Raw genomic sequence first — 72,089 nt, 5'->3', positions numbered from 1 at the left:
TCTGCCACACATTTGTAGAGAGGGATCTGGTTCAATTCATAGCCCATTGCAGAAAGCAGGGATACCTAGTCACTTTTCTTTGCCTGTTGTACATGACTATCATTTAGTAAATGTTTTACTTGAGGCAAAAACATGATCATACCTTACCCCCTTCTGATCATTTTGCATTTTCACACTGATGTTATTGCATATGCAGCATGCACACCAATGTATGATGAATGGTGAGATGTTTAGCTTCACTAATTTTGAATATTTTGACTTTGGAACTGATATTTGACCGAGTTCTTGCCTGTTGACTCAGGAGAAATCAGGAGTCAGTGAGTGAAGTGGTCCTGCTGTCTCAAATACACTGTAGATTCCCCAGGGATCATTACAGTTTCAAGCTTTTAGAGTATCTGTTCTACAATACAACAACATCCATCTGCAGGTGTTTGTGAATGACCATGTACAGGGAAGAACCACTCAATCTGAAATCCATTTTGTGATGTAATCACACAGAGCAGAAATAAAATAATTTTTGTTTTGTGATGCACAACTGTCACAGAACAATCAAATACATTTATTGTTATTTTCATGACAATTTGGTTTTAAGACCGTCTTGAAGAAATGCTACAGACATTAACTAATTTCCTTTTGACCCCTACCACCTCCACTCTCAAGCTACCTATAAAAATATGTCATGTTTAGTGAAATAATTTTGCTTTCCTCACGAATAACTATTCCCAACACAGTACCATAATTGGCGTGAATAATATGCTGTTCACTGTTACACTGCCATAAGGAAATTTATTAAGGTTCTGAAGGAAAAAAAAGGCCTCTACTTTTTGTTTACGAACAAGTATTTCCACAACAATCTGCTTCTTCATATCATCAACAACAGCAGCTTTAAAATGAACTTTGAATGCTAGGCAGTCATTGCAGGTGTCCTGTTTTATGTTGTTAAACCCCAGATTAAATTTGGTGACAAAAAACTGAAGAAAATAAAGAAAAGATAATTAGAAATCTCCTTTTACTGTGCAGTGACCTTAACAGAAATTTTAGACATAACATGAATGCGTCTTTTAACTGTCATCTCAGGATATCATATGTACTAGATAATTAATTTATTGCTCACCTGATAATATACTGTGTAAGTAAATTGTGTTGAAGTTGTGCTGCCAGCTTCTCTCTTCTTGCAAAATAAATTTCACATCTTATGTATGGTTAATTCTGGAGGCAAGTATTTTCTTAATGGTGTCTTCCTCCCTCCCCCCCCCCCCCCCTCCCATTTGCTGTTCGCTGCATTTAAACCTTGTTATGTGAGCTATAATTTTAGCTTGTAATTTCTTCATATCATCACCAAGCCTTGCACCACCTCTTTTTTCAGAAACTGCTACCACTCTATTCATTTTCTCATCAGCTGCAAGCTCAACCTTCCTTCTCCCTACATTAAAAATATTTAGGACTGCAGATCTACAAACAGGGACCTTCCCCTGAAGAGCAGTTTATATGCTATAGCTTATAGTTTTCTTTTAGCTGGAACATTCTGTCTTACCTTGATTACGGCTTCTTCTTTTAGGATAATGCACATAAGTGTACCCTATTAAAAAGTTTCTCTGGCTCACAGCATCTGTGTTCGATTCAATTCAATCTCTTTATTCATCTGTTAACAATATACATTGTATGAATGTAGTCAATTACAATATAATTTCTTATATTTAATTTGTTACAAAAACTTGGATAATACATATAAATATTTCATATCAGTATATATAAATAATATTACTTTTCCATATTCAGATTTTCTTCAATGCTATAAAAACTATGTGTTTTTCCAATATCTATTATCTTCAAGTATCATGTTATATTCTAATATGCATAATGCTTTGCAAAAATTATCATTATGTTTACACATGATTTGAGTCTTTGCACTTGTAGCAGCATAATGTTTTTCTGCTTCCACATATTTATAGATGTTTTACATTTATTTGTCTTTTTTGTAATTTTAGGCACATTGGAATATTCATTGGACATCAGGATTCATTTTAAGTATTCACCATAGACAAACACAACAGAAAACACAAGGATATTGCATGAGATAACACAACAGCAAACATGTAATGTGACAGGGTTTTGCAGTTATCCGCTTTCATTGCTAGCCACTACACAGAGTCCTCTATGTAATCTTGAATTGCATAGATTCTGTATTTATGTAGAATGTTGAAGCTGTCTTTTTAAACAGGTCTACTCTAGGAAAGCTTTTCATTTCCTTGTGCAGTTTGTTACAGAATTTTATTCTCTGATAGAAAATGATGTTTGGAAATTTATGTTTGTTTCTTCCTGGTAAATCTAAGTCTAAGTTGGCTCTTGTTCCACGATTATGTACAGAACTGTTCATGAAATACTTAGTAATGTTTGCATTGATATGCACAACAGATTCATAAATGTATTCATTCGCACTGTGTCACTTTCCTCCCCCTTCCCTTTTTTGTCCCCCAGCACAGTCTCCTGATGCTGCACCTATCAGCCCTATCCCGTTCTCAGCACACTCCTGCATGCTCTCACGGGAAGCACTGGCAGCTCCCACATCTCTTCACTGCTATCCAACCCCACCTGATACCTTACCCCTCCCCCTCCCCCCCCCCCCCCTGCTCCCCCACTACACACCTCAACTAGATCACTGCTCACATTAGATGCAGTCACAGTTGGGCATTAATGCCTGACGACAGTGATCTTGTGTGTGGGGTGTTGTTTGGATATGTGTGCGTTTTCTACCTTCTACCTCTGAAGTATGACTTTGTCAGAAATCTGAAATATTTAGTATTTTGTTTCACTTTGTTGCTGGTCTCAACACTTCCCCTAAGTGGTGAGTATGAATCTATACTTTCTGTACTGCAATTTTTTTAAACAGTTCTTACAGTGAGCCTGACTACCACTTTTGCTATTTAGCAAGAATATACTTGACTTTTTATTTATATTACTCAGGTGCAACTCCCATTCTGAGGTTTTCTTGAATATGTATACATTACCCAAAAAATTTTTCTCTCTTACTAGTGAGACTGTTTTCTGTCATAGAAAATTCATATTGCTGGGTGGCGATTCTGTTTGGTGTGGAAACTGATTGTCACTGTTTTGCAGAATTTATTATAAGCATCTCAGTTCTGAACCATGGTGTTAAATGGAGTATTATGACTTCAACAGTTTCTTGTCAGCTCTCTTCAATGTGTGCTAGGTTTTTTCCCTGATAGGTCATTAATGTAAAGAATGAAGAGGAGCAGAACAGATCCTTGAAGGACTCTGTATTTGATTCTTTGTACATTACTATAAAAATTATTACTTTTGTATGTTTTTGCATCTTTGTGTTTCATGTAATTGGTTTGTTGAACATCAATGAAGGGTAACAGGCAGATTCCATATTTGAGGATTTCTGGAAATTGTTTGACACAGTGCCCCAATGAAAACTGTTAACAAAGGTCTGAGCATATGGAATAGTTTCCCAGATATGGAAGTGGCTTGAAAACTTCTTAAGTAACTGAACCCAGTATGTTGCCCTGGGTGGCAATTGTTGATCAGATACAAGGGTATCATCAGAAGTGCCCCAGGGGAAGTGTGATAGATACTGTAGTGAACAGGAAAATGCTATTGTTGAGTGACTGTAGGAGGATACAAGATGACTTAGAGAGAATTTCTATTTGTTGTGATGAATGGCAGGTTGCTCTAAGTGTAGAAATGTGTGAATTAATGCAGGTGAGTTGGAAAAACAATCCTATAATGTTAGAACACAGTATTAGTGGTGTGCTGCTTGCCACAGTCAATTTGTTTAAATATCTAGATGTAATGGTGCAAAGCCTTATGCAATGGAACACATATGTAGGGATGGTAGTAGGGGAGGTGAATGGTCAGCTTCAGTTTATTGGCAGATTTCTGGGAGAGTGTAGTTCATCTACAGAGGAGACTGCATGTAGAACACTAGTGCAACCCTTTCTTCCATACCACTCATGTGTTTGGGCTCCTCACCATCTTGGATTAGAGGGAGACATAGAAGAAATTCAGAAGGATGCTGCTAGACTTTTTACCGGTAGGTTAGATCAACACAGAAATATTATGAAGATGTTTAATGAGCTCAAATGGAAATCTGAAGGGAATAAAACATTCTTTTTGTGAAACACTTGATAAAATATAGAGGAACTGCATTTGTGGCTGACTGCAGATCAGTTCTACTGTTGCCAATGTATATTTTTTGTAAGGGGCCACGATGAGAAGGTATGAGAAGTTACAGCTTGTACAAGGGCATTTTCCCTGATTCCATTTGTAATTGGAACAGAAAAGGGGATGACTAGTAGAGGTAGATAGCACCCTCTTCCGGGCACTGACTATTGGCTCATAGAGTACATCTGTAGATATAGATGTTGAAGAACAGATCCATCTCTTTGGTAGACCTCAAATTCCATAATTATTTAGTTTCTGCAACAGATTGTCATGATCAGTTGTATCAGAAGCTTTAATAAAGCCAAGGAATATGCCAAAATATGTTGTTTGTTATCTACTACAGTTATTATTTCATTTAGGAAGACAGAAATAGCTGAATAGGTTGACCTGCCAGCTCTAAATCCATATCATGAATCACTTCTCATCATTTCTTTATTTAGGAAGGTTGCTAGTCTCCTAACGAAAAGATTCTCAAGAATTTTACAAAAGTCTGACAAAACTGGTACAAGTTTATAGTTTGCAGCTTCGCATTTGTTTCCGTTCATGTGCAACAGTGTTCGGCGTATTTTTAGAATTTTCAGATTACATCAGATCTTGCTCACAAGGCAGAATGCTGATATTAACTGATTCCCTAAGTACGAGGGCTATCCACAAAGTACATTACGTTTTGGAATTAAAAATAAATAAAGTATTGGAATTTTTTGATTATATACAGATGAAAGCCACACTTAAATACTACTTTTCTACATAGTTGCCATTTAAATTAAGGCACTTATCGTAGCGATGGACGAGCTTGGAAATTCCTTCGTTGTAAAATTTGGCCACCTGCGCCTTCAACCACGTAGTTACCTCTTCTTGAAGCTGTGCGTCGTCATCAAAACGCTGCATAGCCAACCACTTCTTCATTGGTGGGAATAAGTGGAAGTCGCACGGTGCCAGGTCAGGACTGTACGGCGGATGAGGAAACAACACCCACTTAAAAGATTCGAGAACTTCACGAGTGGCATTTGCCGTGTGGGCCCGGGCGTTGTCGTGAATCAGCAAGATCTTTGAGCCCAACTTTCCCCTGCGCTTGTTTTGTATTGCTCTTCTGAGGTTGTGCAGAGTTTGGCAATACCTTTGAGAGTTTATTGTAGTGCCTCTTTCCAGGAAATCCACAAAAATCACACCTTTTCTGTCCCAAAAGACAGTCGCAATCACCTTCCTTGCCGACATTGTCTGCATGCATTTCTTGGGTTTTTGGGGGGAATTTGTGTGCCCCCACTGCATTGACTGCAATTTTGTCTCGAAGTTCACATGCTGAACCCATGTTTCGTCACCAGTAACGATGCGATCGAGTAATGAGTCACCATCTTTCTCGTAAGTGTCCAAAAACGTTAACGTTGCAGCCATTCGCTGATTTTTGTGAATCTCTGTCAAGATTATTGGTATCCATCTTGCACAAAACTTGTGGTAACCAAGCTTTTTGCTAATGATTTCGTGCAACAAACTTTGTGAAATCTGTGTAAAACTCATAGAGAGTTTCGGTATTGTGAAATTATGGTTTTCACGGACCGCGGCATCGACTTTTTCGACAAGTTCAGCAGTCACTATGCTGGGTCTTCCACTTTGCTCTTCATTGTGAACGTTAGTTCGGCCATTTTTAAATTTTATGACCCATTGACGCACTCCACCTTCAGTGGTTATGCTGTCCCCATACGCTTCACAAAGCTGCCGATAGATTTCTATCGGTGTAGAGTTTTTTGCAGTCAGAAACCTTATTACAGCATGCACTTTACACTTCACGGCATTTTCAATTAATGCTGACATTTCAGACTGTCACAGTAACTCAACGGAGTACAGCACGAACCTCTCACTAGCACGGCAAGATGCCGACTGAGTGGCGGAATGCCATGACACCAAGATGGCCGCGCTAGCCCCGCCCCTAACGGACACAAACGAAAACATAATGTACTTTGTGGATAGCCCTCATATATTAAAGATTCTTAAAAAACAAAAATGGAACAAACATGTGTCAGTTACAATTATAGACATTATTAAAAAAGTCACTACAAATACAAGAAACAACTGACAGATCCAATGGGATTCGACCAAGGTTCAAAAGGAGTGCATTATGGTCAAGCACTCTGTTTTCAGGCCACGAGTGGCCCACCGGGACCATCCGACCACTGTGTCATCCTCAGTAGAGGATGCGGATAGGAGGGGCATGGGGTCAGCACACTGTTCTCCCAGTCGTTATGATGGTTTTCTTGACCAAAGCCACTACTGTTCGCTCAAGTAGCTCCTCAGTTGGCATCACGAGGCTGAGTGCCCCACGAAAAATGGCAACAGCGCATGGTGGCCTCTATGGTCACCCATCCAAGTGCCAATCACACCTGACAGCGCTTGACTGTGGTGATCTCATGGGAACCGGTGTATCCACTGCGGCAAGGCCATTGCACATTATGGTCAGCTGATATATAAAGGTAACATTTTCTCCTTGGTTTAACTTTTGCAATAGAAGTAGATGATTCATAACAATGATTATGCACATGCGCTTAAATCATGGCAAGTTACCAGCTTTCCTGTCCCAAATAGTATTGAAGGAATCTCCATTATGTGATTTATGCAGTGAAGAAGGAGACATAAACCGTCTATTATTTTCACGTACGAGATGCAAGACATACCAATAGCATTGTCACAATGGTCACACTAGTTCCCCTCCGACCACCAAAGTTAAGTACTGTTGAGTATGGGTAGCACTTGGATGGGTGACTGTCCAGGTGAGCCATGCACTGTTTGCAAGAGGGGTGGGGTCAGCCATTGTGAGGCCAACTGAGGAGCTGCTTGACTGAGGAATAGTAGCTCCAGTCTCATAAATTGACAGTGACTGGGAGTGTAGTGGGCTGACCACATGCATCTCCATATCCACATCCAGTGATGCCTATGGGCTGAGGGTGACAGTGGTCTGTCAGTACTGTTGGGTCTTCCAAGGTTTGGTCAAAGTTTAGATACAAGACACAGCAAAAACCTTTTTAATGAGTATTGGTTAATGCAAAGGTTCCCATTCCAGCATTGGCTCCAGTGTTGCTGTCAAACCAGAAGAATGAGCTATTGTTAAATACAATATTGAAGCACTTGAATGTTTAGTATGAATTTCTTTTATTTCTGCCTAGTTTACATCGTATTTTAAATACGTACAATGGTGCTATGCGGATTTTCTGTATATTTTAGAATGATGCTACTATGGCTTTATTATATCACGACATCAACAAAGCGGGAAAAGGTAGATTGCTACTTACCATAAATATTACATGTTAAGTTGCAGACAGGTGTAATTAATGCACACTTACACAAAGTTTCCGGTCATAGCCTTCATCAGAAGAAGAGAAACAAACACCATTCATACGCACAAGCAAGCACACCTCATGCATAAGACCACATTCTAGCTGAGCTGCCGGGATTGGCAGTCATGTGTCTGTGACGTGTGCTTGCTTGTGTGTATGAATGGTGTGTGTTTCTCTTTTTCTGATGAAGGCTGTGGCTGTGGCTGGGGCCAAAAGCTGTTGATGACGTATTATGTCATCTTTATGATAAGTAGCAATCTACCTTCTCCTACACTGTTGATATTCCTATGCAGAGTTTCCATTGTTGTATTAGAACATGTTATACAACAGATCTGAAGAAGGTCATTGCTGACTGAAACCAGTAATCTAAGGACCAAAAGTTTTGTGATCATTGGTGGAAATAAAGGAAATTCTTTCTACATTTTCTGGATCACTGTTTTAATCAGTGACCATGTCGCAATTTGGTAAACTTAAATATGTGTGATCTAGCTATTCAGATCAAGGACAGCCAAGAATTCTGCATGCAAGCAATGCTCTTGCTTGCATGCCATAGTTTTCTCACCTGGATGCACACTTCCACCATTGCCACACCACACTGTCTGAGAGTGAGGAGTGGGAAACTGCAAAAGTGCTGCATTTAAAGGGCAATGTAGTCACACTGCTAACAACTTGATTTCATATTTCCCAACAACTTAGATCACAAATAAAACAAATTTTAAGTATTATTCAAGTACTCCTGGTGTGTTGAAGGCAGAATATAATTTTTATCAGGTACAAACTGTCAGCATATGGACACAAACAGACAATTTCATAGATTTCCACACTCGGGTTGCTGTGTAATTTTATAATCGGAAAAGTCCTTTCACACACAGGTTAATTAAAATATTTTATCACATTTGCAACCTGATTATGGGAGTGCAGAAAGTCTTCCGAATGAAAGCAATGTAGACCTCCTGGACAGTTTTAACATAAAAGAATTTGTCTTTTAAAGGGGAATTACACTGCAGGTGAATTAGTTCTGCACACCCACAAGGGAACTTTCAACTGAAATGGCAAATGGTCTCAAAAACCAGATGTATGATTGGCAATGTCCTCAAAACATTTAGAAATATTGTTGTAATTCTTTCAAGGCTACAATGAATTATTCAGACCTCGCATTTTCTTTAATGCCAGTGGGCTTAGGGAAGTGGTTGGTATTTTTTGTCAGAATTTGTCCCTTTCACAATGCGGTTTTCTTTTTAAAATAATCCCTACCAAATCATAAATAAGTTTTTTCTCACCTTGTAATGTCTTACTGAGAGAGTCGTGCTGTCAAGTCCACTTACAATATGAGGTCTGCATTCCATAGTGGATGTTCTAATTTTCATTCCTGCTCTCCTTTTTCTTTCATAAATAAACAGTAGTGAGTTTGAAATTGAAAAATCACTGCAAATTCACTTAAGCAATGTACTCTGCAGTAATATATAAAGTCCACATACTCTTTGTTCGATTCCATTGAAAACTGTTGCAACTTACAGTGGAATAACGCACACGACTTCGGAAAATTTACTATTTGTACCACCAATTTCATCAAGTGCTCTACACCTGCAAACAATGAATTTCATCTGTTGGTCATTGGAATTTTTTGCTCTTTCAGCATCAACTAAATCTTCAAATTTTTTCTGCATGGTGTTGTTATGTCATAACACAGCAAATTTGTGGTACATGTTGATAACACAATTGTATATTGCATGACTGATATTGAGAGTTCATATCCTTCTCTTCTGTCGTTCCCATTCACTTTTAAAGGCTTGTGATGATAGATCACTCGACTGCCTCTTTTTGTAAAATTAACCACTGGCCTTGTGAACTTTTTTTATACCACAAACAAATAACAAGAGATATAGAGTGCAGATACCCAAAGATGCCCATATGATTGTAGGAGGGGAAGGGGTGGGGGTAAACCAGGGAGGGATGGGGTATGAAGTATTTTTAATATTTCTTCAAGATAATTGGTGACTTATAAGTAGCCATAAAAAAAGTTCTAGCTCCGAACCTTTTAAAAATCTGCATAACAATGACTTTTAAATCATTATCTTGGAAGAAAAACATTTGACTACACTATTTTTTCATTTGCCTGAGAGCGAGGGGGCAACTGTGCCCCCCTTCAGCCCAGGTATGGGCGCCATTACTGATACCATGACCCTTCCAAACTGAAGAAAGTAAAGCCAACCAAAAAATGGAATGTCATGCTGCACCAAGTTCTTCTGACAAGAACCAAGCAAAGTCAAGACACATGCAGCCTGCTTATCATGCTCACATGCAATTTGGCACACTGTGGCTGACCCTGATTTGCTGATACAGAAACATTATGCACATGATGTGTGGCTATTTTATATGATTGTATCTAGGTTTTTTTTTATATTATTGTAGTTTGCAAGGCTCCTAGCCAGTTTGGGTTATTGAGAGAATTTAATTTTTTTTTCTTTTTTCTTCATGCGTGTAACTGCAACAAAGCTAGATGTTTTTCTAGTGCTTACATGACCAAACTACCTGTCCATTCAGGACAGAAGTAGCTCTTTTGAGTAAAAGCAACCAAGAGGGTACACTTTCAGCCCTCTGCTGAATGCACTTATGTACCCACTCCACCGACTAGCTGATAGGGAGGCATCAGAAAGGATTCACATGGTTGCTGCTGGTGGTTATATTTTGGGAAGCAGAGGACAGTGAAGTTGCTCTATGGTTTCTAGCTTTCAGGCAGCACCTGCCTCCATAACCACTCTGTCTAACCAGCCACTGGATGCTTTGAACATGAAACACCTTTCTCTTCCCTTTCTGTCCCCATATTTTGCTAATACTCATACTGGTGTATGCCCCCCAGTCCCATCTGGATAAACCCTCAGGCACACCACATGGTCGAAATATAACCAAAAGTTTATTTTACATATCTCCTTAGCTTCAAACCACCTCCTTTCTGGTGTCTCCCTTTTGACACAAGTTCTCTCTACACCTGGTGCACTCTCTACAGTAATATAATCGCTTTATGAATAGTTCCTAGTGGTGACATGTATCAGTCTTTTGTTCATACCCCAGTTTTTGTAAACAGCAATTAACAGCATGCATAATGGATTAAGCAATAAGAGTGGTAGTAGCTAAATGTGGTGCATAGCAGTATAGCAATGGCCAAATGCCAATAAAAAAATATAAAAAAATACATTAAAACTATTATACCTATCTAAAATATTAAGAACCAGTGATATAAATGTAAAAATCATAGTGCAGTCCTTTTTGTAAATTATCAAGTCTAAAATAATCCTGAGCCTCTGTAACAGCCAAGGTGGAGATCTACTCCAACCTTTGTTAAAACTTTAATATCAGCCACATCCACCTCTAAAAGGCAATCTTTCACACAAAACACATAGGTCCTTGTTGCTCATTGTCAATTATGAGAAAGTCTTTCCATTGGTGGTGAAACAGACTTATAGTGTTGTGATATCTTTGCAAGTGTAAATAATGGTACTGCCATGACTAATGAATATCACAATATGTTTCTTGTCCTGTTTATATTTCATTTGCTTTTCTCTGTGTAAAACGGTGGGTCTCTTTCAATGTTAGGGACTTCTATTCTATATTTCATGTTTTATTGTTTCTAAAACTAATTGATTACTGGCATTCAGAGCTATCAAAATGCTATTGTGATTCGGTACAAACTATTCTACTTATATTACATCTCTGTCAGCCAATATTGATGTGAATGTTTATCTGTGATCAGAAGAGTCTTAATATCTTTTTACCACATGCCTGTTACTTGATGTATTTGCTTATAAGAAAGTTTTCGTTCAGTTCTGTCTTGTATCTTAAGTGGACAGATATGAGGAGGTTTGATTCTACACACCTTCATTTCGCATATGTAAAAATACATACGTGAAACTGTATTACCAAAGAATGAGTATTGTCAGAAGAAATGTGTTTTGCCAAGTGTGAGAAATATGAGAAGTGTTTGATTAAAAAAAGTTATTGATTTAAAAACTCATTCAGTATCATTACTTTAAAAAAGGGGTCAAGTTAATGTTATCACATTGTTTGAAGAATGCACTACAGTGGATTACTGACCTGTGAGATTAAACAACTGTTCTAAAATACATAAAACCCACACCTTTATCAGTGACATCATACCCTTTTCATTTTAGGACAACAAGCAACAACAACAACAGTAATTAGAATGCTGAATACAAGAGACAAAAGATAAGTATAATATTTAACTACTGACTTTTACACTGTGCAGTGTTAATGCAACTGATGTACTACCTGTGTCCTGCAATTTACCCTATCCATTTCTGTGTCTTCTCTACATAGACAGAACTGTTAATGAACCTTCAGTTTTGACCATTATTCAACATTATTTTTAATTAGACCGTGAGACAGGATAATTCAGAGTTGACAAGAAACAGTATGGTATGCAGGTGTGTTAGGTGTGGACAACATTCTATAGGCATGCCGCACCCCAGTGCCAAGTATGGGGCTGGTTGTAAAGGCCTCAGCAGTATCCAGCCGAAATCCTTCACGGTGTACCACATCCTCAATTTCTCAATAAGAGATCTTATAGACCCATAAACTATGCACCCATAATCAGACCAAGAGTGCATGAAGGCCCAGTAAAACTGCAAAAGCAAGTTGAGTACTCTCCCCATGAATTATGACTAACACATTTTAAATACTGAGTACTTTGAGTGATCATCTTTTCAGGTTCCTAAGATGTGGCATAATGCAAGTTAAGAGTCAAAGGTGAGGCCCAGAAACCTCACCTCATATTTAAAATTAAGAACAGTGTCCCTCATCATCAACTCAGGAAAGTGGAAAACAGAATGTGAACTGTTAAAAAGAATGCATTCAGACTTCTTGGTTGAGAAATTAAAACTGTTTTTCTCTGCTGTTGCTGCAACCATCAAATAGTCAACTGAAACTGACAAGTTGTTGTTGAAAGGTTCAAAGGGACAAAACAAAGAGAAATCATCAATAAACAAAGAACTTTGGACAAGACATTTAACTGTCGATGTTATAATGTTAATAGTTATGGCAAGGACAGTCACACTTAAAACACTACCTTGAGGAACATTCTCTTGCTCAGTGCAGTCGTGGAGAACAGAACTGACTCAATATCTTAAATAGCGTGAAAGGAACAACTGCATAAGGATAGGAAGACATCCTCAAAACTTCCATTCATGGTGCTGCCCAAGGATATTGTGCTGCCAAGGAGTATTGTAAGCCTTTTTGATGTCAAAAAATATACCCATTAAGTGATTCCAGCATAGTAAAGCCTGTCGTATAGCTACTTCCAGGAGGGCTTTGTTACCAAAGGTGGAGTGGTATCTGATGAACGCACACAGAAAGCAACTAAGAAACTACCTGGGTTCTATGATTCAGAAAAGGCAGCACTTGAGCATCTGATACAAGGTATTTCCCATACAGCTAGTGAGGGCAACACTATGACAACTACTTTGGGTATGTGTGATCCTTCCCAGGTTTTAAAAGTGGAATTAAAGTTGCTTCATGCAACAAGTCAGGAAAGTATCCTTACTCCAAAAGGAGGTTAATATGGACAAGGAAATTTCTTTGTTTTGCCGTATGAGGATTTGTACCAGACCGGAAACACAACCATCATGGTGGGCGCACAATAGTGAAGACTGGATGTTCTGCAGACAACTTGCTGTGTTTGAACACCATAACAGCATCCAGGAGTGGGTGGATCATATTACCAAAGTGATCCACCATGCCATAGAAACATACATTCTGCAGTCTTCAGGCCAGCTGAAAAGGCATCTTGCCCCTGATAGAGTGATGAATGCCACTTTGCAGTAAGGACCAGGTGGGTGGCTCTGTGTAGATTCAAGTGTTAACCAACAGCAAAGATCTATGCAGCCCTTTGAGAAGCAGGTGAAAAATACTAACGAATTATTAGACACACCAAAAATAAATCATGACAACAGTTCCTGAGTACCATAAACCACTCCAGTAAAAGTATAGTCATTTGAGAGACCACCAGGAGGATTTCTAGGAGAAGTGGGAGGTACCCAGTGCCTGATGTAATGGTGAATGGAAATCTCCAGACCAACCCATGAGACATTGTCTGGGTTATGATGGCCTATATTACCAAAGTGATTGTCACTGCCAATCACGACTCAGCCTTCCGACAGAACAGAATGGCTTCTGGGAGGGGTAATTGGAACTTCAATTCCACCACTGATTAGGAATACAGCTGCCCATTTTCCATAAGGGGGCTGCATTCTGTGTTATCAGAAACTTCTGACAGATCAGATGGTCATGATGGGGTCCATTATATTTAAGGATCTATACCAGGACAATGAAAGACAGCATGCATGTACATGTTTTTGTTAGTTTTTAGATTTAAGGTAGGACACAAAAGACATAGGTACACTTTCAGTCTTGATTCTGTACTTATCAACAACTGCACAATACCTCAGCTGCATGGTAACCCTTCCATCATTTATAATAGAGCTCTAATGCTACTGTCAAATCCTTTGATAATTTTGAGTGTAACAACACAAACAAATAACATGAAAATTATGGATTGCATGTAATATTTATTTCACATTAATTACTTGTAACATGGATCCACAGTTTCTATAATTTTTAATGACATATATGTAATATACAACACACACAACATCAAATCAAATGGCAAAATTTCAAAACTGAAATAAAAAGGTAACAGCTAAAAGTGAGTATTACATCATTTAAGAAATTAATTTCACAGCCTCCTTAGGATGTATAGTAATATTTGTCCACAAGTATAAGTATTTAGTAGTTTTTACTCCATAAAGGAACAGAAGACAAATATATCCATAATAAAACACTGCTCCGCCCAAATTTGTGAGCACTTTCCTTAATTTGCATATTATTCATACTTTTGCATAAACTCTTCATGATAAGCCTTGAATTTCTTCATAATACTCTTCAGTTTATCTTGCTGAGGCAAAATAGTAGTTCTGGAAAAGAAAATATGTATGACTGTTAACCTTCCAAGAATCTATAATGCAACAGTAAACTAATGAAATACCTGTAGTTCAAATCTTAAACAATGGATACATGCTGAAAAATGCAAGGTAAATGAAAAACTACATTGCTTAGAAAAACAGAGTAGAATTTCATTCCTTTCACATTCTCTAAAAAATTCTGTCTGCTAATAAATTGAATGAACAAGGAAAAAGGGAAATATGAAGAGCTGCTAAAAAGAATAAAATTTCAGTCACTCCAAACCTCTGAAGGTGGTCATTGCTTATTAATCGTTTCTGTATCTCGTGTAGCAACTATACTGTAATTATTCTTATTCCAGTGACTGGCAGGTAAATACTTCTCTTTTTCACATACATAATTTACATTCAACATTTCATATCAGAACTGATAACTGATTTCATACCTGAAATGATAAGTTCCTGGTTTTTGCCCGAATCCTGATCCTGGTACAACAGAGATACCAGTTGCCTCCAGTAATCCCAATGTATAAAATGTATCTGGTGGTAAATTATTTTGTTTAGCTGTCTTTATAGCATTGGGTGGAAGATGTAACTGAAATGAAAGTTGATAGCAGGACATGAACAATAAATACAGAAGAATAAAAGTGTAAAAATTGGCTGTTTCACTACAGAATAAAGGAACAGCACTTGCTATCTGAATAGGGAGGAAAAGGATTGGAGAAAGCTGGCTCCATTCAGCAAACAGGTTGCAATAGGGAATGGAGCAGCATAAAGATAACATGTTCTGACTTCTTTACATCAGTGCTTAGTGATCTTCACCAAGCATTTATGATGGTAAACAAGAGATGTGCTTTATTATGTATTTCAACTGTTGTAGTCTGAGGAATTGCAACTAACCCTAACAATGGGCCTCCAATAACTTAATCACTCATTTTCAGCCCAATAATGCAACATGACATTCACTACATAATGGTTTCTATAATGCTAGACATAGTATTGTATCACTACTACAATAAGAAAAATTCCAGAAAGGGAACCATGACCAAAAATGAGGAAAGGCTACTCCACTCACATGTAGCTGATTGATGCAGTGCACAGAGACATTTGATAGTAGAAATATTTTACTACATTTCCAAGCTCATGTATGTGCTTATGCTAGAAAAAGAGCAAGTGGCTGTTTACAAACTGATAGGTTGCCTTGCCTTATATTTTGATTAAACACTGTAGAACATGTTTTCCAGTTGCCACATATTTTAAGAGTGTTGGAGTTTTACCTGTGGGAATGCGTACATGGCACCTTGCACTTTGTTGCAGGACATCCCCTTCAGACTGTTGAATGTTTCTACAACAATCTTTGCTCTTACACTGAGTGAGTTTAAAATAGCCTCTTTTTCTACAGCATACTGCTTGTATGACGGAGCTCCTGGCTGAGGTGGTTTGACTATGCAGTCGATTGCAACCTGTACACAAAATCACAATATACACACACATGCAAATGCACCACCCTTAAAAAGAGAGAGAGAGAGAGAGAGAGAGAGAGAGAGAGAGAGAGAGAGAATAATCATTACAGCATACTGCTAATTAAATATGAGCATCAATTTAAATGAAATGATGAATCCATTGTCAAAGTAAAACATACACTAACATGTGGCTCAATGACTTAGTGGCTAGGCATCAGACTAAAGATCTACAAGTCTGATGTTGAACAATCTGACAATTGTAGAATCTTTTCTTCCAGTTATCTCCTCTTTTACATTTGGCAATAATTTGCATGTAAAAAATGCTTAGATGCACCATGATTTGGAGTCCACATTAAACTGTAGGTCCCCTTATAACTGGCTGCGTCAATTATTCATCATAGGTTGGAAAGAGAAAATATACTGCTTCCAAAATGACTATGCATATTAAAATGGCATGGTCTTCAACCTTAGGATTGAGTACAGTTTTATCTTACCTACTAAGCTAAAATTTAAAAATTTCTTACTAAGCAGTCAGGCTATGTAAAATTTTCATGCGCAGAAATCTATGTACTTGTAAAATAAATTTAGAAATTGATTATCACATTTTATGAAAATTGTCGTTGTGTGACCATTACATATAATTATTTATTTCTTCAGTAATATTTACTGTAAAAAAATTTGTACTAACAATGAGATGCAAGTGAACTTTTATGCTGCTTAAGTAAAATGTGTGTTTTATTTGGCAGGTTTACACTTCTTACTGTTTGCATATTAATCTGTAAAAGTAAGCTTTGGCCACACCAAACCTGAAAGATGCGGATGTTAAACTGAAACTAAGAAACTGTTGAGTGACATTTTTGCTGAGGTACTAAATAAAAGAACAATTAACTTGATAAACCTTTAATTATAATGTGTAAACACCTACACCTCGCTCTACTTAATTTCAATTACGTTTCACACAGTTTTCTGATGTATCTGCAGTTCTGTGCTTAAAAGTTTAAGAGAGACAGTCCCAATGGGAGTCTCATTGATACACTGGTAGTAGTGATTAAAATAGATTGAAGAATGACTATATTATGTAAAGCATAGATTGTTACTCACCTTATAGTGGAAATGTTGAGTCACTGCCAGGCACAATAGAAAGACTGCTAAACAAGGAAGCTTTAAGCCAAAAAGCTGCCTTCTGAATTAGACAAAACACACACACACACACACACACACACACACACACACACACACACACTCAAAATCACCCTCTCCAAACCTTCCAGGAATTTCTCACTTCCAGCCTTGCCTCTCAATCCTTCTTAAAAAACCTTAATCCTACTCCCAACATCACCACTGCTCAAGCCCAGGCTATCCGTGATCTGAAGGCTGACCGGTCCATCGTCATCCTTCCGGCAGACAAGGGTTCCACGACCGTGGTACTTGATCGTCGGGAGTATGTGGCTGAGGGACTGCGTCAGCTTTCAGACAACACCACATACAAAGTTTGCCAAGGTAATCCCATTCCTGATGTCCAGGCGGAGCTTCAAGGAATTCTCAGAACCTTAGGCCCCCTACAAAACCTTTCACCTGACTCCATCAACCTCCTGACCCCACCAACACCCCGCACCCCTACCTTCTACCTTCTTCCTAAAATTCACAAACCCAATCATCCCGGCCGCCCCATTGTAGCTGGTTACCAAGCCCCCACAGAACGTATCTCTGCCTACGTAGATCAACACCTTCAACCCATTACATGCAGTCTCCCATCCTTTATCAAAGACACCAACCATTTTCTCGAATGCCTGGAATCCTTACCCAATCTGTTATCCCCAGCAACCATCCTTGTAACCATTGATGCCACTTCCCTATACACAAATATCCCACACGTCCAGGGCCTCGTTGCGATGGAGCACTTCCTTTCACGCCGATCACCTGCCACTCTACCTAAAACCTCTTTCCTCATTACCTTAGCCAGCTTCATCCTAACTCACAACTTCTTCACTTTTGAAGGCCAGACATACCAACAATTAAAGGGAACAGCCATGGGTACCAGGATGGCCCCTTTGTACACCAACCTATTTATGGGTCAATTAGAGGAAGGCTTCTTGGTTACCCAGGCCTGCCAACCCAAAGTTTGGTACAGATTTATTGACGACATCTTCATGATCTGGACTCACAGTGAAGAAGAACTCCAGAATTTCCTCTCTAACCTCAACTCCTTTGGTTCCATCAGATTCACCTGGTCCTACTCCACATTCCATGCCACTTTCCTCAACGTTGACCTCCATCTGTCCAATGGCCAGCTTCACACATCCGTCCACATCAAACCAACCAACAAGCAACAGTACCTCCATTATGACAGCTGTCACCCATTCCATATCAAACGGTCCCTTCCGTACAGCTTTGTGGCTAACGAATCTGCTCCAATCCCGAATCCCTGAACCATTATACCACCAACCTGCAAACAGCTTTCGCAACCCATAACTACCCTCCCAACCTGGTACAGAAGCAAATAACCAGAGCCACTTCCTCATCCCCTCAAACCCAGAACCTCCCTCAGAAGAACCCCAAAAGTGCCCCACTTGTGACAGGATACTTTCCGGGACTGGATCAGACTCTGAATGTGGCTCTCCAGCAGGGATACGACTTCCTCAAATCCTGCCCTGAAATGAGATCCATCCTTCATGAAATCCACCCCACTCCACCAAGAGTGTCTTTCCGCCATCCACCTAACCTTCATAACCTCTTGGTTCATCCCTATGAAATCCCCAAACCAACTTCCCTACCCACTGGCTCCTACCCTTGTAACCGCCCCTGGTGTAAAACCTGTCCCATGCACCCTCCCACCTCCACCTACTCCAGTCCTGTAACCCGGAAGGTGTAAACGATCAAAGGCAGAGCCACATGTGAAAGCACCTACGTGATTTACCAACTGACCTGCCTACACTGTGAAGCCTTCTATGTGTGGATGACCAGCAACAAACTGTCCATTCACATGAACGGACACAGGCAGACAGTGTTTGTTGGTAATGAGGATCACCCTGTGGCTAAACATGCCTTGGTGCACGGCCAGCACATCTTGGCACAGTGTTACACCGTCCGGGTTATCTGGATACTTCTCACTGACACCAACCTATCAGAACTCCGGAGGTGGGAACTTGCCCTTCAATATATCCTCTCTTCCTGTTACCCACCTGGCCTCAACCTCCGCTAATTCCAAATTGCCGCCCCTCGTACATCACTTGTCACTCAACAACATCTTTGCCTCTGTACTTCCGCCTCGACTGACATCTCTGCCCAAACTCTTTGCCTTTACATATGTCTGCTTGTGTCTGTATATGTGTGGATGGATATGTGTGTGTGTGCAAGTGTATACCTGTCCCTTTTTCCCCCTAAGGTAAGTCTTTCTGCTCCTGGGATTGGAATGACTCCTTACCCTCTCCCTTAAAACCCACATCCTTTCGTCTTTCCCTCTCCTTCCCTCTTTCCTGATGAAGCAACCGCGGGTTGTGAAAGCTTGATATTTGTGTGTGTTTATGTGTTTTTTATTGTGTCTATCTACAATTCTATGACTTACCAAACGAGAAAGATATAAATCTCTTCACACACATAATCACTGGCTCTGGCTGCCAAGGCTACCTCGTTGGGCAGAGACATTGGTCATGTGTGTGAGAGTTGCACTTGCATATATATATGTGAGTGAGTGAGACTCAACAATTCCACTGTATGGTGAGTAGCAATCTATCCTTTTCATGATATTGTCATTATTCTGTCCTGGATTTTCCATTGTTCGATAGATTGAAGAATGAGACGCAAAAGATGTTAGCGCTCTTTTCTGTGGAGTCTGAAGGTAAGTACTTGCCACACTTACTTTCTCTTTGTGAAATTTATACATAAAATTCACCATACACAACAACAAAAGAGTAGACATGTAACAATCCATTTTTAGCTATATGCTTGATGAGTAATACTGTTTTTTTAATAATAATTGCCACATGTAGTATATATCAGAAAATTTACCTAAAAAGAAGCATAAAGAAGGTAAATAACAGAAACTAGCAACAAATATTAATCCAAAAATACTGAACTGTATTCATTTCCTGTTTTTAAGTATAAAAGCACATTGTGGGCCCAGAATCTACAAATGAAAGTTGATTAAGTGTTTAGCAGCCATTTATATTTCTGCTTCCCATGGGAGATACCATAAACAATGATATATCCAGTAATCTGTGATATTGATTATGATCTTGCATTGAATTATGTTCTTGTACATAAATAAAAAAGTATTTCACCATGCAATTAATGTAAAATAAAATCAGTTAGCACTCAAAACATTTTTCTTTTTAAGTGAGGGAGAGTACCTGTCCTGGAAGAGTAGCACCTGACAGAACACTAAAGCCTTTCAAGCACATTTCTTTCACATCTGGATCTAGGTTGATCACCTCACAGTATCCTCCTCGTAGTCCACATTCACCCATGTATCCTGTAATAAACAACATACCGTAACAACACTGACACTGTTAAAGTTAATTGAGGTATTATTTTGTACTTTCAGTACTAAAATCCATGACAAATTACAAAAAAATTATAGAACAAACAAAACTATGTCAAACACAATATACATTTCACCTTTTGATGCAGACATGAAAGAGGCCATCTCCATCTCACTATACGGTGGTCCCATTTCCATCATAACCTTTTTAAATGAATAGAATTTAGTTTCTTCTGCATACACATTGTCCTGGTACACCTAAGGAGAAACACATTACAACTACAACTGCAAGGAAAAGTAACTTGTTCTTCACACATATATAGAATATTAAGAATGCAATATAAAATGGCAGTCTCCTGGTTATTATAGTTGTCATTTCAAAAAACTTGTATTTATCGTTTCAGTTTATTGTAATGAAGCCATTCCGGCAGTGAATGTTAAAACCTGCATCATTCTCCCTCTTAATTTACTCTTATTTATTTTAAATTTAACAGACACTGACAGTAGTAATATACTTGTATAGCTGAAATATGTTTTAAAACATGCAATATTTTATGAATGTTTGAAAATTCAAATAGATCTTTACTTCAAAAATATTAAAACTGTGATCACATTTGCCTCAGGAAATTTATCTGTTAATTATGTTTTGGATCAAGGCATATATACCTTCAACCCTCCCTCCCACTCCTTGTCTTTTTCTCTCTCACACAACACCACAATACATGACCTCTCACCCCCGGCCAAGATGCAGGACTATAGTCCCAGCACAGTGTATTCATCTGCCACAAAGCTGCAGATGTTAGCTTTATTCCAAAGTTACATACATTATACCAAGTAAAACTACTTTGCTGAAGCATGCATTATATGTGAACCCTTAACCAGGGGAGGTTAAGTAGGCAAGATATCTCTTGTCTGCTAAATTTCCCTTGATTTTCAGTCAAGGGCAACTTCCCCAACAGCCGTTCCTGCACCCTAAAGCTTTGTGCATCTGTTTACTTCTAACTCTTTCTTCTGTTCTGCCAGGAGCACTAGTCCCTGTTTGCAAAAGCTAACAGTTTTATGTCTTTCTGTGTTTTCATCTCCCATCATTTGATGAGTAGATTTTCTCTGTTGTAAGTATAAACAAAATATTACTTTAAACACTGGACAGATTGAAAGTACCATAAAATCAATGCAGTGCCTACCCTTGAGAATTTCCTTTCAGAAAACTGGTAGGCATTATTAACTGGTTTCTCATTGAGGGCAAAAATCACACTCTGATAGTGAATGTCTCCAAATTCCTGGAACATGGCATTTTAACAATTTGCAAGATGAATACTTAATACAGTTTTCATTGCATGTTTTTCTGGCAAAAATGAAAGTCTCTTTCAGATCTTAATTTTATTATGAGTTGGTTTCTTGACATCACTGGATAAGTGGATGTCATGTGGCTTAGAAAGCAGCAAGGTTTATAAAAATCTAAGGTGGAGTGCCATACAGTTTAAGTTTTCTCCCTGTTGATAATTAACTTCATAAGGAGTAGGTGCTTTGTGTGACTATTAATATGTATATCTGGTTAAAGACTCATCTAAAAGAGACTAAGAGTGGATACCAGATATTATTTTTATTACATACTTCTGCAGTGTGAATACTTAATTGTGAAATGCCACAGAACATGATGCCATAAGCCATCAGTGAATAAAACAAGAAAATTATAACATTACAACATATACATTGAGCTAGAAAATCACACGGAGCACAGCAAAACAAATTGCCATCTACTGGAACTTATTGTGGAGCACACAATGTGCTTTTGGTCAAAACATCTGTGTAATGAAAAATATTGGGCATCTGAAGATAGGTATGGTAGCCTGAAACTAGTTATGAAACTAAAATAAAAAAAAAAGCATGTGTGGCTGGTTGCGTCATTCACCAACTGTCGTTAATGGCTGTGGAGTTCACAAGACCCAACATCAATAAAATAACATTGCAACATTTTGTTGGGAAGTGAGTGAATTTTCTTTTGATCACTGCATGTTCGCAGAGTGCCAGAATTTTATCAGTGTTGTTAACAGCCAAATCAGTCACACTGCACACAGGCAGCTGAACTGCAGGAACTCAGTAGGAAATGCTGTCTCATGACTCCAGTGGAAATTACCAGAAACACAGTCATTCAGGTGGCTCTGGATAAGGAGGTGCATCAGAAAGCTCTACAATTTGAGGGCCCTTCTTTGGATTATGTTTTAACATGGACTGAATCCTTCAAAATTTCCCAGGCTGTGGGCCATTGATTAGAATACTGTTGTGAGGTGTTTATCATTGTGTCAGATCAAGGAGAGGGATCCAGTGTTGCCGACAGGCTCCCTGACCAGCACTTGTATCTGTAGTGCCTACACTCTTTTCAAATACTTGTCAGAGTAGACGGCCATGACAGGTTGTTACAGTGTGAGGTGTGGTGGAAGGAAGGACATCTCACATCTGTGTGCCATGCTCTGGACAAAAAAACTCACATCTTGATGGGAACTGATGGATATAAATGCGATTACATCAGATTCTCACACCACAGTGATATCACCTAAGAAACTATTCATCACACTCACTTTGCGATGTAAACAAGTTCAGCTACAGGTTGACACTGGTGCTTGTGTGCCCCTCTTAAGCACTGAAAAGTATCTCTAGCTAGGCGCACCACCCCTTCAATCCACAGCTCACTGCTGAGTGGCATATAACAAACAATACATTCCACTCAAAGGATAACTCACAATTAAAAGTCATATGACATCTCATCTTCCTTGTGGTTCACAACACAGATATAGAAAATTTTCACCTTTCACATTTGTCATCAATTGCTTGGTCCACCTGGTCTTAGTACAAGTGCTGGTTTGGGACTAGGGAACCAGAAACTTAATGGTGCACATTACATTAAGAAAATCAGCACGCCCTTGCTTCTTCCATGGATGACCCATGCCCATCACACTGTGGGATGCTGTCAAGAATGAGGTAGACAATGACAGCCTTGGACGTAACTGAAACCAAGTCTGCAAGTGAGTGGGCAATACCTTTGATTATTACGAGAAGGGTGTGACGAAGCAAGCTGGGATATTTTTACTTCCTCTCTTGTTTTGCCGTCTGCCCCCTAATCACCATTAACATACATAAGTATAATCCGCATTTTCATAAAAGAGAAAGGTGGCCCTCAGTTTTAAAATAAATAACACCAGATCTAATTTTGTGCCTAGTTTTATGTATGTAATTGATTTTCTAATTTATTGTGAGTATTCCTAGTTAGTATCTTTTATTATAGGGAGAAATCAGTAATTGTTTTGTAATGTAAATTCTATCATTGACATATAAACAAATATAAATTCTGTACTAATTATAAACATTTGGAAGACAAAATGCTAGTATTCTTAAAGTATCTATTTGGCTTTACTCGGAAACATGTTAGCAAAACCAGCCCTTTATTAATTCTGGAGTAATTAACAGTTTTGTCAAAAGTATTGTTTGCATAACTATGTATGTTAATTTCATGATTTAAACAAATAATTCGGCTTAACCCTCGCAGTAGAAGAAACTGTTAAAAAGAACCATCTTTTTGACGTATTCAGTTAATTTAATGAGTTAAGTTTTAATTGTAATTTCTGTAAATTTAACTTTGAACAATGTGTAGTTTCAGTACCTATTATTGTGATGATATATAAGGGCCTGATGTTTAGTCATGAGACAGTCAGCCTACAGCCGAGTTTCAGACAAGGAACCTGTGTTGGTTAGAACAGCAACAATGCATTGACTTAACAGTTAAATAAGTGTTACACCAATAGGCCGTGTAAAAACAATGACATTGTCTGTTTCCATACATACCTGTTTATTCTTCAAGAACTGTGAATTATGTGGTTATGTTTTTACTGCTCGCTGATGTTCAACAGGAAACTATTGTAGCAGTATGTGGATGTGGGCCTGCTAACTAGTAATGAGGCTTATTGAAAGATGAACAATTGCACATTGGCCATATATAACTGTGTATTATTGGGCAGTTGTGAAAAGTGAAAATAAAAGACTGAAACGCAACTGGGCATCTGTCGGCTACATCATTTTCAGAAGACGGTACTGTACGTCCACCCCCTATTTTTTCAGCCAGTACGTCGACACCTAGGACAACAAATAAAGAAACAAACAAAGCAAACTGCTACAGGAGGAAATAAGAAAAAAAGAAAAGAAAGATTAACATTGGAAAAGAGCACCTGTATGGAGACTTCAAGATTACAGTTAGTTGCCAGTCAGAGAGTGATATGTATCTCATTCCAAAACCAGATGAGCTTTTTTCTGCACTGGTAGGAGGCCAACGTTATCTAAAGGTCAATCTCTCCAAAGCTTGCTTACAACTACCCCTGGATAAGAAATCGTGGAAAGTCCTCATAGTCAGTGTGCCACATGGATTACACTGGCCCTCCTATCGGCACCATATCTTGCCACATTTCACTTGGACAAACAGCTGGTGGTGATGGCAGATGCCTCTGAAAGAGGCCTGGAGACTGTCTTGACACATAGAGATGTAGTAGGCTCTGAACATATGATTGCATTTTTGTCAAAGATGAATTTCCATGTTATTTGATTATGTGTTTCTTTCCCTTAATAAAATGAACCTACTTAGAAATACATACATCAAAAAAGTTTTGCATCACCCCAGTTCCCAGAACTCCTGAAGGTAGATGTTGACTGTGGATTTTGTATCACAGACATAGCCCCTTTGACTGTTCAGAGATCTCACTAAACCCACCCAAAGATGTAAACAACTATGCATGAGCAGCACCTATCAGACGGAGGGGGCCGGACACCTTATCAGTTGCAGTCATTCCACCAGGAAAGAGGTATATGGCTTGTGTTGTATATAGTTCAACCATGAACCTAGATGGTCAGTACCATGGTTCGATCATGTCTGCATTGTTACTTTTTGTGCCAGGAAGGGCTCTCAACAAGGGAAGTGTTCAGGCGTCTCGAAGTGAACCAAAGTGATATTGTTCAGACATGGAGGAGATACAGAGAGACAGGAACTGTCAAGGAAATGCCTTGCTCACGCCGCCAAAGGGCTACTACTGCAGTGGATGTCCTCTACCTACAGATCATGGCTTGGAGGAACCCTGACAGCAGTGCCACCATGTTGAATAATGCTTTTTGTGCAGCCACAGGACATGACTCAAACTGTGCGCAATAGGCTGCACGATGCACAACTTCACTCTCAATGTCCATGACGAGGTCCATCTTTGCAACCATGACACCATGCAGCGCGGTATATGTGGGCTCAACAACATGCCGAATGGTCAGCTTAGGATTGGCATCACATTCTCTCCACCGATGAGTGTCGCATATGCCTTCTACCAGACAATCATCAGAGATGTGTTTGGAGGCCACCTGGTCAGGCTGAACACCTTAGACGCACTGTCCAGTGAGTGCAGCAAGGTGAGGTTCCCTGCTGTTTTGGGGTGGCGTTATGTGTGGCAGAAGTTTCCGCTGGTGGTCATGGAAGGCGCCATAATGGCTGTACAATTCATGAATGTCATCCTCCAACTGATAGTGCAAGCATATTGGTGATGCATTCGCCTTCATGGACAACAATGCACAACCCCATTGTGCATATCTTGTGAATGACTTCCTTCAGGATAACGACATTGCTCGACTAGAGTGCCCAGCATGTTCTCCAGACATGAACCCTATCGAACATGCTTGGGACAGATTGAAAAGGGCTGTTTATGGACGATGTGACCCACCAAACATTCTGAGGGATCTACACTGAATGGCCATTGAGGAGTGGGACAGTCTGGACCAACAGTGCCTTGATGAACTTGTGGATAGTATGCCACAACATATACAGGCACGTATGAAGGCAAGAGAACGTGCTACTGGGTATTAGAGGTACCGGTGTGTACAGCAATCTGGACCACCACCTCTGAAGGTCCCGCTGTATGGTGGTACAACATGCAGTGTGTGGTTTTAATGAGCAATAAAAAGGGCGGAAATGATGTTTATGTTGATGTCCTTTCCAATTTTCTGTACAGGTTCCGGAACTAAGGCTATGCAAAACTTTTTTTAATGTGTGTATTATGCTATTCTGAATTTTTCATAAAATATCCATCTATATACTTTTCTGTTTCTAGGCATTACATATTTATTATATGAGCATTTGTATCATAATATCACTCTCATGATCATTTTAACCATGTATCATCTCATCTCCATTTTTGACTTGTCCTATATCATCATGTGCTCCTCTGCACACAATATATGATCTATAGGATAAATAAAATTACAATTACAATACTGCCTCTATGACTTATATTATAAAGATAGGTTAAAGAAAGGCAAACCTACATTTATGACATTTGTAAACTTAAAGGAAGCTTTTGACAGTGTTGACTGGAATACGCTTCTTGACAGTTTGAAGGTAGAAGGGCTTAAATACAGGGAGCAAGATGTTATTTACAACTTGTACATAAACCAGACAGCAGTTGAAAGAATTAGAGAGCATGAAAGGGAAACAGTAGTTGAGAGGAGAGTGAGAGAGAGTTTTAGCGTACACCCAGTGTCCTCCTATCAGTTCATTGGACAAGCAGTAAAGGAAACCAAAAAATATTTGGAAAAGGAATCAAAATGCTGAGAGAATTAGGTTAGGAAATGAGACTATAAAAGTAGTAGGAAAGTCTTGCTATTTGGACAGTGAAGTGTTTCTTAATGGCCGTGGCAAGTAAAGTATTTGTGAATAACAGAAATTTGTCAACACTGACTGTAAATTTAAGCGTTAGAAAGTCTGTTCTGAAGTCTTTAGTATAGTCTTATACAGAAGTGAAATGTGGATGGTTAACATTTCAAACAAGAGGAGAACAGAAGATTTTGAAATGTAGTGCTACTGAAAAATGCTGAAGATTATAGGTATAGATCATGTGACCAGTGAGCAAGTACCATAAATTGGACCAACTTTGGTCATTTGGGAAACTTGGTCCCACGTACAGGGAAAAGATTTTTGTTTTCCTCCAGAGACTATTCTTAAGATGCTGGAAATCCAGGTGTTCTATACTCTTTTGCTAGTATGTATAGTCTCAACCTAAGTTGGTCACACTGGTTTCCAATTTAGTTTTCATGTTGGAAGCATTTTTACAAGGCATTCCCCTCGTTTGTCATGGTAAAGTAGTACAAGAACTTTCTTGTCTGTGGATCTCAATTTCACCCTTAAAATTCAAGTAACTACCAGTTTCCTTACATTATTTAATGACATTACCTCATTAGTAAATTTCTGTGTACTTTCTTCCAACATTTTGAAATTACACTTGATGTTGCAACTTTGTTGTGGGCCAAAGTCACACCAGTTTCAAGTAAGTACACTTACTCATGGTGCAAAACTACAAATGGAGAAAATATCAAGACTCTGCCTAAGGATGTGTTTCCAAAATTGCTTAAGAAGTTTGTGACAGAATCTCATTAAGGCAAAGAAGAAAACAGGGTTTCAGATTTTAGAGGTTATGTAGCTATCCTTTTGATGCAAATGCATTTCTGAAAAGACTGCCTGGTGCTGAAAGGTCTGTGAATGCTGAATGCACCACTGAAGCATTCTTTGAAACAGCAATTAGTCTGAGAAGAGAGGCTACACCTGTTGTAAGAAAAAAATGGAAACTGAAAAATGTGGAGCCTGGAAAAGGAATCACCCCTGAAGACATGGAAGTGCAAATGCTTGACTGACCTGTAAATGAGAGGAAGAGGAATGAGGGAAGGCCACGAAAAAATTACTGGTGTATCAGTTCCTCCAGTCATGAGTCTGACTTCAGTGTTGTTGATTCTCCAAATGATAACCTGGAGGGTGGGCAGCAGGACTGTGGTACTAATGAATACCCTAACTAAAAAAAAAAACACTTACCATATGGGATGGGAAGAGTCCTAACTAAAAAAAGAAGATGAATCATGCAAAGAAGACCTGAAAGAAAATGACTACATTGCAGTCAGTTATAACAGACAACTCCACCCTGGCACAGAAGATGGAATGAAGAAAATTAGAGTGATGTGCATGGAGAAAATTATGAATTTCTGGAAGTGGCCACTATAAGAGAAAGAAGACGTAATGACCTGTGATTTTTCAGATGTAAAAATGAGTATAAATGAGTCCACACCAATTAGGAGAGGATATTACTGTGTTCTGAAACTGGCTAACTTCATTCTTTTCTCAACTCATAAATAAACTTGCCCTGTTTGTATTACACAGGTTTGTATAACATTTTCATTCAATAAAATGTTCAGTGAAATATCAATACGTAACTTAAACTACTTTTTTTTCTTCCTTACTTTAGCTTAGAACCTGGATTAATATCATACATGGAAAATTTTGAGCAACCAAGAAAAAATGTTTTCCAAAAAATCAAACTGTTGAATAGGCTAAAGTTGTCCTATAATGGGGCAACATTAACTAATTTCAAATTTTTTTCAAACACCTTCTGTGTCAATAAGTACTTAGAAACTCACCACTTTTATTACAGGATTTTTTTGGAATTTTTAGAAGCAAAAATGAAGGACATAATAAATTTTAAACCTGAAAAGCTGAAAAATGTGGTCCAAAATTGGCCCAGTTTACAGTAGTGAATAGAACTGGGGAGAAATTAAATTTGTGGCACAACTTTATGAAAAGAAGTGATCAGTTGAGAGGACACATTCTAAGGCATCAAGCAATGACCAGTTTAGTATTGGAGAGAAGTGGCGGGGGTATGAATTGTAGAAGGAGACCAAGACTCGAATACAGTAAGCAGGTTCAAGAGGATGTAGGTTGCAGTAGTAATTCAGAGCTGAAGAGGCTCACACAGCTTAAACTAGCTGGGAGAGCTGCGGTAAACCACTTTTTGGACTGAAGACCACAACAACAACAACAACAACAACAACAACAACTAATTGTCATGCAGCTCTGCAATGGACACTATTATAGAACATTTAGCAAGAAAATTTTTCAGCCACTAAATGTAAATATTCAGATAATTTGTAGAAACAGGAGCTAGTGAAGAATGTTCTTAATTTTTTATTGAAGTGAAAGGGAATTTTTTGCTTTATGTGGGACAGGAGTGTGTTGAATACCTTCTCACTGGAGTGTAAGATTCTATTCTGAATAATACACAAGGAGGCAAAGTCCACATGAAAACTGGTTTTGTTGTGTATTGTGACCATTAATCACAGTTCAATAGATATTGATTTCTATTAACAGCTACAAAAAACATTAAGGAATAGATGGTTTGGGAAGCGATCAATAATCCCAAGATCTGTAAAAAGGCTTCTGCAAGAGATGCGCTAATCAACAGTATCCAGACATCACTATGTAATGCGGAATTAACCACTATGTCACAAGAGGCAGACCCACCAGCATAAAAGGAAGTGGGGAGTATTGTGCTATCAGTAGAAAAGCAGTAACACCAGAATGGGTTGACCAGGACAGCTCAGGGATTTCGGACATGGACTAATTTGGATGCCGTCTAAGTAACAAATCCATTATGGACTGTTCAACCCTTCTAAAGGTATGAGATTTACACTCTGCAGAAGAGTGTGCACTGATATGAAACTTCCTGGACGATTAAACCTGTGTGCCGTACCGAGACTCGAACTCGGGACCTTTGCCTTTCGCGGGCAATTTGAGAATACTTTTGTTGGGCGTCCGTGAGCATTTTGGAGGCAAAAGCAATGGGTTGTTCTGAGCCGTCTGAAAAGCGGTGCGCAAGGACTGCACCGGCCCCGTAGTGAGAGGTGTCCATGGCAAGAACAAGATGTTGGCCAGGTCGATAAGTAGCCAGGCACGGGTCCTGTTCCAGCATAGTCTTCAATTTCTGGAAAGCCGCATCACATGACGTGGACCAGTGAAAAGGTATGTTTTTATGCAACAGGCGATGCAACGGCTGAGCCACCAAAGCAGCAGATGGTAAGAACTTGTGATAGTATGCTATTTTCCCCAGGAAGGCCTGCAGTTCCTTAACAGATGTTGGATGAGGAAGGGCATCAATCGCAGCGACAGTTTGCTGAAATGGACGAATACGATCCCGAGAGAGTTGAAACCCCAAGTACGTGATAGATGCCTGAAAAAATTGTGATTTCTGAAGATTACACTTAAGACCGGCAGTCTGTAAGACATGAAAAAGTGTGCAGAGATTCCGAAGATGTTCTTCAGTGGTGGAGCCAGTGACAACAATGTCGTCCATGTAATTGATACACCCAGGGACAGTGAGCAATAATTGTTCCAAGAATCGCTGAAAGAGAGTAGGGGCGCTAGCAACCCCGAATGGCAAGTGTTGGTATTGATAGAGGCCGAAAGGCGTGTTAAGGACCAGAAACTGCTGGGAAGCAGCGTTGAGAGGAAGTTGATGATAATCTTCAGACAGGTCAATTTTAGAAAAAATACTGGCCTCCAGCAAGTTTAGTGAACAGTTCTTCAGGTCGGGGCATAGGGTAAGTGTCGATGAGGCATTGAGCATTTACAGTGGCTTTGAAATCACCATAGAGATGAATATCACCATTTGGCTTAGCAACGACAATGACAGGAGAGGACCACTCACTGGAAGTGACAGGAAGCAAGACCCCGGAAGTAGTGAAACGATCCAGCTCCCGTTTTACACGATCACGAAGGGCCACAGGAATGGACCGAGCCCAAAAAAATTTAGACCGAGCAGTGGTTTTGAGTGTGAGATGAGCTTCAAAGTCGTTTGCATGGCCTAACCCAGGAGAAAAAAGGGACGAAAATGTCGTCGACAAGGAATCCAATTGAGCATAAGGAATAGCATCAGAGACAATATTGGCAGAGTCATCTATGGAGAACCAAAAAACCCGAAAGGCATCGAAACCAAAAAGATTCTCTGCGTTACTATGGTCAACGACAAATATAGGAACAGTGTGAATGATGGATTTGTGAGATACCTCAGCATTAAATTGTCCCAAGAGAGAAATCTTCTGTTTATTGTACGTCCGTAATTGCCGAGTGACAGGTGATAGGAGTGGAGAACCCAACTGAAGATACGTCTGAGAATTAATTATAGTGGCAGCAGAACCGGTATCCACATGCATGCGAACATCCCGACCAAGGATTTTGACAGTGAGGAATAATTTCCCTGAAAGGGAAGAAGTGCAATTGACAGACAACACAGAATCAGAATCAGCGTCATGTTCATGAACATCATGTATGCGGTCGGATTTGCAAACGGAAGACACATGACCTTTCTTTTTGCAATTGTGACACACAGCCCAACGTTGGGGACAATCCTCACATGAATATTTCGTAAAACACCGCGGACATGAAGAAAGTTGCCGGGGGTTTTGCTGCAGTTTCTTAGAGGGTTGTTTACGGTTAGGCCGAGGCAGCGCGTGGGAGCGTACTGCGGCCCCGTCGGGCGGCGGGGACCCACCGCACGCGTCGTCAACAGCGCACAGAGGTTGTATTTCCCCGACGTCACCCCACGCCTCTATTTGCACCCCAGCGGCGCGAGAAATTTCAAAAGACTGCGCGATGGAAAGGACTTCATCTAGAGTCGGATTCGCCAACTGAAGGGCACGTTGCCAAACTTCTTTGTCAGGCACTGACCGGATAATAGCATCCCGTACCATGGAATCCGTGTAGGATTCTTTGTGAACGTCAGTAACAAATTGACACTTTCGACTGAGGCTGTGAATCTCAGCAGCCCAAGCGCGATAGGATTGATGCAGTTGTTTTTGACAACGATAAAAGGCAACCTGAGAGGCTACCGCATGTGTTTGCTTTTGAAAATAGATAGACAGAAGTGAGCACATTTCAGCAAAGGACAGGGACACAGGATCTTTCAAAGGAGCCAATTGCGTCAACAACTGATACATTTGAGGTGAAATCCAGGAAAGGAACAGAGACTTAAATGTTTGTTCGTCCATGACATGAAATGCCAAGAAGTGCTGTCGAAGACGTTTTTCATAATCAGACCAGTCTTCCGCCGTCTCGTCGTAAGGAGGAAAAGGAGGTATAGACAACGACGAGAAATGCCCCGCATTTGAAGCCGCGACGAAATTATGAATCGCCGATGTTAGAAGTGTTTGCTGTTCAATGAGACCTTGCAATAGTTGCTCGACAGTAGCCATGGAAACCTGTGGGTCAACGATGAAAAGGAAAAATCCCATCCTCATCGCCAATTGTTATAACGTCAAGTTGAACACATATATTTCAAAATGACACAACACATATATTTCACTGAGCAAGTTGACAAAGCAAGACATGTGAACACTGTAACATTCGAATGAGCACTGAGTCCAAGTCTAGCGGCCGCTGGCTGGCTGGCCGCTTAGGTGGCGCAGCTGCTACGTGGCTGGCAGACAGCGCCGCATGTAGAGGACATGTGTAATTGCGCGGTGGCACTTTGAATGATCGGCGAGTCACAACACATATATGTGAAGAAGAGGATTTGAGTAATTTACTTCACATAATAACTCCATGAGGGTTTTCGCTTCTGAGTGAATTATTTACAGTATATCCCTGACAAAGCATGGAGTAATTGTGATCTGGTTTCATGTATATTGATTGGAGTTGCTTCTTGCATGTGTGTTATTGCTTAATCCCACAACTGTCTATAATACTGTTCTAAATTGCTTCCAGGGTGCAACTAATAAATATGTTGGCTTTCTGACTGCTGTCATTTGTTCTTTGACTGTATTCTTTATTACTAAGTTCTCTCATTCTTTACTGATTTATTCCCCGTGTAACTTTTATTATCTGAATTACAAATTTCAGACCTACAGATATTTGTTTTCAATTTTTTCAAGAGGTATCAGAGTATTTATTTTAATCTGAAATTAGTCCTGCTTCTCTGTTTGTCTTAAATGTATCACATTATATCCTTTTTCTTGCACACAGTATTTTGATTCCTTCTGTAATACATGACTTTTTTGTTATTGGTGCATACTTTATTATTTTCTTTGGAAAGCAACCGTTAAAGACTGACAGGAATTTCTCTATAAATACATCAGATTTAGAATAGATCATACATTATACGCATCAAACCATTCAGCTTCCTGTCAGACTACCTGAAACTTTCTGTTATCAGTTCCTTAATTTCTTTGTTTTGTGCTATACTACTTCATTCCAATCAGGTGGATTATTCAATGTACACCTTCAGTCATTAGTAGGGAACAGCATGTAAGTGAAGCACATTATGGAGGGTATTTCCTATTGTACCACATATCAGGGTGTCCTGCCTTTGAATCCTTATGGAAGTATACTTAGGGATTTTTTTGTATATTCCTCGATATATTCATTTGTTTGCCAGTTCACATTTTTCAGCCTTTCCAAGTCCCATGGTCCAAGGTAACCTGTGCTTGTATTTGTATACATTCAATAACTCCCCTTACTCCTATTTAGTATCAGTCATGCATACTTGAAGAATATTGTGGGAGAGGGCATGTAATTGATCTATAAGCAGTTGTCTTTGTAAACTGACTACATTTTCAAGGGAAAATACCAATAAACCAAAGCCTACCACAAGCATTATGTGCATCTGTTCCTATGTTGTCTTCAATTTCCTGTCTCCACAAGCTGTTCTCTCAGGTGTTTGCATGAGCTGACTGATTCCAGTTGAGACTCATTAATACTGTAGTTCCAGGATACCACATTTCTGTGTTTCATGGAGTGAACAATATTACATTTCTGAACATGGACAGGACAGGATTAACAGAGTACAATGAGAGAGTTCAAAGAAGAGTAATATGTTTTGTAATATTGAGAACTATGGGAGAGAGTGTCACGGACATGATACAGGAACTGGGATGGACATCAATAAAACAAGGGAGTTTCTTGTTGTAGCTTGATCTGCTCATGAAATTTGAACCTCCAACTTTCTCTCCTCCCAATGCAAAAATATTTTATTGATGCTGACCTACATGGAGAGAAACAATTATCATGATAAAATGAGGAAATTACAGCTCACTCAAAAAGATATTACTGTTCATTTTTACTGTGTGCTGTTCGTGAGTGGAATAACAGAGAATTATTGTAAAGGTGGTTGGATGAAACCTCTGCCGAGCACTCGATTTGCAGAGTAGCCACATAGATGTAGATGTAGATGTATGTGGTGTTCAAATTTCTTACTCTGCAAATAGTTCTCTCAGGTACTTGCATGAGTTGACTGATTCCAGTTGTGATTCATTGACATTGTAGTCCTAGGATACCTTTTCTCTCTCTCTCTCTCTCTCTCTCTCTCTCTCTCTCTCTCTCTCTCTCTCTCTCTCTGTCTCTGGAGTAGGTGGTGGTGGGAGGGTGCCCGGTGTAAAACCTGTCCCATGCACCCTTCCACCACCACCTACTCCAGTCCTGTAACACGGAAGGTGTACACGATCAAAGGCAGAGCCACATGTGAAAGCACCCGCGTGATTTACCAACTGACCTGCCTACACTGTGAAGCTTTCTATGTGGGAATGACCAGCAACAAACTGTTCATTCGCATGAATGGACACAGGCAGACAGTGTTTGTTGGTAATGAGGATCACCCTGTGGCTGAACATGCCTTGGTGCATGGCCAGCACATCTTGGCACAGTGTTACACTGTCCGGGTTATCTGGATACTTCCCACTAACACCAACCTGTCAGAACTCCGGAGATGGGAACTTGCCCTTCAGTATATCCTCTCTTCCCGTTACCCACCAGGCCTCAACCTCCGCTAATTTCAAGTTGCTGCTGCTCATACCTCACCTGTCATTCACAACATCTTTGCCTCTGCACTTCCGCCTCGACTGACATCTGTGCCCAAACTCTTTGCCTTTACAAATGTCTGCTTGTGTCTGTATATGTGCGGATGGATATGTGTGTGTGTGTGTGTGTGTGTGTGTGTGTGTGTGTGTGTGTGTGTGTGTGTGTGTGTGTGTGTGCGTGTGTATACCTGTCCTTTTTTCCCCCTAAGGTAAGTCTTTCCACTCCCGGGATTGGAATGACTCCTTACCCTCTCCCTTAAAACCCACATCTTTTCGTCTTTCCCTCTCCTTCCCTCTTTCCTGATGAAGCAACCGTGGGTTGCGAAAGCTTGAATTTTGTGTGTGTGTTTGTGTTTGTTTGTGTGTCTATCAACATGCCAACGCTTTTGTTTGGTAAGTTACATCATCTTTGTCTTTAGATATATTTTTCCCATGTGGAATGTTTCCCTCTATTTTTTATATATATATTTTTTTAAGCATGGTCGTAGGAATTGAAGAATAGTTTGTACAGGAAAACAAAGTCAGACATCCAAGTTCAAAAAATTGCAGAAGGTGATACGAAAAATCCTGACCTCTTGGCCATCTATAAGAAAATAGCACAGAAACTTCATTGAAAGAGGGAGTGTGAATTTGAAGCAATATACAGGCAGCGAGATGAAGCACCTCTACACTGAGCTTTGCCAGTGAGGCATTATCTTACAGGACTCTCCCAAAACAATTGACTGGAAGAGGTGGTCAAATTCCCTGGCCTCCTTGATCCCCTGACATTACACTCCTTGACTTCTTTTAGTGGGATTATGTCAGTGACCTACTGTACCATGTCCCTATGCATGATGTTGCCAATTTGAAGGCAAGAATACTGGCAAATACTGAGACAGTTAATCTTGACATATTAGAATAGTCTTGGACTGAGTTGGAATGTTGTGTAGATACAGTATGTGGCATAAGGGTAGGGCATGTAGAGCTTGACCAAAGAATGAGCAAAAAACTTTTTGAGCTGGTGCATCAAACAAACTTTTTTCTCTCTAAGATGATTACTACAATTTGAGTTACTAGACACTGAAGTTGTAAAGTCTCTTTTGTGACACCCTGTAGATAACTGCATCTTCTACAATAAACTTGAGGTTACTATTAATATTGTCTGCCAAAACATTAACATAAACCAGGAACAAAAAGTGCCCTGGTAGATGCCATAATTTACTTCTAATTCTGTCAATCCTCCATCATAGATAACATGCTGCATACTGTACCAAGAAATCTTCAATCCATTCCCAAATTTCATTTTATATTTCACATTTTTGTAATTGTGTTAATAACCATTGGTGTGGTAGTGACTCAAATGCTTTTACAAAGTCAAGAAATACTGCATTCACCAGACTGCTTTGTTCCATATCTTTCAGCATGTTATGTAAGAAAAATGTGAGTTGGGTTTTGCATGATTGCTGATTTTGGAAACTGTGGTGGTAGAGGTCGTTTTGTTTGGGATACCCCATTATATTCAAACTTTGAATATTCTCTAGGGTTCCGCAGTAGATGAATGTCAATGATATTTGACAGCAGATTTATGTGACTTGTGCTTTCCTCCAATTATTGAGCACAGATTCTTGTTTGAAGGATGTGTGATGTATTACAGTTAAAAGAGAGACTAACTCAGTCACAGATTCTGAGTAATGGTTAGTTGTGCATCAGGGCCAGGGAGGCCACTGAATTCAGATAAATATTTATATCATTGATTAAGGGTTCATTTACAAATATATTATCTATTAGTGTAGCATATTCTGTTCAGTTCTGCTGGGAAAATCAATTACAGAACTCAGGTTGTAAGTGTTAAGTAACATTTCAATTTTTTCCATAATTATTTTCTTTTAGAAAATTAATATTAAAAACATATCATTTGCTCTCTTTTGCATGCTTGGAGAGGCAATATGGGTTCAAATTTCTTCAAAAATATCTGAAAATTTCCTGTTGTGAATCTAATGACAACCTACCATGGATCAGTATGAGATCAGTGAGAGGGAGGAGAGGGGAGCGGGACAGCTTTTATGTGAAAATGAAAGTTCAAGTTCACAATTTCATAATTTGAAGCCGATATGAAATGGCCTAGTTCAGCAGTAGATTTTATTTTTCCCATTTCATTTTGCAGTAGAACTGCGCACTGTGTACTCTGAGTTATTTAGTAGATATCTGCATGTTTCTATGTCAGAAGGTTGACAGCTAGCACCTGATTATATTAACAAACACATAGCATGGCCAAGTGCAGTTCTCTGTCATCAATACTTGCCAATGTGATTGTGGACCAGTTTGAGAAGACTGCTCTGAACTTAGTGCAATTGAATTCAACTGGTTTCCTTGACTACATTCAGTACTTATGTGATGTGGTCACAATGAACTGTAGAGATGATGATTTTTTTCAATCACCTGAATTCTGTATATTTAAACATCAAATGGACGACAGATGGTAGTAAGGACAGTATCTTGTGAATGGGAACAGAAGTTACATCATCATAGAAGTTTTAGACCCTGCACTGTAGTAATTGCAAGCGACATGCAACTGATCCCAGATCCTGGTTGTGGTGTCACCGCCAGACACCACACTTGCTAGGTGGTAGCCTTTAAATCGGCCGCGGTCCGTTAGTATACGTCGGACCCGCGTGTCGCCACTATCAGTAATTGCAGACTGAGCGCCGCCACACGGCAGGTCTAGAGAGACTTCCTAGCACTCGCCCCAGTTGTACAACCGACTTTGCTAGCAATGGTTCACTGACAAAATACGCTCTCAGTTGCCAAGACGATAGTTAGCATAGCCTTCAGCTACATCATTTGCTTCAACCTAGCAAGGTGCCATTACCAGTTACTATTGATATTATGAATAATGTACCATCAAGAGCAACATTCACCATTAATGGATTAAAGTTAAGTATTCCACCAGCTGCGTCCGTTTTTTCTAAATTCTAATTTCCTTGTCCTGTTCCAGACCTCACGCCAGCCTGCGCGAGCTAAAACGCGTGCCTTTTGGCTTCCTCTAGTAACCCAGTGTTGGCTCTCCTGCCAACCCACAACACTGGTACCAACAGTAGCTCATGGGGTCTGTTGCCTAGTCCTTCCTGGGTGCAGATCATTTGATTTGATTTTTATTGTCCTAGAAATCCTGCTGTGTGTCTTTACACATGGACATGGGACAAGTCAGTATTACAATTTATATAAATATTACAATTAAGTCTTACTAAGAAAAATGACAGTTACATCTCTAGGATGAACCTCATCAGCTGAAAGCCTACAGTGATCAAGAAAACACTAAACTTAGTTGCTTTAGAATCAAAAATGAGTTACATCTGCAACCCCCTTGTGCCTTACACTAATGTGTCATTTACATAACCATTGACTAATTATAGATACATCATTGGAATGATGGATCTGTTCATATTGCATATCTATCTTTTAGAATAATATGTCTTTGCTATTCACTTTTGCACAGTAAATTTCTCTGTGTGAGATACTCCAAAGTGGAATATAATATGTGACTACTGTGCATACAAGTGCAAATCATGCACATTTTAGTGTTTTGGTGTCATAAATGAAACACTCACACCTAAGTGCTAGCTCCTGTAATCCCACCTTTTGATTTCAGGTGAAAGATGGTGTATCTGGAGTGGATACAAGAAGATACTTATTGCAACAAAGTATCTGATGGCAGAAGGTCAAAATCTCCATCTAATTTTTTCTACCAATGACTAATCCACATTTAGATCTGCTGCTTTGAGGCAAGAATACAATCCTGATGTTTGTTTCAACCTTCTAACAATAATCTTCAGCCATTAGCAATCACACAGAGAGTTCTGTCTAACTTCCCATACAGTCAGCACTGTCCAGTAACACTGAAAGCAGGCTTACACATCCCACTGGTAACTTCCATTCTCCAATGATGCTAGAAATTTCAGATATCAAACTTTTCTGATTTCATCAAAAACCTTGATAAGACCTCAGGATGGCTTCCTTCCTTGAGCAATAATTGTGGAAGATTTGTGGGTGTGGTATTAAGCACAGGAAGAAAGTTTATTACCAGAGTTTACAGAAGGAGTACATTCCTGGACAGTTTGAGGTCAGTGAGAAAATGTATGAGGACATCCTCACAACTGGAGAGCAAGAAATAGCAGACAACTGCTGCATAGTCTTGATGCCATGGACCACCAAAAGTGGTTGGACACTATTGAAAAACTTGGCTTCAAACAATCACCTCTCCACTGCCCAACAAACCTCCACAACATCCTAGTCCATCCTTATGCCATTCCCAATCCCAACACCTTGCCACAAGAATCACACCCCTGTGGAAGGCACAAGTATAAGACCTGCCCAAATCATCCATCCAGCACTTCCTATTCCAGTCTTGACCAGGCCACCTGTGAAAGCAGCCATGTCATTTTTCAGCTCTGCTACAGTCACTGCACAGCTTTTTATATTAGTATGACTAACAATCAGCTGTCCACCAGGATGAGTGGCCACCACCAAACTGTGGCCAAGAGCAAAGTAGCCCACTCTGTGGCACAAGACACAGCGGAACATAACACTCTTGATTTCAATGGCTGTTTCACTACCCAATCCATCCGGATCCTGCCCTCCACTACCAGCTTTTCTGAACTGTATAAATGGAAGTTATCCTTACAACATATTCTCCACTCCCATAATTATCTGTCCCCAACCTACACTAAAATAATGTCTCCACACCCTCCACCCAACAGTTTCCAACCACTTTGTTCTATCATCTCCTCCTCATTCTTGTCTCCCACCCTCTTTGTTTGGCACCCTCTGCTAATGCGCCTGCCCATCTTGTGTAGTTCCTCTTCTTTTTTGCTCCTTTTTTCCCACCTCATTGCCCCACAACCTCCTTATGGTGCACCTGTGGAATCGCTGCACAAACAATCAGACAGCATTCCCCTGTTTCCCCAACTGTGTACTATTATCCCTTCCCCTTTCCTGCCCGTCCAAATTGCTGCTTCCATCCCATGTGATAGTTGCAATCTGGCCCGAGCTTTGGAGTTGGCAGTCACGTGTGCATGAGGTGTGCTTACTTCTGCATATGAAGGACATGTATTTCTCTTTTGCTAATGAAGACTGTGGTCAAAAGCTTTGTGTAAAGGTCTTTTAATTGTGCCTGTCTGCAACTTGATGTGTCTTCTTTATGGTAAGTAGCACTCTATCATTTCCTCAGTTGTTGTTTATGTAAAATGAAATGATTTCTTCTGGCTGATCATTTCGTAGATTATACTGGCCCACAAGTACTATAACAAATTGTCCAAGTTTTGAGTTTTCCTTCAATGGACACAAATCACTTCTAAAAGAAAAGAATACCAACAGTGTTTTTGCTAGGTTATGAAAGATTCGAATTTGGTGTAATTTCCAATTGTTGATTGCAAGGAACAAAGGCTGATGTATCAGTGTCTATCTTGGATCATTGCTGAGAAATTCTCTGATTAGTTTCAAGCAGATTTCGTGACTGTAACGATCACCATTCAACTTTTCCTGAAATAGTTGTGTAATATATATTTTACTAAAAAAAATTCCAATGCACCCTACCTGAGAAACAGACTGCTAATGTAGGTCTGGGATACCTTGTCTGCAAACCACATAATGATTGTCTAAACTGCATTGTTATATCAAACTTTATTAGCTCTTTCCAGTTCAATATTAATTACTTGGTCACATGCATGGGAATACAATGAAATGAGTGTGGTACAATGCACTGCATCAGCATTCCTAAAGAGAACCACCCTACATTGTTTGGTTAGCCATCTTGGATGCTGCTTAATAGCATGATTAGTGATTTTCACATAAACTGATAAGAATTTTTTTAAAAAACTTACCTCATCAGCAAAAATAAATAACCTCTCCTGATGTGCAAATTTAATTATCTCTTCAATGTTATTTTGTGAAAGAACTTGGCCTGTAACAAGGAGAGTACAATTCACTACAAGATAAGTACTCTGAAAACAAAATAGCACTACTATCACAATCAGTGAGTTGGAAAATAACAATTACCTCACACCTGACCAGAGTTAAATGATCCTCTCATCTTTAAGATCTGCCAGTTTTCCAGCATCTGACTGAAATGGCCTGATATATTTTTCCTGTCTCTCAAGATACCACAACTGCTAGCTGTATTATTATGATAATGGAAAAACAAACAAAAATGATGGAGCATCTTTTGGAACATTGTTCCTGGGAAACAGCATTCAAAAATTAGAATAAAAGTTTTTTTAAAGAAGAACAGTCTAAGAATGCATGTGAGTTGTTAAAATTTATTAATCAGGTGACCAGTTTCGATTTTGTTACAGTCATCATTAAACCATTAAACTCTGTGGAAAGAGTCATCAAACCATTAAACTCTGTGGAAAGAGTAATTCATAGGTTCAGAGGACAAAACTTAGGTATAAATGTAAATAATGTAACCAACTTAAAGCATGATTCCATAGCTACCCATAATAATTATACTTTACTGCAACCTATTATGAAATGATGTCATAATCTGTAACTATTTGCTATAAATGACATTGTGTGGGAGACAGTGGCTAGAACCTCACCTACTTAAGTGCAAACAGCCATACTTTGGTCACCAGTGTTTATCACTGTTACATAGTGGGCTGTTCTTTGCTATTCTCTTGACCCGTGATCATTGTTAGATTTGGAATCTTAGATAAATTATTAACAGTATTTACATTTATACCTAAGCCTTGTCCTCTGAAACTTTGTATTACTCTTTTCACAAAGTTTTAGTGGCCTTATGATATTGTACCATGATCAAAACCAGTCATCTGAGTAACACATTTTTTCATTTTAACAACTTACATGTGATCTTAGACTGTTTTTACCTAAAAACTTTTATGTAAAAACAATGGAAGTCTAAGACTCATTACCTGAGCTTTCCCTATTTTTATAGTAGGAATACTCTCCCCTCACATTATCTCCAGAGAGTCTCTAGTATTCCTGCCCTATAGGGAAAGTGTAGCTCACCAGTACAAGAGACCACATGTAGAACACTATCATGACACATTCTTGAGTACCCTTCAAGTGTTTGGAATACCCACCAGGTCAGACTACAGGAAGATGTAAAGGCAATTCAGAGATGGGCTGCTAGATTTGTTACCGGTAGATTTGATAGACATGTGAGTATTACAGAGATGCTTCGTGAACTCAAGCAGGAATTCCTGCATGGGAGGAGGTGATGTTCTTTTCGCAGAACACTATTGAGAAAATATAGAAAACCAGCATTTGGAGCTGACTGCAGAACAATTATGCTGCCACCATTGTACATTTAGCATAAGGACCAAGAAGATAAAATAAGAGAAATTAGGGTTCATATTGAAGCATACAGATGGTTGTTTTTCACTCATTCTGTTTGTGAGCGCATCAGCAAAGAAAGTGACTAGTAATGGTATGAGATACCCTCTGTCACCCACCATATGCTGTCTATAAGAATATGTATGTATGAGGGTTGGAACTTAAATAGTGGCAACTATTTATTCACAACCAATACAAAAGACTTCCATGTTTGCACCTATTACTGTCCTTCAAAATAGTCATCAGCATTGTGTAGAACCTGTTTCAGATATGTGGAAGGTGTAGTGTACCGTTAGCAGAGCCTTTTCTGTTGATGGTGCGAATGGAGCAGTCTACTGCCTGTTGAATCTCTGGAACAGTTTTGAAGTGAATGCCACGAAGCCAAAACTGAAATGCCAATCCAACAAATGGCATCATTATAGGTCACCGCGAAAGTCAAAAGTGCATCAGAGCCCCAGTATGGTGAAAGTTATGGCGATTCTCATGTATGACTGTGATGGTGTTATCCTAACACATTACATTCCTCCATGACAGACCATCAATGCACAGTGTTACTTTTCATTTTTGGAGCATCACCTGCAACCAGCTTTGTGAAAGAAGCAGTGACACTTTCTGCGTAACCTCCCCATCATTTTGCATGACAATGCGCGGGCGCATACTGCACAAGCTGTGGCTGCGCTGTTTAGTCAATGGGACTGGTAAGTACTGTACCATCCACCATACTCCCCGGACTAAAGTCCTTGTGACTTTGATTTGATTCTGAAGGTGAAGGAACCACTTCGTGGCATTCATTTCAGAACTGTTCCAGAGATTCGACAAGCAGTAGTCCGCTCCATTCGCACCATCAACAGAACAGGCTCTGCTAATAGTATACTACATCTTCCACATCACTGGTAATGGGTTCTACACAACACTGGGGACTACCTTGCAGGACAGTAACAGGTGCAAACATGTAACTCTTTTGTATCGGTTGTGAATAAATAGTTGATACTATTTAAGTCCGAATTGTACAATGTAATTGGACTGATAAAAAATCTACTCACCAAAAGGTGGCAGGAGAACACACATATAAAGATATTTAAATTGCCAAGCTCTCAGAGCCAGCGGCTCCTTCTTCTGGCAAAAGGGTTGAGGGAGAAGAAAGAGAGGAAAAGTACTGATAAGGTTTAGAAAATGGGGAGAGTTCAGAAAAGTTATCTAGAACCCTGGATCAAGAGAGACTTACCACAGAGGATGAGAAGGAAGGACAGATTGATGGGGACTGCACCTGATGCGATTTGAAAACTTGAGAGCTTAAAGGTGGAGGATGGGTAATACACGAGACAGAGATTACTGCCAAAACTTTGTGCACAAGTTAATAAGAGTGGAAAGTAAAGCGTATTTTATGTAGTAGTTGTGTGGGAGGGGGGGGGGGGGGAGTAGGCAGGTCAGAAAAAGACATAGAAAACTAAAAGGGATTGAAGAAAGGAATGGTTACTGAAAATACATGCTGAGACCAAAGAAATTAACATAAATGAAGGGAGAACCAAGGACTTGGTGTAACGCCAGTTCCCATCTGTGGAGTTCCGAATAACTGGTGTGAGGGAGAAGAATCCAGATGACACATGTGGTGAAAAGGCACTGAGATTCCAACTGTCATGTTGTAGAGCATGCTCTGCAATAGTATTATGTGTGTTGCCAGTATGCACCCTCTTCCAATATCCATACATCCTAACTAAGAACCTGGTGGTAGTATGCTGATGTAAAAGGCTGAACAGTGTTTGCATAACAGCTGGTATACAACATGTGTCATTTCACAGGTGGCTCTTCCTTTGATAGTACATGATTTGCCATTTACAGGGCTAGTATAGGTGTTGTAGAAGCGTGTGAAGGGTTGTTCTTATGATGGAGAGAGTCACAGGAGTGGAAGCCATAGGATGGAAAAATGCGTGCAGAAGGGGCATAGGGTCTGTCATAGATGTTGTGGAGATGGTGATGAAAAACTGTTCATGGTGTGGTGAGCAAAATGCCAGACAGAATGGACCTCATTTCAGGGATGATTTAAGGAAGTCATAGCCTTGTCAGAGTAGCTGATTATTATCCTGGTCTTGAATGTACTATAAGCTCTGTCAGTAGAGTGTTTGCCCACAAAAGGCAAAGGCACTGGGTTCCAGTCTTGGTCTGGCATACAGTTTTAATCAGCCAGGAAATTTCAACAGGTATTTTCAGTGTTATAGATCCTTTGTTCAAGGATGCACCACACAAAATTATTCCACCAGCATACGATAGTGCAGCTGCAATGAGTGGCCGTACAGGTGGCATGCAGGTAAAAACTAAAACAGTGTATCCTAACTGTTGTGCACAGCAATTAAATTTAACAATGGAACATGCTGCTTCACAAAATCAATTATCTACAGTGTTCTTTTTAAATCCGTCAGTTTTTTCATCCTTCTTTTCAAAGTCACTGGGACAACTTTCTGCAGTATTGGTACTGTATGAAGTATTCCTAGTGGGTCAGTTAGTAGATGGAATTTTAAATCATGGATCATAAATGTGGTGCACAGTAATAAATCCTTGCTGATGGATGTTTATCAGCACTGCAAGAAACAACATCTGTCCAAACTTGTTGTCAAGCAGTTTAGCTCCACCAGAATCTAGAAGATGAAAAATTCTTCTTTTGGCTATTGTTCTTCAAAAAGTAATGCCTCATGTGGATATCATGTACAGTTAACTGCAGGCAAGATCTGTTGAGGCTGTAAAGTAAAAAGTTTGGCATCTCATTTCACACAAGTCAGTAATAATATAAGAGCCTCAATTAGTGACCATGATACCACAGATACAACCACAGCCACCTCTCACAGCAAGTGCCAGATAAGTGTTTGCTGACATTCTGATGCAAAAGAAGTCTGTGACAGGATTAACAGAGAAGTCCTTGATTGTTTCCAAGATCTAGATCATCCAGATGCAGCTATGTTGTTGGATTTCTCAAAGTTTGAAGAATACTCAAATATTTTTCCCAGAGAGAGAAATTAATGTTGATATCCAGTTGTAGCCAATGTTGGAGATATGGAGTTTAACCTCCATACCTCCAACATTGTTGGTATTGTACCAATGGCCAGACTTAAGGAATATTGCTGGAGCGCTGTCATTACTCCAATTCATTTTGAACAGCAACTGGTGAACCTGTAAGATGTTTTTCATCTTTGAACAGAATTAAGACCTTTCTTCAGAATACCATGTCAGAGCAGTGACTTAATGCCCTGCCAATGCTCTCCATTGAAAAAAAAAAAATGATAACCAATGTTGAGAGTACAACTCTAAAGTTATAGATAAAGTCTGCAGCAGAAAATGGCAATGTATGGACTTCATTTTTCATCGCTGAATAAGTACTACTTCTTATTTTAATATACTTTTTATAAATCTGTTTATATTTGTAATATTGTAGCACATGTGTAAAATTTTTCATGAGCTGCCAGTAGCTTTATCATTACCTGTCGGGTTTCCAGGATTTATAATGACTATAGCACGAGGATTACATACTTTTTTAGCTTCACCTATGGCATGTTGCAGCTCAGTTACATCCAAGCCCCAGCATCTTTCTTCGTCCAGATAATATGGTATCTAAAAAAAAAAAAAAAAAAAAAAAAAAATAATTGCAAATGCTGTTATTTGCACAAGTAATTTGTGTATAGCTTACCAAATACAAAACACCCACACTGAGAGATTATGGAACAACAAGACAAAAGTAAATGCTCTGACCTGCACCATGTTAAATTCTGAAAGAGTAGCAGAGTATATAGGATACTGGGGAATTGGAATCATAACACCAGGTTTTTTCCCATTTATTTCTCCAATTAGCAACTTCAGCACTACCTGGAACATTAATAACATTCATAATAAAATATTTTCCACCTTTCAGTTCTTGTTTATCAACAAATATGTGTGTGTGGGTTTTGAGAGGGAAGGGTAGTCATTGTACGTGGTGGGTGTGGGCATGGAGCATGGGCACTTGTGTGTGCTATCAAACTCTGTAATAATTTAATGACACCACAAATAGCAGATTGTTACCTTTATGCCTACAGTTGCACCAGATGTCAACACAATGTCCTCCCAAGAACTTGGGGCACCATCTCTCTTTTCTATAAATTCTGCTACATGTCTACGAATCACTTCATTTCCAGCAGTTTCAGAATATGATCCTAGAAAATTTTTCGAAGTACTTTTGAAAAATACTGATGTGGCAGTGGTGTGCTGTAAGACAGTGAACTGAATAGCTTAAATGGTTGGAGTAAATAATTCAGTAGTGCAGTCATACAAACCAACACTGCCACCTGGACAACTAGCCAGGATCTCTTTGGCTTGATGTTTCACATCATTGGGAAACATTGGGTCATCTAGTAACATTGGATATGAAACCAGAGCAAGCACCTGAAATAAATACTACAGTAAAATGAACAGTATATATGTATTATCATATGTATAAAATATGAAATACAATTTTCAAGAGAAATTCATTTTGAAATTTCTGATTATATGTACTAAAATCACCTGTCTAATAAATGTAATAGGCACTTGTCCCATGGCATGGCAGTCACCGATGTTTGCTTTAATAACTTCTGTAAATGGTTTCTTGACACCCTAGGCAAAGCAACCAAACAGTAAGAAGTTAATTAAAAACAAGAACTCTTTTTACACTAACAACACATGTAGCCTTTACACGCCTTGAGCGAAAGAGACACAAAAAAATGCAGTAAACTGTTTAGATTTCAGTCATTTGTCACACAGCCAGTGTAACATTAAACTAATCATGGGTGAGGCACTCACAATTAAACACAATAAATTCTCCAGCCAAAGAGTTATAACTGACCAAACATAATTTTCAAATCTGTGCAGCACTCGGCATGTCATCTGTAGTGATTCAAGAATTTCCACGTAAATTCTGGAACTACTCAACCTTCTGCTGCCTCAAACACATGATATTTTAAAGATAAGTGTGAGAGAGAGTCTATTTACTGTGCAACACCTGTCTGTGTGTGCAGGATGGATGTTGGTCATGGGAGAACAGGAGCTGCATCAGACGAGTGACACTGCTAGGTGTTTGCCATGCACGCCATAGAACCTGAATGGAGAGTACAAGGAGTAATTACATGTTATTCCTTGGTGGTCGAATAATTGTAACTGTTATAGACAATTGAAACATGTTTTGTCTAGTGACTCTTACTTAATCTTGATGGTAGACTTGCTAGAAGCAAGAACTGTCTTTGAATTTCTGGTGGTTATTAAACCCACATATTTAATAGTATCTGATGGTTAACAATGCAGTTGACTTGCAAGGGTTTGTATGCTTATGTAAAACTTGTGGAAATGAAAATATACCTGAACTGAACTGAAAGTATTAAGAGGGTACCAAGTTATTTCAAGAAAGAGAGAATCTTTTTTAGTTCCTCTAACCAGCATTATTTCTTCAGAGAAGAAATTGTGGAGATTGACACAGCCGGGTATCTAGAGAAGGGGATCTTCTAAACATTTCAAGTAAGTCAATTGTAGTAAGAGAAGTGTTAAGTTCGCAATACAGTTTTGAACCACTTCTCTTGTTGCCAAAACCATTAGACATCTGCAAAACAGGGGGCAGATCTCCACTTAAAGTTACAGTTACACTGATGAGCCAAAACATTATGACCACCTGCTTGATAGCTTATTTGTTCATCTTTGGAACAAAATATATCACTCATTCTGCACATCAGGTATCTGACTTTTTGTTGGTAGGTTTAAGGTGCTATGTGGCAGTAAATGTCTATGCTCAGGTCATGTAATTCTCGTTAATAACAGCCCGCGGTTTGCATACACAATGATGGCACCTGATAGCGACTCAGATGGGTGTTGAAAGGAGGGTGTACAACGAACATCAACAAGAGCAAAACATGGATGATGAAATGTAGTCAAATAAAATCAGGTGATTTTGAGGGAACTTTGCTAAAAATGGCTTGAGTGTCTGTTGTGAGTCACCACTGGGGGACTTTCAGGTAGGTTGTACCAGGAAAGACACACACATTAATTTGGGAAATGGTTGGCAGTATTTTGTTTTTGATACTGCTGAGCGTGTACACAATAGATTAATGCACTTGAAAAGCAAAGAACAGACTCATGTAAGTCTCCAACTATACACTTCAACTAAGAGATAATGCTTGACAAAGATAATTTCACAAAACATATTGTTGCTCAGAGGTGAAGTTCCCACAGTCTTCTCCCCAGGGCCCATCATGACTATAGTTATGCTCATTTGAATGGTTCTTACTCTTGTTTACAGTTGATGTTCCTTCATACAAAGGAGAAATCTACTTGTAACTTTAGCAAGAAAAAAACTACAGAGTTCAAACTCCATTACCGGCATAACTCCATGGGGACATTGCTCCTATTACAACCACCCAGGGAATAAAATGGAGTTGTACAATGCACACATTCCATAGTTAGCCTCTTCCATACCTATCTACACCTGGCTTCATCCCATTATCTCACAACTAGCTTTCCGATTGTTTCTGAGAAATGTAAGTGGGTACAGAATCCACTAATCAGGTTCATTCAGCTGCAAATTGTAGCTCGTGTTGGCACTAATGACACCTCCCGCCTGGGTTCTTAGGCTATCCCAGATCGCTGCTGTAGTTTAGTTTGTTGGTTCACAACCTTTCTGAGGCCATTACCCCAGAATGTAATCAGATATTAGGCAATATCCCCCCCCCCCCCTCCTCCCCCCATACCATCATCAACTTTAGTGTCTAACTATAGAATGAAAAAGAATTCTCTGTGAACATTTACATTTTTAAAATAACAAAAGCTAAATGAGATTTAGTTTTTACAGGCATTTTGCTAAACCACCAAGTAATGAGCCAATGAGGGTACTGCTTATTTCTAACGACTTTTGTTTATAGAATGATGATGCATTTCTCAGTGTATCACCTACAGATCCTTCTCAGAAAACAATGATAACTATCCACATTGATGGTAAATTCTTGTTATAAAATATGCTTCCTCTGCGCCATTCCTCTGCCTAGCAACATTTTCTTCACCTTTACCATGCACCCACATTTAAAATGGACCAAATTAAAATCTGTGCACAATACATTCCCACAGATTTTGTTTTACCATGGTGTTAGACATGTCATGTTTACAGTGTTATACAGAATAGAACAAATTTCTTAGAAATTATTCATTGACATATAAAAACAATTTTTTTTGTAATTAACTTTTATTGATGATCAACAGTAACACACAATGATGAAACATGCTAGTGGCCTACATTAATTTATGCAACAGAGTTGCATGTTTAAGGAAATTCTATAAAATGATATATTTTTGCCCTATTGCTGAAAATACTAAAGTGTTTAGACAAAATGAAAACTAATTTTTTGTTGACTGTGCTACAGAAAAAAATTTGACATATACACGGAGTGAAAATTCATTTAAATCATAATTGTACCAGTACATGTAGTCTATGTTTTCTCCTGTGTTTTCAGCATTCACTTAATTTTCCATTTTCCTGTTTCCAGAAATTTGTTTCCACATGAAAAATAAAGTGTTTTACTCCACTTCCAACTTTACATTTGTTCTATGGATTTGCCTAGAAGTGCTCCTTACCTTACACCAACATCCAGAGATGAGATGTTCCTTCAGTTTTCTTTTGAAGGTGCTCTCTTCCTTTAGGCTCTTTATGCTAAGTGGCAGCCTTTTACAAAATAAGCTTCCTGCATTTGTTGGGTCCCTATATGTCATTTTCAATCATTTGCTGTAGATATGGTAGCCATCTCTAGTTCTTGTGTTGGGCTCATTTAAGTCCCTATTTACAAGTGCTGTGCAATTTACCATTAGCAGAAGTATAGTCTCATACATGTACAAACTTGGCACAGTCACTGTTCTAATTCTTTGAATTTGTTTTTGCTGGATTTTGTAAATCACCTAATTGTTGGACCCTTTACTTCTGAACTGGCTGAATTTGGAAGACTTCAAACTGCCAATGCTTTGTGTTTGACCACTGCCACTAATAATGATAAATATTATTATTAGTATACAGTGTGGGCCCTATTGCAGAGTGGTAACTATTACATAGTCACAATAATTGTGTTGTGCTGTCAGTTGGTTCATTTATTGTTATGAAATGAATACTTCAACAATTTCTGGTCTATTGTGAGAACTACTAACAATTCAGGGAAAGCATTTCCGTGATATATTTAAGGATATGTGATATGTGTGTCTCAATTTTACTGTCATACATGCATGGCACAAAATACGTGTGTAGCTGGAGGACTAGTTGAGGCAGATAATGTTCATACACTCATCTCACAAGTTGTGAACTTCTCCACATTGTGTCACATCTTAATATAAAAAAAAGTCATTATTCTTAACTGGTATAGGATGTTCATTTTAACTAAAGGCATTGAAGTATCTCGAAAGCTACACATTTGAACAAAAAAAGTTATAATTCCAATTTGTTTGTCTCAGAGGGTGACATCCAATCATACCCCATTCGACCTTCTACCCTACTACATGCGCGGGTGATGAGGGTCAACTTTGAAATCTTCAGTAGGAACCCCCATTTTATAGCAGATTGTGATTCTATGACAAAATCTACATACATTTTGTCTGAAACATTTTCTTTGTTTTACCATAGATGGTGCTATAATAAGAGGAATAGAAATGGGTACGCAATTGTAATTAACAACATGCTACTCAATGGCCCTTGATATGCAATGGCATATGGGGTGCCACTTCCATGCTGTGAGGGTAGGAAAGGTTGATATCTTATAATTTCTAATCAGAAGCCCCATTTGCAATATTGCATTCCTCTGACATATCAAACAGGGGTCTATTTAATGACGTGTGTGTAAATAGGCTACATCTATAAAACTTTTTTGAGGACTGTTACAAATTTATTTCAATATACGCTGTCCACTAGGGGTTAAATATCAAATAAAATTACAGCAGTCTTCTAAAATCACAGAAATGACTGAGACGCTACAAACACACTATTAACTTATAATTGCAAGCTACCATGACAAAGAGAACACACAAATTTGCTTGCTTGATTTATTAGTATACATCAATAGTCTAATCCCATTCTACTTAGAACAGCAATGGAAGTTGTTTTAAAAGCTGTTCCTATATGAATGGGTTAACAGGTGAAAGTTCATTATCTACTGCAATATCCAAGTAAATGCAGATTTTTTTTAATAGAATAATGTAGTTTTTAAGGCCAACGATAGCTGATGAAATGGGAATCAGTGTGGATTCACAGCAATGTAGGTGGAGAAATTAGACATTTATCTGTTGCTTTTTTAATAAATAATGTTTCAGTATTTCATCGCAATAAAAACTGCATTAGCAGGTTAGTGAGATGAATCCCATGAGATTTGGTGAAAAAAGCAAATTTCAACATGCCTGCAAGAGAACTGCAAGTGTTGCAAACATAAACATACATGGATTCATACAGTTTTTATAGTTCTTATAATTAGTTTTACAGTAACTATAGATGGATCATATGCTGTTGGTTCATACATTGTGTATTCATAAATGTTAAGTCATTATCTATAATTATTTATAATACTCATTTACAGCAGAAAAGCTTTTACTTTATAAATACATTGGATAACACAAGTAAAGGGCCACTTTTTGAAACCCCATAAATTGTGTCCCATTAGTATGTAGATCTATAAAATTTGGCTCAAAGGTGCCCACAAAAGCACTCCGTCTTCAGGCCACAAGTGGCCCATCTGGACCATCTGACCGCCATGTCATTCACAGACGATGATGCAGTCGTTATGATGGTTTTCTTTGACCGGAGCCGCTACTATTCGGTCGAGTAGCTCCTCAGTTGGCATCATGAGGCTGAGTGCACCCCAAAAAATGGCAACAGCACATGGCGGCCTGGATGGTCACCCATCCAAGTACCGGCCACTCCTGACAGCACTTAACATCAGTGATCTGACGGGAACCGGTGTATCCACTGCGGCAAGGCCATTGCTTAAAGGTGCCTACAACCTTCCACAGTAATGGTGCAAAAGCATTGCTCCCTACAATACCAGTGGGCTTGGTGACACATCAACTGGCAAGGTGTTGACACATGGAAAGAAAAAAAAAAGCCACAGTTCAGAAGTTCATACGAGGTGTAAGGTGGCTCAATAAGTTAACATTAGCACCAGATTTCATCGCAATTCTGCCGTGGATGTGTCACATGATGGGGAGGCCGTCACGCCTACTCTTACCCAAATTTCACCCCTTTTTTTGACATCTCTGTGATAGAGCTCAGAACAGCGACACCCAAAGTTGAAATCATGCTGTTTTTTATGGGTGGCCAAGGAAAACATTTCAGACACACTGCCACTCACAATCGACATGAACAGGCCTCAGGGGATGACATAAAGGTTGCCAGTAAAACCACCGCTTTCCTTCATGTATTGATTCCCACACATTTCACTGTGGAGAATGACAGTTCACAATGCGACGAGAAGCAGAACAACATTCTTGACAAACTTTGTCACTGATGACAACCCCAGACAATTCAACCCTCTAGTAAGGATATTGTTGGTGTGCTATCCCACTAAATGTGAACGCACTCCTTTGGACTGTAGTGAGACTGCACTTTTTGCTCTGTTGTACAGCGTGGTACCATTGGGGACCATTCAAAACCATTCAACAAAATATCAACATGATCCACCGCAGGAAATAGCGCTTATTCTTTTTCAACCATCTGTTTTGCACACCCTCCTGTGGCGTGATTGTGAGAGGGGGGCAGCAAATTGACACATGTGTGAATAAAACTGCAAAGTGTCTCTCTAAGGCTACCCAGTTCAGCAACTCCTTTGGTGCTACTCACCTACCTTTGTTGACAACCTTAAAAATATACATGTACTGAAATGACGCGCAACATACTCCTTAGTGCCTACAGACAGGCAGCTGCCTAGTCACTCCAGACACTCCACCAATTCTGCATGTATGCTAGCAGGGGCTAAACCAGAAGCGTAACTTGCGTGCAGGTATGTAGGACTCCAACACATGTTCAAAAATGGTTCAAATGGCTCTAAGCACTATGAGACTTAACATCTGAGGTCATCAGTCCCCTAGACTTAGAACTACTTAAACCTAACTAACCTAAGGACATCACACACATCCATGACCGAGGCAGGATTCGAACCTGCAACCATAGCAGGCACGTGGTTCCAGACTGAAGCACCTAGAACCGCTTGACCACAGTGGCCAGCCTTACATTTTCTCTCTTTACAGATATAATGGGTGATTATTTCCATGTGTACAATCTCTGCGCATTGATTTATGAGAGCAAACAGAACAAAAAAGGTCTAATGGACTTAAGTCTGGAAATGCGTGGTTTCCATGCTAGGGATCATTCATTAAATCATACTTCATTACAGAGACTGTGGTCCAGTACACCCTGCACCATGGACCCACAGTCACAGTATCCATGGTTTCCTCCTAGATGATAGTACTCTTCCTCCTACATCATGCCCTAGCGCCCTCTGCTGCCACAGTAATTGCTAATGTTGTGTCCGATTCACTTCTCTTGCTGACTCACCTTGTAGTGGATGTGATAGAGTATTGTAGACAATGGTTCCATATTCGAATCCAGGGCTTTCCATTATGGAAAGGGAAATGGTAATGGGCGGCAGGCAGCAGGGTTGTATCAGGAGATCTATCCCTGCCGACAACAACCACAGAATTCAATGTTTGCAACTGTGTTTCGCGATTCATCTGATAGTAGGTCATTTCAGGAAGCAGGAAACCATGAAGGACGTACTCGAAATGTTTGGACACCAGACTTGGAGGAAAATATGATTAACAGTGTGGAAGGCAACCACAGAGTCAGTATTAGGCAGTTGGCCCAACAGTGCAGGTTAAGCCAGACAACTGTCTGGAATTCTCCATCATAATTGTTACTACCCTTATCACTTACAGAGTGTGCAGGTCTTATTAGTGACAGACTTTCCACATGAGGAGCAGTTTTGTCACTGGTTTCTTCACCAGGCAACCACAATTCCGGTATCTCTGTCATCCATTGTATTCACACATGAGGCTATCTTTACACAGAGTGGTATCTGTGGGATAGTATGCAGAACCCCAATGGTATGTTGACAGCGAATCATCAGCATTGGTACAGCTGGAATATGTGGGCCAAGTTAATTGGCGACTATATTTTGGGACGAGTCTTCCTTCCACATCACCTAACAGGCCGGAACTATTGGCTTTTCTTGCAGGTGACTTTGTCTCCCCTGCTGGAAGAAGTGACATTGATAATTCGTAGGGTTATGTGACTGCTACATTGTGGTGCTCCAACCCAATCATCCATTAGTGTCCATATGCATCTCAGTCATGTATTCTGTGGTCAATAGATCAGATGAGGGAGTCCAGTTGCATAGCCTGCTCATTCCCTGGATCCCAACCTGTGCGATTTCTAGTTATGGGCCCATCTCAAAAGTATTGTGTATGCAGATCCCATTCTAGATGTGGAGACACTGGGACAGCATATTGATGCTGCCTTTGGCACTGTTCAGAAGCAGCCTGCCTGATGTGAATGTGTGAGACAAAACATGCTACGGCGCATACAAATATGTTTGAGGCACATGGAAACCCTTATCAATATATACTGTAACTGTGGCTATGTGGTACAGCGCATATTAGACCGCACTCTCTGTAATAATGTATGATTGAATAAATTGTCTCTAGTATGGAAACCATACATTTCTGAACATAAGTTCATTAGATCTTTTTTGTTCTGTATCCTCTCTTCGATCGATCCCAAGAAAGAATAGTCCTGTATTTTAAGGTGCCCAAAAACATTCGGCAGGTGGCATTGAGGGTGTTGCCGAACTGGGTAAGCTTAGAGAGAATCCTTTACGATTTCATCTCCGGCCCCCCTTGCGATCATGTTACAAGAGGATGTGAAACAGTAGGGATGAAAAAGCATAAGCATCCTTTGATGCAGGGCATCACGTTCAAATTTCATAGAATGGTTTTGGACAGTCCCTGGCGATTCCATCTTGTACGCCAGAGCAAAAATAGCGTTTGCACTGCACTCTAAGGGGGTCAGATCAGGTCCAGTGGGGTTGCTAGCCCACCATGTCCTTAGAGTAAGACTGGGTCATCTGGGGAGTGTCACCAATGTCAAAAGTTGTCAAGAACATCGTCCTGCTTCTCATCGCACTGAGAACTTTTGTTTTAGACTGCGAAATGTGTGGGAATAAATACCCAAAGGAGAAGGACTGTTCCGTTGACGCACTTTATGCCACCCTGTGAGGTCTTTCCGTTTCGATAGTGAGCGGCGCTGTGTCTGAATGTTTTTTCTCGGTCACCCATAAAAGACCGCTTGATTTCAACACTGCCTCCATCGTAGAGGCATCGAAAGAAGGGGTGAAATATGGGTAAGAGTAGGTGTGACAACCTTCCCACTGTGCGACAATCCACGGTGGTGTTGGGCATCACCTGGTGAAATTTGGCGCCAATGTGGCATCATTAACCTACCTCACAGCTATCATGAACTTCTGAGCTCTAGCTCTTTTTCGCATGTGCGGGCACCATGCTGTTTGAAGTATCACTGAGTCAGATGGGGACGTCACAGGGAGCCACGTTTTTGCATTGTTGTAGAGGAAAGTTGCAGGCGTCTTTGAGCCAAATTTCAAAGTTCAAGTCATGATGGGGGACAATTACGAGCTTTGGAAGAACCGGCCCTTTATCTCAGTTGTACAATGTTTGTTTTTAGTCTTTGGCTAAAAGTATGAAGTTCATTTACAACTTCATTTTTCCGTGGTAGCCTGTTGTACATTTTTAGACCGTTATATAGCATACTATTCTGTGTTTTGACTTGTTTAGGCATAAGTAATGACTGGATCTTGTTTCGGTATACTGGTGAATATTCTTTTATTATGTACCTTACAGTCTGGAAGATGTATTCGCATGGGAGTGCCAGAATTTCCAACTTTTTGAATAAATCAGTACTGGGGTCCTTATTTTTAATGTTTGTTACTTACAACTCTTTTGTATGCCTTGAAGACAGTCTGTATGTTGCCAGTACTTTTTCCCCAAAATATATCATAACTGTGGATTAAGTGCACCTTTCGAAAACAGGACACTTTGTGGCATGAAATATTGCACACCGGTGGAGGTATTCGCAGCGCATAACATGCTTTGGATAATCTCTTGCCAAAGTCTTTACATGTTCTGTCCATTTCAGCTGCCAGTCTGCAGTCAACCCCAAGAATTTGGTTTGCATTACACGTTCTAATAAATCATCATTAAGTTTTGATCGAGCATCATTCTGTCTTTTATTCAACTGGAAGTATATAGCCTACAATTAGTTTCCTTGCCATTAAATGTTACTTTATTTTTCAATGACCGGTTGTAGACATCTTTGAGGATTGAATTAGCCTTTTCTGTCAAGTGTGTTGGAGTTTTACCTGTGATCACAGTGCTGCTGTCATAAGCAAACAGTATTCTTTCTCCACGTCTGACACTCTGCACGAAATTATTAATATACACTGGTGTCCGAAATTAACGCAACAAACCGCTGTTTCCCCGTCCTGTGTCTATCACGATACAGTCATACAAACTGTCAACAGATGTCCCTAGGATCTTCTGCAAGGAAGATGGTATTCAACGGACAACCATGCCAACAATGACGTCAGGGCACCTGTCAAACTGAGTAGTGTTTGCTACAATCGCTGTGTGCACTGTCACAGACGGTGCAGTGTGCACAGAGAGCCGTAGGAAGAATGGAAGCAGGACAGTTGCAAACTGATGTGGCCCGATGGCTAAATGTGAATCGTTCTGTTGTTTCTCGGATGTTGCGACAGATTATAGAGATCGAAACTGTGTCCCAAAGACCAGGGCAGAACCGACCACGTGTGACATCAAAAAGAGAGGACCGTTATTTGGCTGTACGGGCACTACATACGGTCTTAGTATTGGACTGCAACTGGCATCTGATCTCGCAGCACCCATTGGACGTGTTGGTCTAATGCGCTGCAGTTGTGGACTGTGCGGCTGGTCCCGGTGGAGGTTCGAGTTCTACCACGGGTATGGGTGTGTTTGTTTGTCCTTAGGATAATTTAGGTTAAGTAGTGTGTAAGTTGTACCGAGGCAAATGGTGTACAGGAGGCTTTGGCAGAGACCTGCTGTATTGTTTACCTCCAACGCTTCTTCACAGGCGGGAATGTCTACAGTGGAGTCATCAACATGCTACCTGGACGGTCAAAAAGAGGGCCAATGTTCTCTTTACAGATGAGTGGCGATTTGGTATGGAGAGTGATTCTCGATGGATTCGTATCTGGAAGGCACGTGGAGCACGAGTTTGGGACCCAAAGATTATGGAGGGAGACCAATATCGACAGGGATCCCTAATGGTGTGGGCAGGGATTACGTTAACCACTCTAACGCTTCTTTATGAAATTGTGCGGGTGAATCGGCAAGGTTCACCTGCTGTGAGGTATCGTGGTGAGACCTTGAGACTGCATGTATGGTTGTTCGAGGTGCTGTGGGCTCAGACTTCGTATTCAAGGACTACAATGCTCGACCTCATGGAGCATGGGTGGTTGATGTTTTCTTGGAAACGGAAGATATTCGACGCCTGGCGTGGCCTTCTCGCTCTCCTGATTTGAATTCCGTAGGGCATGTCTGGGATGCACTAGGGAGATGGGCTGCATCACATCAGCATCCACCAATCAATTTTCAAGACATGTGAGCAGCTCTGCAAGAAGAACGGGCCTTGTTGCCTCAAAACGAGATTGTGACATCATTCACAGCATGCCCCGTCGTTCTCAGGCCTGTACTCCCACCAGAGGTGGCCACACCTCATACTAGCTGACCTTTGTGGCCGAGTGGTTCTAGGTGCTTCAGTCTGGAACCGCGCGACCGCTGCGGTCACAGGTTCGAATCCTTCCTCGGGCATGGATGTGTGTGATGTCCTTAGGTGAATTAGGTTTAAGTAGATCTAAGTTCTAGGGGACTGATGGCCTCAGATGTTAAGTCCCATAGTGCTCAGAGCCATTTGAACTATTTGAACATCCCATACTGAGCACATAATCAGTTGTCGGAATGTGTCCACAAACCCGTTAGGTTGGAAAATACGAAGAACGTTTTTATCTACCGTTATGCTTGTTGCAGTTATGTTCTGTATTGTACACATTGTTCCTACTTTACTATCACTTGTTTACAGTGTTATGTGGCAAAATAATTGCAACATTGCAAAATGTCCGTTTGTTGTTTTAATTTTGGACACCAGTGTAAATACGAATAAGGATTGAGACTAATACACTCCCCTGTGGAAGGCTATATTAATATATTGTGGGTCTGATAAGTGTTTTACCAGAAACTCTTATACAGTATGTCAGGTCTCAACATGTTGCAGCCGGCTTTGTAGATATGACTTAAACCACTTCTTAGCCATGTCACGAGTAAAATACCGTCAGTCTTTTCTGCAGTTTATGTGCATGGTATTTCAGTCCCAAACTACGTGGAATTCCCACGAGAATATGAGGTGGGGCCTCCCACACGTCTGTCTCCACCATACTACCAATTCAACAAAACGTCGCCCACGCATCGGCTCTCTCAGCCAGCCACACCTACCTCCCTCTCCCCCCTCCCACCCCCCCCCCCCCCTTCCCACACACATGAACACTAAAGTGCGCGTCATTTATGTTGGCGGCCGAGTTTAGGTTCGTTCTGCGCATCTGACATCACAAAACACAGTCAGCCAATGAGCAGAGAACGACGTTGCCAGATCTCGACTGCAGAGCAGAGCACGGACGAGTGTCTTCAGTTTTAGAAACGTTCAGTCATAAATAAAGTAATAGAACAAAAGCAATGTCTTGATAGCAGACTTTCTTTTATAGAAAGTTTGGAAAAAGCATTCTTTATACCAATTGCTTCATATTCTAGTAATTAATTAAACCAAACAAGCAATAAGACTCCTAATTCAGGCGATAGCAAGGAAAGGTGTTTGTATCAATCTCACGAACCGCTTTTTCACAATAAAGAACAGCGGTAATTGTTTATTTCCCATTGTACTTCGACGAAGTGTGAGTAATTCATAATCATATCAACAGTGTTTGTCAGTATTTTGCGTGACCTGTTAGAGTGCTCATGGAGTCTCCTTTCTTGAAGAGGTGCGTTAGTGTAACAGTTAAGGCGTTGGGTTAATAAGCGAAAGGTGAAGAGTTGAAACTTCGTGCGGTGCTTAATATTTTCTTTTATTTAAAAATGATATCGAAGTGTCTTATTTCACGGATTTTATTCGTTTGAATGCAATTTTTTGAAATTTCTAGTGCTTTGTCTCTTCATTGACCCTTTCGCTGCTACAGAGACGTGCTCCCCGCATTCCGCGCTGTGCGCGATTTTGTCATCACTGCACTGCTCGCCTGTGCAGACACATGGTGTTCCCACTGCTTTGACACACTTATCATTCGATTTCACAAAAACTATTTGGCCCAAAAATTAGATTTTTACACATCGTCTTGACTGATACCTTCCCCCCATAAATGACTTAATTTTGTTTCGATGTTCAACTCAGTTATTGTGCAGCATTAAATGTAGTAAACCATTGCACGAAATTTTGAAGAGTTTGCAGAGGTAAAAGTCCATAGCGTATACTTTCCGTATGGTCGATTTTAGTTGCCACAATGTTGAGAATGAAATGTGGACAAGATACCTAAATTTCATATAAAATTTACTGTATAACAATATCTCATTTAATTTAAGTACCACATAGGTATCGTATGTAATATTGAGAAATATTCAAGCTTTCGCGACTGTAATAAAAGTTTTATTTACACCGGGCGCGTTTGGCTTTATTTTAAAGCGCTTCGATCAATGAAAGGTATGGCACATACACAATGGTACTCACGTTCTCTTTATTGTTTTTGTTCCACAGTCGCAGTTTTACCAATGGTATTGAAATATATTCCTCTTCTGCAACTGTAATAAGTGACTTATTTAGACCAGACGCGTTTCTCTCTTTTGAAGCATCTTCAGTGGACAGTATTTTGTCTCCTCCATTGCCAAGTCACCTTTCGTAGTTTTGTGCTGCGGTAACACAATATTCAACGTTTGTGTCGGCTGATCAGTGTTTTAGCAAATAAACACTGTTTGTGTGTGCCACACATAAAAATTATATTTGACATAGCTCAGAGTACTTCACTGATAGACGGTATATTCAAGTCCTAATGTTTTTGTAAGTCCACAGTTTTGTTTAATGTATTTTGTCTACTTCCTTTTGATTGATTGAAGTGCTTTAAAATAAACCAAACGTGCCCGGTGTAAATAAAACTTTTGTTACAGTCGCGAAAGACGGAATATTTTTCAATATTACATACGACACCTATGTGGTACTTAAATTAAATGAGATATTGTTATACAGTAAATTTTATGTGAAATTTAGGTATCTTGTCCACATTTCATTCTCAACATTGTGGCAACTAAAATCGACCATACGGAAAATATACTCTATGCACTTTTACCTCTGCAAACTCTTCAAAATTTCGTGCAATGGTTTACTATATTTAATGCTGCATAATAACTGAGTTGAACATCGAAACAAAATTAAGTCATTTATGGGGGGGGGGGGGGGGAGGTATCAGTCAAGAAGATGTGTAAAAATCTAATTTTTGGGCCAAATAGTTTTTGTGGAATCTAATGATAAGAGTGTCAAAGCAGTCGGAACACCATGTGTCAGCACAGGCGAGCAGTGCAGTGACAAAATCGCGCACAGCGCGGAATGCGGGGAGCACGTCTCTGTAGCAGCGAAAGGGTTAATGCGGCCGTGGTGGCTTGACTTCATGAACTGTGCGCTCCCCCCTAAACGTAAGCTTGCGAACTATGCTATACTATGGCGCGTCTGGGCGGGCATGCGCGAGCCGCCAAGATAAAAGAATTGAACTATAACACTCCACTACAGTATTACCCTGGACACGATCCTCCAAATCGAGTAAGAAGAGAAAATAAGAAACACTTAGTCTATTTTGTTGTTAATACTTCAGTAAGTCAAAATGTAATCTTAACAATATCTTCCTCTGATTTATTAGCACACGAAACAGCTATCCTTCACTACATCGTTACAAATAACAAATACTACTCACTACCCAAGGGACATGGAAGTTAAAATCAATACCAAAATGTTTCCTATGAGTATCTGTGTTTAACTTTACTGAGATAAATTAATTGATTGAAACACAAAATAATGTCACAAAATGAGAAATAATTCCTAATACAGTATTTCAAGACAAAACAGGAACAAAAAGATGACGTCAAGGAAGTCAGCCTATGTACGAGGTCTGTTCAAAAAATTTCGGAACATTCGTAATTTCGCACCAATGGTGAGTTGCAACGAAATGCGGTTTGCATCCCTGCACACGCCTGTGTTTAATGTGTACCTGCGGGAAGTTTCATTGTTGTATGTCTGTTACGTACTGTTCAGTGCTGTGTTGAGTAGAACGTTGTGTCGCGCACTTTGCGAATTTCGAGACGGTAGAGTTCGAGGAGCAACGCACTTGCATTAAATTTTGCCTAAAACACAAGAAAACCTTAACAGAGATCACCAAATGCCGGAAGCCTACGGTGATGAGTACTTAAGCCGTACTCAGCGTTACGAATGGTTCACACGGTTAGAAATGGGTGGACGGAAGTTAAAGATGACCCTCGTTCAGCTCTCCCGTCGACATCTACCGACGACGATCATGTCAGGAAATCAGCGAAACTGTGCGTGCCAATAGAAGCCACACTGTCCGACAGATTGCAGAAGAATGTAACATTTTAGTTGGATCATGTTACGAAATATTCACACAGCATCTTGGAAAGCATCGTGTTGCCACCAAGTTCGTCCCACGGCTTATGAGTCAACACCAGAAGGAAATTCACCTTACAATCTGTGAAAAGCTTTTGGATAGCGCAAATGAGAACGAGATGTTCGTTTAGAGAATCATAACTGGTGATGAGACGTAGGTCTACGGTTATGATGTTGAGACCAAGGTTCAATTTTCACAGTAGGTCGGGAAAGGTTCTCCAAGGCCAGAAAAAGATCATCAGGTCAAACGCCAAAGCCATGCTGATAGTTTTCTTTGGCTTTGAAGGATTAGTTCATCATGAATTGGTGCAACAGGGACAAATTGTTAATCGGTGGCACTGTCGGGACGTGTTACGACGCCTACGAGAAAATGTGACAAGAAGCGGCCTGAAATGTGGCGAGGTAATTGATGGCTCTTGCATTACCATAACGCACCCGCACATTCACCTCTGTTGGTGTGTGACTATTACACGAAGAACGAAATAACTGTGCTGCCTCATTCACCGTACTTTCTACACCTGGTAAACGGTGCTTCACCCGATCCAGCAAGAGGCGTACCAAGACTGCTTTCGGAAGTGGAAACGGCTTTGGGAGCGGTACATCGACTGTGGAGGAGAGTATTCCGAAGGAAACCATGCACAATAAGTAAAAGGTAAGCGTTGAAAAATTTTGTAGACAAAGTTGTGGAATTTTTTGAACAGACCTCACAAGTATGAAAGTAGACGTAGGCTACAAATGTGAACTGCAAACGAAACTTAGGTACTTATTGACCTAAATTCAGGTCTCACTTATATGAGATTTTCCTCTTTCTTATACATCCAAAACGGTATATTCTTTTAGAAAGAATGAGCATTTTGTTTCCATTCATTGTCTAGAACAGTGGTTCCCAACAGGTGGTCCGCGGACCCCCAGGGGTCTGCGAGCTATGCCAGAAGGGTCTGCAAGATGCTATTAGAATAAAAAATATATTGTACAGAGTTCCAGGGAGAGCATAAGGGAACAATTGACAGGAATGGGGGAAAGAAATACTCCTTTATTGAGTTTTGCTATTTGGGGAGCAAAATAACTGATGATGGTCGAAGTAGAGAGGATATAAAATGTAGAATGGCAATGGCAAGGAAGGCGTTTCTGACGAAGAGAAATTTGTTAACATCGAGTATAGATTTAAATGTCAGGAAGTCGTTTCTGAAAGTATTTGTATGGAGTGTAGCCATGTATGGAAGTGAAACGTGGACGATAAATAGTTTAGACAAGAAGAGAATAGAAGCTTTCGAAATGTGGTGCTACAGAAGAATGCTGAAGATTAGATGGGTAGATCACAGAACTAATGAGGAGGTATTGAATAGAATTGGGGAGAAGAGGAGCTTGTGGCACAACTTGACTAGAAGAAGGGATCGGTTGGTAGGACATGTTCTGAGACATCGAGGGATCACCAATTTAGTGTTGGAGGGCAGCGTGGAGAGTAAAAATTGTAGAGGGAGACCAAGAGATGAATACACTAAGCAGATTCAGAAGGATGTAGGTTGCAGTAAGTACTGGGAGATGAAGAAGCTTGCACAGGATAGAGTAGCATGGAGAGCTGCATCAAACCAGTCTCAGGACTGATGACCACAACAACAACAACAACAACAATGACACATCTTCCCCAGAGTAATAGACGATGTTGTACGCGGCCTCCTACGACTCCACAGTCTCTCCTGCGAATAACACAACGGTTCATCGGACGAAATTCCTCAAACAAAATTACAGAATGTATTGATGAATTACAGGCTCAAATCCAAATTCGGTACAATAAGGCATATACACCTCATGTTTACGGCCTAAAATTTTTTCAATCGATGTTGACTTGCCTATATTTGTGTCACCAAACAAATACAATTGTGGTTTCCTCACCTTTGAAGACTGAAAGGACGCATTGCACCAGACTATAACTTCCTTAGCCCAACAGGAACACAACAAATCACAATGCGATAGCTCGCGACGTTTCATTCCGATTCTGCTGAAAAGCTTCCCAATACTTCTCAATCAACTTTGCACGGGAACAATGACTAACCAAAAACGGATCGGTATAAACTGCTTGACTCTTCGGAGAATGTATGTTCTCGAAGCTTCAACAAAAGCCCGTACCGAGCTACTGAGCGTCTCTCCTGCAGAGTCTTCCACTGGAGTTTATCTATTATCTCCGTAACGCTTTCGCGATTACTAAATGATCCTGTAACGAAGCGCGCTGCTCTCCGTTGGATCTTCTCTATCTCTTCTAAAAACCCTATCTGATACGGATCCCACACTGCTGAGCAGTATTCAAGCAGTGGGCGAACAAGCGTACTGTAACCTACTTCCTTTGTTTTCGGATTGCATTTCCTTAGGATTCTTCCAATGAATCTCAGTCTGGCATCTGCTTTACCAACGATCAACTTTATATGATCATTCCATTTTAAATCATTCCTAATGCCTACTCCCAGATAATTTATGGAATTAACTACTTCGAGTTGCTGACCTGCTATATTGTAGCTAAATGATAAGGGATCTATCTTTCTATGTATTCGCAGCACATTACACTTGTCTACACTGAGATTCAATTGCCATTCCCTGCACCATGCGACAATTCGCTGCAGATCCTCCTGCGTTTCAGTACAATTTTCCAATGTTACAACCTCTCGATATACCACAGCATCATCCGCAAAAAGCCTCAGTTAACTTCCGATGTCATCCACAAGGTAATTTATGTATATTGTGAATAGCAACGGTCCTACGACACTCCCCTGCGGCACACCTGAAATCACTCTTACTTCGGAAGAGTTCTCTCCATTGAGAATGACATGCTGCGTTCTGTTATCTAGGAACTCTTCAATCCAATCACACAATTGGTCTGATAGTCCATATGCTCTTACTTTGTTCATTAAACGACTGTGGGGAACTGTATCGAACGCCTTCCGCAAGTCAAGAAACACGGCATCTACCTGTGAACCCGTGTCTATGGCCCTCTGAGTCTCGTGGACGAATAGCGCGAGTTGGGTTTCACACGACCGTCTGTTTCGAAACCCATGCTGATTCCTACAGAGTAGATATCTAGTCTCCAGAAAAGTCATTATACTCGAACATAATACGTGTTCCAGTCATATTGTTCTTCTGTATGGGGGGACCCTTACCAGTTGGGTCTGATTCATGAGATTGAGAAGGTCCAAAGAAGAGCGGCAAGATTCGTGACTGGTACATTTAGCCATCTCGAGAGCGTTACAAATCTCATCGAAAGTTTGAAGTGGGACACACTTGCATTTGACGGCACGCTAAGTGGAGGAGCTGCTCACTAAATTCCGAAATCAGATCTTCGCCGAGGATGTAGAGCATATATTGTTCCCACCAACTTTCAAATCGCGCAATGATCACCATTCAAAGATAAGGGAAATTAGAGCTCGTACTGAGGCGTTCAGACAGTCGTTTTTCCCTCGCGCTATCCGCGAGTGGAACGGAGGAGGGGAAATATGACTTTGGCGCGAATTGTGCCCTCCGCCACACACCGCTTGGTGGCTAGCGGAGTACATGTGTAGATATGTAGATGTAGAGGTCGTCTGCTACCATAGCGGCAGATGTCGCCGTACTGCCCTAACGGATACGTTCGTCGTACGTCCCACATAGATTTCTGCGATTGTTTCAAGCAGTGTTGCTTGTCTGCTAGCACTAATAACACCACGCAAACGCCGCTGCTCTCGACCGTTAAGTGAATGCCGTCGGCCACTGCGTTGTTTGTGGTGAGAGATAACGCCTGAAATTTGATGTTCTCGGCACCCTGTTGACATTGTGGATCTCGGAATATTGAATTCCCTGGCGATTTCCGAAATGGAATGTCCCACGCGTCTTGCTCCAACTACCATTCCGCGTTCAAAGTCTGTTAATTCGCGTCATGCGGCCATAATCATGTCGGAAATCCTTTCACATGAATCACATGAGTACAAATGGCAGCTCCACGAACGCACTGTCATGTTATAGTTTGTGTTCGCGATACTATCTTTGTCTGTACATATGCGTATCGTTATCCCATGTCTTTTGTCACATCTGTGCAACATGAACAGCGAGTGTCCCAACTTATTTCCCCCAGGCCACACGCAAAGTTGCTTCTACGTCTGTCGATGATTCTCCATTCAAGACAGTTTGCTGCGTCATCCCTGCCAAAAAATCCTCAATCCAGCCACAAATTTCAGTCGACACCCCATATAATCATACTTTCGATAATAAGGGCATGTGAGTCAAATGCTTTTCCAAAGTCATCTACGTGACTGCCTTGATCCACTGCTTTCAGGACATCATTTGAGAAAAGTGCGTGTTCGGTTTCGCAAGGTGTATGTTTTCGGAATCTGTGCTGGTTGGCATACGATGACATTTTGTTCAAGTGATATCGTTACATTTTAGCTCGGAATATATTCTAAGGTTCTACGACTAATCGATGGGAAAGCTATTGCACAGTAATTTTGTGGACCATTTCTGTTACTAACATTGTAGATGGGCGAGACCTGGGCTTTCTTCCAACTATTGGGCACTGTTTTTTGTTCTGGGGATCTACGCTAGATTATAGTTAAAAGAGGAGCTAACTCAGCCGCAAATTCAGTACAGAATCTGACAGGGGTTCCATCAAGCCCTAGAGCTTTGTTCAGTTTTAACGATCTCAGCTGTTTCTTAACGCCACTGACACTGACACTTATTTTTAGCGATACGAATATTAAATTGGAGCAGTTCTCCTGGATTTTCGGTTGTAGACGAACATTTGAAAACGGAGTTCAGCATTTCTAATTTTGCTTTGCTACAATCTGAGTTCCTGTCTGGACCATGACTGAGTGGATACTAACTTCATAATATTTCACTGCTGAGCACAGTACCACTATTTCGACCAATTGCAGTGCTGTTAATTACTGTCTGTATTTGTCTCCTGGCCCGAGAGATTTGGGAACATTTGGGATCGCCGGCCGGTGGGGTCGGACGGTTCTAGGCGCTTCAGTCTGGAACCGCGCGACCGCTACGTTCGCAGGTTCGAATCCGTAGGTTAGTTAGGTTTAAGTATTTCTAAGTTCTACGGGACTGATGACCTCAGATGTTAAGTCCTATAGTGCGCAGAGCCATTTGAACCATTTTTGAACATGTGCCACAGAAAACACAAGAACGAGAGGTGTCACGGCTTCCACATGCATGCATATATGTCCGAAGAAACATTGCATCGTAATTCTAAACAACACACACACTGCAATATCGTATTTATTCGTCGACACTGGACAAGCGAGTTTCAGTTAAATGGTTCAAATGGCTCTGAGCACTATGGGACGTAGCATCTGAGGTCATCAGTCCCCTAGAACTTAGAACTACTTAAACCTAACTAACCTAAGGACATCACACACATCCATGCCCGAGGCAGGATTCGAACCTGTGACCGTAGCAGTCGGGGGGTTCCGGACTGAAGCGCCAAGAACCGCACGGCCACCGCGGCCGACGATTTTCAGTTAAAATGCCTCCCCTGTACAGTAGTATATTCGTACATAATGGATGTACTAGTGCAGGTTGTAGATACACGGTTGACGACGTATGGCCCTGAAGTGTGCTCGGATAGGCTAATGGTAAAGCGACGGCTCGCGATAAGCGAGAAATCCGGGTTCGAGACCCACTCAGGCACACATTTTCATTGTCGCCATTCCATTATAAGTTGATGGTTACCCATATTCGCAACTGCAAATACATTTCATGCCTTCACTACAGGTACCCCTACGACGCTGCAGCCTGTATTCTGTACCAGCCTGTCGCAGTTTCCAGAGATCGGCCATGTCCCCTTATGTCCGCACAAATCAAACACTATCCCTATGCATTTCTGACAGAACTTTATGAGGAGGCGACCACGCTCGTAACTTCGAAGTGTGTTGATAATAGCTGTCGCGAGCGACCATGGGAAGATAAGCTGGCGGAACAGCTGGTGCCTTTGGCTGACTTGTAAAGCTAATGATGTAACATGTTTTCGTTTTGATCGCGGGGATGTAAATAGTCTATTTAACTTAGCAGCAGCCTCGACATTATTGGTGCTAGAATCCAAGTTTCGGAGAGATATTGTGCAGTCCCTCTGCAAACAAGCTAATATGCAGTAATAATTTATACCGAATTAATTCTCCCCTTCTGTCACATGTTGGCGTTCTGTCATTGATGTATAAAGGAGATTTGTACTATTTATACTGAAATATAGTGAATAAAGGCTGCAGCGTTTTAGAGGCACCTGTTGCAGAAGAAAAGTAATGAATTTGTCCGAAACACGGAAACTTAGTTGGAGTGACGGACGATACGAATTAGTTCGTGTAAAATGTGTAACTTGATACTGGTGACAAACTTGTACAAATTATTCGTTTTGTGTAGACAGCCCTTATTTATCGTTTTTGCCGCATACAGGCCTTTCTATTATCGATATATAAATCACTTGGACACTTTTTATGATGACTGTTACTACGACTTCACCTTAACAAGGAATCTTCGTTGTGGAGATAATTATACGGAATGCCCTCATTGTATGGGCGGTTCCGCGAAAACAAATTCAATAACAGTGCAGTGGGAACGTGAGGTTTCGCAAGTATTGCAGGTTGGTTGGTTTGGGGAAGGAGACCAGACAGCGTGGTCATCTGTCTCATCGGATTAGGGAAGGATGGGGAAGGAAGTCGGCCGTGCCCGTTCAGAGGAACCATCCCGGCATTTGCCTGGAGTGATTTAGGGAAATCACGGAAAACCTAAATCAGGACGGCCGGACGCGGGATTGAACCGACGTCCTCCCGAATGCGAGTCCAGTGTCTAACCACTGCGTCACCTCGCTCGGTGAATACAGGGTAATATCCAAGACTCACCTGGATCTCGGTCTACGCTACAAATAATCACATTCAAGCCATAAAAAACGAGTCCTGGTGTCTTGCAGATGACGGTAACAACGATACACTAACCTCTCTCTCTCAGAAACAAAAGCATACACCGTTGTATAATCAAGTAATTACTATCGAAGTGCATAAGGGCAGGCAGCCAAATGAGTGTTCGCACTACAGCTGTGGAACTGGGGACGCTGCAAAACTGCACTACAAAATTGCGAATTAAATCAGTTAAAGCAAAAGAACAAAACAGACCCGGCGGCTTTTATACGATGGCAACTGCGATAAACTCCAGTCTTTCACAAAAACAAAAGTTTAAGCTGCTACACAAGCAATGAGAGTGAGTCAGTCGCATTGCGCACTCGCAGAAAGTCATAAGTGACACACATCTGTAGTACCAGTCTGCTTATTGTTTGTCACTTTTTATACTGTAGACTGAAACAAATACATAAAACTTTCTACGATTTTAACAAAAACACTAGTCCATATATGATTATTACATATACGTAGAAGAAACAGCAATCCGCATCTGTCATCTTACCTTTTCCAGTTCTTTTTCGATCTCCGAAGCACGATTCGCGAGTGGTCCCCTAACCGCATACTGCATCTCTTTTATGCACGGGTTGAGTGTTTCCAACGTCACACTCTTCGTTCGCTTGCTGGGACGATGCCCGCTCGAACTGCTGACCGTTACCACAGTGCGAGATAAATAAGGGGAAATTCGTACGGTGTCCATAAACAGTGTGGCAGCAACGTTCACACGTTCATTTATCGGCATGGCGTTGCGCCCATTAAGGATCCGCACAGAGTGAAAAACACTGCTTCCTGCCATGGCTGCACTTGAAATTTAAATGTGTGCTCGCTAATTCGAAATTACCGAGATTAAGAGTAAAGAATCTAGCTGAACAGTGAATTGCAGACCGTGCCGTGCTCTACACCAAGTTATATAAGGCTTTAGATAAGAGCCATAGTACATCCACGTTTACTGGTAACTGTCCGATCAGCTTAGTACAGAATTCATAGAAGCACGCACAATGATAGAGAAACAACGCAGCAACAGCTCAACGGGTAAACGAACGCGACACGTCCACTACTCTAAAGCCCGTTTGAAGAACGAATCCCCTACGACTAGCTGTGCGTTCGCCGACTGTGCGAATGCTTATAGGTCGGAGGGTCGTTGATAAAGCGATACTCTATCGTTCCGCGGAACAGATGAATGCGCACACTGACCTCGCCTTCATACTTGCCAACCAGCTGGCCTGCGGTTTTTGGCTGCTGTTCATGTTGCGCCCTCCTAGATAGCAACATGAGCGATACAATACTAGAGAGCCTGTATACAGAGAGAGTGCCCATAGGTGAAGTTGCCCGTGATTGGTTGATTTGCTTTGGCAGAAAAATGACGCCAGACGTCTCTCGCGCTTCCTATGTTCGCCGTGCTTTTGAGTTGAATTGAAGTTCAGAGGACTTTTGGAAACGATTAAAAGGTATTTGAATTATTGAGAGACGTGTTATGCGTTGTGCATGCATGTTCGATTTAGTTGCATTTCGTTTTTAGTACGTAATTAGCGTTTGCGATCTTAAAAACGAGTTGAAATAATGAAGCGTTTTGTGATGAAGTCGGTAGGCCTACATGTTTGAAGTAAACACGTTAGTAATTGTACAGTATTGTTTTTGACATCTGTAATTCGTTCTGCAGACGTTCGTAAACATGCCAGGTTGTGCTGCATTTGGTTTTCCAATAGAAGCGAAGGTGGATTTCACATGTTAGCAGACGTTCGTAAACATGCCAGGTTGTGCTGCATTTGGTTTTCCAATAGAGGCGAAGGTGGATTTCACATGTTAGCATTTCCACACAATGAAGAAAGACGAAAGCAGTGGGCCGTCGCAGTCAACAGGACTGACATAAATCAAACAGGAGCCTTGTGGAAACCAACCAAGTACTCTTATCTATGCAAAGTAAGTCGTTTTTGCTTTTTACTACATATAAAACAACTTGCAATATATATAGTCAAATTTGAAAACAGACCTGTAAATTGGCTGTGTGAAAATTATTATAGCACCTTATTCTTACAAACAAAGGCATTTAACGAATGATTCCGCTATATTGTCTTGTGCTTTTGATTCTGTGAGTGTGTACTCCACTACTCCACTACTGGCCATTCAAAAGTCCCGCCCGCAGTTAGGCAGAAAAATGGCCGCCGTATCGTCCGGTTGGTCACTCTCTCCCTATACAGCCTCTCTACACAATACTTACATCCAGGACCGGACCTAGGGGTCGGGTGGGGGAGGGAGGGACGGGGCAAACCGGGGTATCTCCGCGGACGGAAGTTTCTGGGGGCGCCAAGTTCGTTTATATTCCTGAAGATAAAAAATCTTGTTTCACAAAGTGCCTAGCATCCAGCGCACGTTGGTTTATCGATTATTCATATGATTTTGAAATAAATCCCTGTTCGCGTTTTCAATATTTTTGAACAGATTCCAAGCTGATTTCTGAACGAATCGTAAGTTGATTTTTGAATGCGTACATAATGTACGTGATGTCTCTGCCAGAGGAATCCCCATCGCATCCAAAAATAAAAGAAAAAATTCCCGCAGATAAAAGGGGGCGTGTTTATACGAGGTGAGCCGAATAAACCCGAACGGGTGAATACGAATCGCTGTTTGTTTATGAGGTTGATTGGGTGCGCGAATGGTACGTGTTGTTATAATTATTAGCGAAGTCCATTGACTCAGACTACCAGAGTAGAAATAAACGACTAACAGGAATAACAGGTAAGAAAAATTACATATTATCTTCTCGTTGTATCCAAGAAAATGAAATTTTGACAGAAAATTTTTGCCAGATCGCCGCACTACTAAGGTCTAGTTGTACAGGCCACAGTTAGCAGATGCTGAAGCTCTATTCTCGGAACAGCGCGGAAAACGCGTTGCACGAACACATAATACCGCGTAACCGGAG

At 40.3% G+C, this 72,089-nt stretch overlaps 1 protein-coding gene across 4 annotated transcripts; it reads right to left on the bottom strand.

The window, feature by feature from the left end:
• Positions 1-14,107: 14,107 nt before the first annotated feature.
• Positions 14,108-70,276, bottom strand: LOC124787939 (alanine aminotransferase 1-like). Of its 4 annotated transcripts, XM_047254933.1 has the most exons (13): positions 69,672-70,276; positions 46,973-47,062; positions 46,744-46,852; positions 46,493-46,623; positions 46,184-46,297; positions 45,916-46,045; positions 40,972-41,051; positions 21,613-21,708; positions 20,566-20,686; positions 20,298-20,419; positions 15,763-15,948; positions 14,932-15,080; positions 14,108-14,500 (listed from the first exon to the last, which is right to left on the bottom strand). In XM_047254933.1, exons 1-13 carry the CDS (start codon positions 69,960-69,962, stop codon positions 14,410-14,412), a joined length of 1,710 nt encoding a protein of 569 aa, XP_047110889.1. In that variant the 5' UTR covers positions 69,963-70,276; the 3' UTR covers positions 14,108-14,409. The 4 variants fall into 4 exon arrangements, with proteins under 4 accessions (XP_047110889.1, XP_047110891.1, XP_047110890.1 ...); XM_047254935.1 differs by lacking the exon at positions 40,972-41,051 and having other exon boundaries at positions 14,109-14,500; positions 45,965-46,045; XM_047254934.1 differs by lacking the exon at positions 21,613-21,708 and having other exon boundaries at positions 14,110-14,500.
• Between the last annotated feature and the right edge of the window lie 1,813 nt (positions 70,277-72,089).

Source organism: Schistocerca piceifrons, chromosome 3 (assembly GCF_021461385.2).
Source record: "Schistocerca piceifrons isolate TAMUIC-IGC-003096 chromosome 3, iqSchPice1.1, whole genome shotgun sequence".
Taxonomy (NCBI): domain Eukaryota; kingdom Metazoa; phylum Arthropoda; class Insecta; order Orthoptera; family Acrididae; genus Schistocerca; species Schistocerca piceifrons.
Note: the sequence above shows the minus strand (reverse complement) of the source record. Positions and strands in the feature narration are given on the sequence as shown.

Bases quoted from the DNA above. Each gene is read 5' to 3' on its own strand.
- LOC124787939 (XM_047254933.1), bottom strand. From the start codon at position 69,962: ATGGCAGGAAGCAGTGTTTTTCACTCTGTGCGGATCCTTAATGGGCGC. The intron at 41,052-45,915 runs GTAATGATAAAG...TCCTTGTTACAG, and splicing joins AAATCCTGGAAACCCGACAG to GCCAAGTTCTTTCACAAAAT. The intron at 15,081-15,762 runs GTAAAACTCCAA...CTTTCATTTCAG, and splicing joins CCATGTACGCATTCCCACAG to TTACATCTTCCACCCAATGC.